This window comes from Aegilops tauschii, chromosome 2, assembly GCF_002575655.3.
Source record: "Aegilops tauschii subsp. strangulata cultivar AL8/78 chromosome 2, Aet v6.0, whole genome shotgun sequence".
Classification (NCBI taxonomy): domain Eukaryota; kingdom Viridiplantae; phylum Streptophyta; class Magnoliopsida; order Poales; family Poaceae; genus Aegilops; species Aegilops tauschii.
In genome coordinates, this window is record NC_053036.3 from 488199543 (window position 1) to 488271631 (window position 72089).

The window sequence follows — 72089 nt, forward strand, 5'->3', positions numbered from 1 at the left end:
CTAACGGATGGGTCTTGTCCATCACATCATTCTCCTAATGATGTGATCACGTTCATCAAATGACAACACATGTCTATGGTTAGGAAACTTAACCATCTTTGATTAACGAGCTAGTCAAGTAGAGGCATACTAGGGACATTCTGTTTTGTCTATGTATTCACACATGTACTAAGTTTCCGGTTAATACAATTCTAGCATGAATAATAAACATTTATCATGATATAAGGAAATATAAATAACAACTTTATTATTGACTCTAGGGCATATTTCCTTCAGATACATACATGTCTTGTCCCCTTCTGTCACTGGGATTGAGCACCATAAGATCGAACCCATCACAAAGCACCTCTTTCCATGGCAAGAAAGATCGATCTAGTCAGCCTAACTAAACCAAAGATTCAAAGCAGAAATACGAGGCTATAAGCAATCATGCATATAAGATATAAAAACTCAAATAACTTTCATGGATAAAATAGATCCGATCATAAACTCAAAGTTCATCGGATCCCAACAAACACACCGCAAAAAGAGTTACATCAAATAGATCTCTGAGAGACCATTGCATTGAGAATCAAAAGAGAGAGAGAGGAAGCCATCTAGCTAGTAACTACGGACCCGTAGGTCTACAATGAACTACTCACGCATCATCAGAGAGGCACCAATGAGGATGATGAACCCCTCTGTGATGGTGTCTAGATTGGGTCTGTAGTTTCTGGAACTTGCAGCGGCTAGAATTGTGTTTCGTCGACTCCCCTAGGGTTTTTGGATTTTCGAGGTATTTACAGAGCAAAGAGGCGGTGCGGCAGGCGGCCGAGTTGGGCACAACCCACCAGGGCGCGCCTGGGCCCCCAGGTGGGTTGTGCTCCCCTTGGAGCCCCCCTCTAGTACTTCCTTGGCCCAACTTGTGTCTTCTGGTCCAGAAAAAATCACCAAAAAGTTTCACTGCGTTTGGACTCCGTTTGGTATTGATTTTCTGCGAAGTAAAAAACAAGCAAAAAACAACAACTGGCACTGGGCACTATGTAAAAGGTTAGTCCCAAAAAAGATATAAAGTTGCTATAAAATGATTGTAAAACATCCAACAATGATAATATAACAGCATGGAACAATAAAAAATTATAGATACATTGGAGACGTATCAGCAACCAGGACGGCCCGGATTCGTCTCCGACGTATCTATAATTTGTTATTGTTCCATGCTATTATATTATCTATCTGAAGGAAATATGCCCTATAGGCAACAATAAAGTTATTATTTATTTCCTTATATCATGATAAATGTTTATTATTCATGCTAGAATTGTATTAACCAGAAACATAATACTTGTGTGAATACATAGACAAACAGAGTGTCACTAGTATGCCTCTACTTGACTAGCTCATTGATCAAAGATGGTTATGTTTCCTAGCCATAGACATGAGTTGTCATTTGATTAACGGGATCACATCATTAGGAGAATGATGTGATTGACTTGACCCATTCCGTTAGCTTAGCACTCGATCGTTTAGTATGTTGCTATTGCTTTCTTCATGACTTATACATGTTCCTATGACCATGAGATTATGCAACTCCCGTTTACCGGAGGAACACTTTGTGTGCTACCAAACGTCACAATGTAACTGGGTGATTATTAAGGTGCTCTACAGGTGTCTCTGAAGGTACTTGTTGGGTTGGCGTATTTCGAGATTAGGATTTGTCACTCCGATTGTCGGAGAGGTATCTCTGGGCCCTCTTGATAATGCACATCACTTAAGCATTGCAAGCATTGCAACTAATGAGTTAGTTGTGGGATGATGTATTACGGAACGAGTAAAGAGACTTGCCGGTAATGATATTGAACTAGGTATTGAGATACCGACGATCGAATCTCGGGCAAGTAACATACCGATGACAAAGGGAACAACATATGTTGTTATGCGGTTTGACCGATAAAGATCTTCATAGAATATGTGGGAGCCAATATGAGCATCCAGGTTCCGCTATTGGTTATTGACTGCAGACATGTCTCGGTCATGTCTACATAGTTCTCGAACCCGTAGGGTCTGCACGCTTGACGTTATGATGGCAGTTATATTATGAGTTTATATGTTTTGATGTACCGAAGGTTGTTCGGAGTCCCGGATGTGATCATGGACATGACGAGGAGTCTCGAAATGGTCGAGACATGAAGATTGATATATTGGAAGCCTATATTTGGATATCGGAAGTGTTCCGGGTGAAATCGGGATTTTACCGGAGTACCGAGGGGTTACCGGAACCCCCCGGGGGCTTAATGGGCCATAGTGGGCCTTTGTGGAGAAGAGGAGAGGTGGCCAGGGCAGGGCCGCGCGCCCCTCCCCCCTAGTCCGAATAGGACAAGGAGAGGGGGGCGGCGCCCCCCTTTCCTTCCTCTGTCCCTCCTCTTTCCCCTCCAACTAGGAAAAAGGGAGGGAGTCCTACTCCCGGTGGGAGTAGGACTCCACCTGGCGCGCCCCTCCTGGCCGGCCGCACCTCCCCCCTTGCTCCTTTATATACGAGGGCAGGGAGGCACCGTAGAGACACAACAATTGATCGTTTGATCTTTTAGCCGTGTGCGGTGCCCCCCTCCACCATAGTCGACCTCGATAATACTGTAGCGGTGCTTAGGCGAAGCCCTGCGTCGGTAGAACATCATCATCGTCACCATGCCGTCGTGCTGACGAAACTCTCCCTCAACACTCGGCTGGATCGGAGTTCGAGGGACGTCATCGGGCTGAACGTGTGCTGAACTCGGAGGTGTCGTGTGTTCGGTACTTGATCGGTCGGATCGTGAAGACGTACGACTACATCAACCGCGTTGTGCTAACGCTTCCTCTTTCGGTCTACGAGGGTATGTGGACAACACTCTGCCCTCTCGTTGCTATGCATCACCATGATCCTGCGTGTGCGTAGGAAATTTTTTGAAATTACTGCGTTCCCCAACAGTGGTATCAGAGCCTGGTTTTATGCGTTAATGTTATATGCATGAGTAGAACACAAGTGAGTTGTGGGCGATACAAGTCATACTGCTTACCAGCATGTCATACTTTGGTTCGGCGGTATTGTTCGATGAAGCGGCCCGGACCGGCATTACGCGTACGCTTACGCGAGACTGGTTCTACCGACGTGCTTTGCACACAGGTGGCTGGTGGGTGTCAGTTTCTCCAACTTTAGTTGAACCGAGTGTGGCTACGCCCGGTCCTTGCGAAGGTTAAAACAGCACCAACTTGACAAACTATCGTTGTGGTTTTGATGCGTAGGTAAGAACGGTTCTTGCTAAGCCCGTAGTAGCCACGTAAAATTTGCAACAACAAAGTAGAGGACGTCTAACTTGTTTTTGCAGGGCATGTTGTGATGTGATATGGTCAAGACATGATGCCAAATTTTATTGTATGAGATGATCATGTTTTGTAACCGAGTTATCGGCAACTGGCAGGAGCCATATGGTTGTCGCTTTATTGTATGCAATGCAATCGCCTTGTAATGCTTTACTTCATCACTAAGCGGTAGCAATAGTCATAGAAGCATAAGATTGGCAAGATGACAATGATGCTACGATGAAGATCAAGGTGTCGCGCCGGTGACGATGGTGATCATGACGGTGCTTCGGAGATGGAGATCACAAGAACAAGATGATGATGGCCATATCATATCACTTATATTGATTGCATGTGATGTTTATCTTTTATGCATCTTATCTTGCTTTGATTGACGGTAGCATTATAAGATGATCCCTCACTAAATTATCAAAGTATAAGTGTTCTCCCTGAGTATGCACCGTTGCGAAAGTTCTTCGTGCTGAGACACCACGTGATGATCGGGTGTGATAGGCTCTACGTTCAAATACAACGGGTGCAAAACAGTTGCACACGCGGAATACTCAGGTTAAGCTTGACGAGCCTAGCATATAACAGATATGGCCTCGGAACACGGAGACCAAAAGGTCGAGCGTGAATCATATAGTAGATATGATCAACATAGTGATGTTCACCGTTGAAACTACTCCATCTCACGCGATGATCGGACATGGTTTAGTTGATATGGATCACGTGATCACTTAGAGGATTAGAGGGATGTCTATCTAAGTGGGAGTTCTTAAGTAATATGATTAATTGAACTTAAATTTATCATGAACTTAGTACCTGATAGTATCTTGCTTGTCTATGTTGATTGTAGATAGATGGCCCGTGTTGTTGTTCCGTTGAATTTTAATGCGTTCCTTGAGAAAGCAAAGTTGAAAGATGATGGTAGCAATTACACGGACTAGGTCCGTAACTTGAGGATTATCCTCATTGCTGCACAGAAGAATTACGTCCTGGAAGCACCGCTAGGTGTACCACCTACGCCAGCAACTGCAGACATTGTGGATGCCTGGCAGTCATGTGTTGATGACTACTCGATAGTTCAATGTGCCATGCTTTACGGCTTAGAACCGGGACTTCAACAATGTTTTGAACGTCATGGAGCATATGAGATGTTCCAGGAGTTGAAGTTAATATTTCAAAAGAATGCCCGGATTGAGAGATATGAAGTCTCAAATAAGTTCTACAGCTGCAAGATGGAGGAGAATAGTTCTGTCAGTGAGCATATACTCAAAATGTCTGGGTATAATAATCACATGATTCAACTGGGAGTTAATCTTCCGGATGATAGTGTCATTGACAGAATTCTCCAATCACTGCCACCAAGCTACAAGAGCTTCGTGATGAACTATAACATGCAAGGGATGGATAAGACGATTCCCGAGCTCTTCGCAATGCTAAAGGTTGCAGAGGTAGAAATCAAAAAGGAGCATCAAGTGTTGATGGTCAATAAGACCACCAGTTTCAAGAAAAAGGGCAAAGGGAAGAAGAAGGGGAACTTCAAGAAGAACAGCAAGCAAGTTGCTGTTCAGGAGAAGAAACCCAAGTCTGGACCTAAGCCTGAGACTGAGTGCTTCTACTGCAAGCAGACTGGTCACTGGAAGCGGAACTGCCCCAAGTATTTGGCGGATAAGAAGGATGGCAAGGTGAACAAAGGTATATGTGATCTACATGTTATTGATGTGTACCTTACTAATGCTCGCAGTAGCACCTGGGTATTTGATACTGGTTCTGTTGCTAATATTTGCAACTCGAAACAGGGGCTACGGATTAAGCAAAGATTGGCTAAGGAGGAGGTGACGATGCGCGTGGGAAATGGTTCCAAAGTCGATGTGATCGCGGTCGGCACGCTACCTCTAGATCTACCTTCGGGATTAGTTTTAGACCTAAATAATTGTTATTTGGTGCCAGCGTTAAGCATCAACATTATATCTGGATCTTGTTTGATGTGAGATGGTTATTCATTTAAATCAGAGAATAATGGTTGTTCTATTTATATGAGTAATATCTTTTATGGTCATGCACCCTTGCAGAGTGGTCTATTTTTGTTGAATCTCGATAGTAGTGATACACATATTCATAATATTGAAGCCAAAAGATGCAGAATTGATAATGATAGTGCAACTTATTTGTGGCACTGCCGTTTAGGTCATATCGGTGTAAAGCGCATGAAGAAACTCCATACTGATGGACTTTTGGAACCACTTGATTATGAATCACTTGGTACTTGCGAACCGTGCCTCATGGGCAAGATGACTAAAACGCCATTCTCCGGAACTATGGAGAGAGCAACAGATTTGTTGGAAATCATACATACAGATGTATGTGGTCCGATGAATATTGAGGCTCGTGGCGGATATCGTTATTTTCTCACCTTCATAGATGATTTGAGCAGATATGGGTATATCTACTTAATGAAACATAAGTCTAAAACATTTGAAAAGTTCAAAGAATTTCAGAGTGAAGTTGAAAATCATCGTAACAAGAAAATAAAGTTTCTACGATCTGATCGTGGAGGAGAATATTTGAGTTATGAGTTTGATCTTCATTTGAAACAATGCGGAATAGTTTCACAACTCATGCCACCCGGAACACCACAGCGTAATGGTGTCCGAACGTCGTAATCATACTCTACTAGATATGGTGCAATCTATGATGTCTCTTACCGATTTACCGCTATCATTTTGGGGTTATGCTTTAGAGACGGCCGCATTCACGTTAAATAGGGCACCATCAAAATCTGTTGAGACGACGCCTTATGAACTGTGGTTTGGCAAGAAACCAAAGTTGTCGTTTCTTAAAGTTTGGGGCTGCGATGCTTATGTGAAAAAGCTTCAACCTGATAAGCTCGAACCCAAATCGGAGAAATGTGTCTTCATAGGATACCCAAAGGAGACTGTTGGGTACACCTTCTATCACAGATCCGAAGGCAAGACTTTTGTTGCTAAATTCAGAATCTTTCTGGAGAAGGAGTTTCTCTCAAAAGAAGTGAGTGGGAGGAAACTAGAACTTGATGAGGTAACTGTACCTGCTCCCTTATTGGAAAGTAGTTCATCGCAGAAACCGGTTTCTGCGACACCTATACCAATTAGTGAGGAACTTAATGATGATGATCATGAAACTTCAGATCAAGTTATTACTGAACCTCGTAGGTCAACCAGAGTAAGATCCGCACCAGAGTGGTACGGTAATCCTGTTCTGGAAGTTATGTTACTAGACCATGACGAACCTATGAACTATGAAGAAGCAATGGTGAGCCCAGATTCCGTGAAATGGCTTGAGGCCATGAAATCTGAGATGGGATCCATGTATGAGAACAAAGTGTGGACTTTGGTTGACTTGCCCGATGATCGGCAAGCAATTCAGAATAAATGGATCTTCAAGAAGAAGACTGACGCTGACGGTAATGTTACTGTCTATAAAGCTCGACTTGTTACAAAAGGTTTTCGATAAGTTCAAGGGAATGACTACGATGAGACCTTCTCACCTGTAACGATGCTTAAGTCTGTCCGAATCATGTTAGCAATTGCCGCATCTTATGATTATGAAATTTGGCAAATGGATGTCAAAACTGCATTCCTGAATGGATTTCTGGAAGAAGAGTTGTATATGATGCAACCGGAAGGTTTTGTCGATCCAAAGGGAGCTAACAAAGTGTGCAAGCTCTAGCGATCTATTTATGGACTGGTGCAAGCCTCTCGGAGTTGGAATAAACGCTTTGATAGTGTGATCAAAGCATTTGGTTTTGTACAGACTTTTGGAGAAGCCTGTATTTACATGAAAGTGAGTGGGAGCTCTGTAGCATTCCTAATATTATATGTGGATGACATATTGCTCATTGGAAATGATATAGAATTTCTGAATAGCATAAAGGGATACTTGAATAAGAGTTTTTCAATGAAAGGACCTCGGTGAAGCTGCGTATATATTGGGCATCAAGATCTATAGAGATAGATCAAGACGCTTAATTGGACTTTCACAAAGCACATACCTTGACAAAGTTTTGAAGAAGTTCAAAATGGATCAAGCAAAGAAAGGGTTCTTGCCTGTGTTACAAGGTGTGAAGTTGAGTAAGACTCAATGCCCGACCACTGCAGAAGATAGAGAGAAGATGAAAGATGTTCCCTATGCTTCAGCCATAGGCTCTATCATGTATGCAATGCTGTGTACCAGACCTGATGTGTGCATTGCTATAAGTTTAGCAGGGAGGTACCAAAGTAATCAGGGAGTGGATCCTGGACAGCGGCCAAGAACATCCTGAAATACCTGAAAAGGACTAAGGATATGTTTCTCATTTATGGATGTGACAAAGAGCTCATCGTAAATGGTTACGTTGATGCAAGCTTTGACACTGACCTGGACGATTCTAAATCGCAAACCGGATACGTGTTTACATTGAACGGTGGAGCTGTCAGTTGGTGCAGTTCTAAACAAAGCGTCGTGGCGGGATCTACGTGTGAAGCGGAGTACATAGCTGCTTCGGAAGCAGCAAATGAAGGAGTCTGGATGAAGGAGTTCATATCCGATCTAGGTGTCATACCTAGTGCATTGGGTCCAATGAAAATCTTTTGTGACAATACTGGTGCAATTGCCTTGGCGAAGGAATCCATATTTCACAAGAGAACCAAGCACATCAAGAGACGCTTCATTTCCATCCGGGATTTAATCCAGGTGGGAGACATAGAAATTTTCAAGATACATACGGATCTGAATGTTGCAGACCCGTTGACTAAGCCTCTTCCACGAGCAAAACATGATCAGCACCAAGGCTCCATGGGTGTTAGAATCATTACTTTGTAATCTAGATTATTGACTCTAGTGCAAGTGGGAGACTGAAGGAAATATGCCCTAGAGGCAATAATAAAGTTATTATTCATTTCTTTATATCATGATAAATGTTTATTATTCATGCTAGAATTGTATTAACCGGAAACATAATACTTCTGTGAATACATAGACAAACAGAGTGTCACTAGTATGCCTCTACTTGACTAGCTCGTTGATCAAAGATGGTTATGTTTCCTAGCCATAGACATGAGTTGTCATTTGATTAACGGGATCACATCATTAGGAGAATGATGTGATTGACTTGACCCATTCCGTTAGCTTAGCACTCGATCGTTTAGTATGTTGCTATTGCTTTCTTCATGACTTATACATGTTCCTATGACTATGAGATTATGCAACTCCTGTTTACCGAAGGAACACTTTGTGTGCTACCAAACATCACAACGTAACTGGGTGATTATAAAGGTGCTCTACAGGTGTCTCCGAAGGTACTTGTTGGGTTGGCGTATTTCGAGATTAGGATTTGTCACTCCGATTGTCGAAGAGGTATCTCTGGGCCCTCTCGGTAATGCACATCACTTAAGCCTTGCAAGCATGGAAACTAATGAGTTAGTTGTGGGATGATGTATTACGGAACGAGTAAACAGACTTTCTGGTAATGAGATTGAACTAGGTATTGAGATACCGACGATCGAATCTCAGGCAAGTAACATACCCATGAGAAAGGGAACAACGTATGTTGTTATGCGGTCTGACCGATAAAGATCATCGTAGAATATGTGGGAGCCAATATGAGCATCCAGGTTCCACTATTGGTTATTGATCGGAGACGTGTCTCGGTCATGTCTACATAGTTCTCGAACCCGTAGGGTCCGCACGCTTAACGTTTCGATGGTAGTTATATTATGAGTTTATATGTTTTGATGTACCGAAGGTGGTTGGGAGTCCCGTATGTGATCACGGACATGACGAAGAGTCTCGAAATGGTCGAGACATGAAGATTGATATATTGGAAGCCTATATTTGGATATCGGAAGTGTTCCAGGTGAAATCGGGATTTTACCGGAGTACCGAGGGGTTACCGGAACGCCCCGGGGGCTTAATGGGCCATAGTTTGCCTTTGTGGAGAAGAGGAGAGGCAGCCAGGGCAGGGCCGCGCGCCCCTCCCCTTAGTCCGAATAGGACAAGGAGAGGGGGGCGGCGCCCCCCCCCCTTTCCTTCCTCTCTCCCTCCTCTTTCCCCTCCACTCCTAATCCAACTAGGAAAAAGGGAGGGAGTCCTACTCCCGGTGGGAGTAGGACCCACCTGGAGCGCCCCTCCTGGCCGGCCGCACCTCCCCCCCTTGCTCCTTTATATACGGGGCAGGGGGCACCCTAGAGACACAACAATTGATCATTTGATCTTTTAGCCGTGTGCGGTGCCCCCCTCCACCATAGTCCACCTCGATAATACTGTAGCGGTGCTTAGGCGAAGCCCTGCATCGGTAGAACATCATCATCGTCACCACGCCGTCGTCCTGACAAAACTCTCCCTCAACACTCGGCTGGATCGGAGTTCGAGGGACGTCATCGGGCTGAACGTGTGCTGAACTCGGAGCTGTCGTGCGTTCGGTACTTGATCGGTCGGATCGTGAAGACGTACGACTACATCAACCGCGTTGTGCTAACGCTTCCGCTTTCGGTCTACAAGGGTACGTGGACAACACTCTCCTCTCTCGTTGCTATGCATCACCATCATCCTGCATGTGCGTAGGATTTTTTTTGAAATGACTGTGTTCCCCAACACTATCTTGGATGTTTTTATATGCATTTATATGCTATTTTATATGATTTTTGGGACTAACCTATTAACCTAGAGCCCAATGTCAGTTTCTGTTTTTCCTTGTTTTTGAGTTTTGCAGAAAAGGAATATCAAACGGAGTCCAATTGACCTGTAACTTTCTGACGATTGTTTTTGGACCAAAAGAAGCTCACGAAGTACCGGAGATGCACCAGAAGAGTCACGGGGCCACCACAAGGGTGCACAGCGCGCCCTACCCCCCAGCCGCGTCCTCCGACCTTGTGGGCCCCTCATGGACTCCCCTGACTTTCTCTCGATGCCAACACCTCTTATATCCCCAAACCTCCAGAACGGAACCTAGATCGGGAGTTCTGCCGCCGCAAGCCTCTGTAGCCACCAAAAACCAATCGGGACCCTGTTCCGGCACCCTTTCGGAGGGGGAAATCATCACCGGTGCCCATCTTCATCATCCCGGTGGTCTCCATGACGAGGAGGGAGTAGTTCACCCTCGGGGCTGAGGGTATGTACCGGTAGCTATGAGTTTGATCTCTCTCTCTCTCGTGTTCTTGATTTGGCACGATCTTGATGTACCGCGAGCTATGCTACTATAGTTGGATCTTATGATGTTTCTCCCCCCTCTACCTTCTTGTAATGGATTGAGTTTTCCTTTTGAAGTTATCTTATCGGATTGAGTCTTTAAGGATTTGAGAACACTTGATGTATGTCTTGCATGTGCTTATCTATGGTGACAATGGGATATTCACGTGATCTACTTGATGTATGTTTTGGTGATCAACTTGCGGGTTCTATGACCTTGTGAACTTATGCATAGGGGTTGGCACACGTTTTCGTCTTGACTCTCCGGTAGAAACTTTGGGGCACTCTTTGAAGTTCTTTGTGTTGGTTTGAATAGATGTATTTGAGATTGTGTGATGCATATCGTATAATCAAACCCGCGGATACTTGTGGTGACATTGGAGTATATCTAGGTGACATTAGGGTTCTGGTTGATGTGTCTCTTAAGATGTTATTTTAGTACGAACTCTAGGGTTGTTTGTGACAGTTACAGGACTAGCCCAATAGATTGATCAGAAAGAATTACTTTGAGGTGGTTTCGTACCCTACAATAATCTCTTCGTTTGTTCTCCGCTATTAGTGACTTTGGAGTGACACTTTGTTGCATGTTGAGGGATTGTTATATGATCGAATTATGTTATCATTGTTGATAGAACTTGCACTAGTGAAAGTATGAACCCTAGGCCTTACTTCCTAGCATTGCAATACCGTTTTCGCTCACTTTTACCGTTAGTTACCTTGCTGTTTTTATATTTTCAGATTACAAAAACCTATATCTACCACCCATATTGCACTTGTGTCACCATCTCTTCGCCGAATTAGTGCACCTATATAATATACCATTGTATTGGGTGTGTTGGGGACACAATAGACTCTTTGTTATTTGGTTCCAGGGTTGTTTGAGAGAGACCGTCTTCATCCTACGCCTCCCACGGATTGATAAACCTTAGGTCATCCACTTGAGGGAAATTTGCTACTGTCCTACAAAACTCTGCGCTTGGAGGCCCAACACAAGTCTACAAGAAGAAGGTTGCGTAGTAGACATCAAGCTCTTTTCTGGCGCCGTTGCCGGGGAGGTTAGTGCTTGAAGGTATGTCTTTAGATCTTGCAATCAAATCTTTTAGTTTCTTGTTTTATCACTAGTTTAGTTTATAAAAGAGAACTACAAAAAAATGGAATTTAGGCTGCCTCATATGCTTCATCTTTTAATATCTTTCGTGAAAACAAGGATTCCGATAATTCTGATCAATTGCTAGAGGAAAAATGTAATAAAATATTTGACATACAATCTTTGAATGATGAGCATGATTGCAATGTTGTGAGTATGAATTCTTTGAATATCCATAGTACTAATGATGATTGCACTAGTCATGATAAAAATGTTTCTTATAAGCATGTCAATTTTTGTGGAGTGCATAGAGTTTGCCGTTACATACCAAAAAGGGAAGATAGATTTTGCAAGAGGCATAAGCATTTAGAAACTAAATGGTTGCAAGAGAGGCTAGATGTTTGTGCTGAATAGTTTAATATTTTTAGCCATCCTTGTGAACTTTGCAATGAACGTGGTCATTTAAATCTTCAATGCAAATTGTTTCATGATCGAATAGTGTCCAAAAATTGTGATGACTTGTAGCGACCAGACCTCAGATGGTCAGGTCTCTGTGCATCAGTGTCATCCCTAGATCAGTAATGCTGACACGCACAGTACTCGAAGGATTTATAACAGAGTAGCAATCACACACTTATTACATCGAAAGTCTCAAAAGAGAACTTAATACAATAAATATGGCTTAAGGCCATCTAATAACGAAAACAGCGGAAGGCTTGGAAGATAAGCGAGTCCATTAACTCTAACGGCATCACTGAGTATAAGACCATAACCTAAGGCACCTTACTCGTCGTCTGAAAAGTCTGCAACATGAAACATTGCAGCCCGAAAACGGGTTAGCACATGGAATATGCTTGCAATGTAACACATAGAGAGTAATGAACAGAATAATGCTATACTACATGCATATATGGCTGGTGGAAAGCTCTATGGTTGCAGTTTTGCGAAAAGCCAATTTTTCCCTACTGCAAAGGAATAAATTTTATTTAACTATCATGGTGGTTGTTAAACATTGAGAATGGGTGACACCATCTCAATCCCAATTAAGTTTCAACATTAATCCCAACAAAATTAATTAAAGTAACATGATGAGATTCACATGATAATCCAAGTACTAGATACTCAAGATGTCCATAACCAGGGACACGGCTAACCATGATTAGATTGAACACTCTGTAGAGGTTTGCGCACTTTTCCCCGCAAGACTTGATCTCCTCCGTTGGGATTCTCGCACTACATGGTGTTTGAGAAACGGATGACCGAGACATAGTCTTTCAGAAGCGTTTGCACCTTACGATCGGGTAGACAGTTACACCTACTTTCCCCTACATCTGCTAGTCTACCACTGTAAGAGTTCACACAACTTAATCAACTATGCTAGAGCCCATAATAGCTTGCGGCTGCACACGGAAGTTTCTAGCATGAATAATCTCATGATCCCTTTGAGCCTGGGTGGCGGTCCATAAAAAAAACAGGCAATCGCTGGAATACCCAGGTGCCTCAATCCACCCAGATGTGTATTTAAGTTGCCACCTTAAGTTGAACCATTAATTAACAAACCCACATATGTCATGGATACACTCAAACCCAATCCACATCTACTAGCATAGCATAGCAATATAAGCAAACGTAGCAGTAACTCCCAAGGGTTTGAATACAAAACAGGTAATAGGTACTACCTCATCTACTTCCCAAAACCCACAATTTAATCAGATCCTAATCGTGCAGTGTTTGAGGATTGATCTAATGCAATAAAACTGGGTAATGAAAAGTATGATCAAAGTGTTACTTGCCTTGCTGATGATCCGTGAAACCTAGGGATTCGAAGTAGCAAGCGGCGCACTCCGGGTACTCTATCGCAAACAAACAAGCATACAATAAGTACTCATCTAATGCACAGGTAAAACTCGAATAAGAGATCTAACCAGAAAATTCAACTTAAGAACTCCGGTTTGCAACAAGAATCAAATCAAACGAAGCAACGAAAGTCAAACGGCGAAAGAAACAAGCTTCGTTTACTAATCTGGACCTAAGTCAAATTTTACAGAAGCAAAAACTTGTTTGAGTTGGTTAAACGGAAAGAGGGCTTCGAGACGAAACTCTAGGCGCTTGAATCGCCTGATTCCGACAAACGAGTGAAAAGAAAAACGAAAACGAAAAACAGATCGAAAATCGCGATCAGAAATAATCACGGAAAAATCTGAGAAAAGAAAACGGATGAACAGGCTAACGAACGAACGTTCGTTGACAGCAACTAAACGGCGAACTCGTTTGTTAAAATGTATGGACGAACGTCCGCTAACTAAACTAAACCGGGGAAAAAATAAAAACCGATCTGTCCTAAAAAAACGTAAACTAGGGTTTTTTTTTAAAAAACCGGATCGGTTCAAAAAAACCGAACGACGGCGGGGCGGCGGCGGCGTATACCTTAGGCGAGGCTCCGGCGAGGCGGGGCGGCTCCGGCGGGCGGGGTGAGGCGGCGAGGTGGGGCGCTGGACGGGCGGCGGCTTCGGGCGGCGGCGGCGGCGGGCTTCCGGTGGCGGCGGCGGCTTCGGCGGCGGGGCGGCTTCGGCGGCGGGGCGGGACGGGGTGAGGCGGCGGGGCGGGGGCGGCTTTTAAGAGGGGGAGGGCGGCTTGGAGGAGGGGGCAAGGCAGCGGGGAGGCGGAGTCCGGGCCGGACTCGGCGACGGCGCCGGCGGTCGCGGTCTCCTGGAGGGAGATGGCGGCGCGGGGGAGCTGGGCCGGCTCGGCGGGGCCTCGGCCCAGTCGGGCGCTGGACGTTTTTTTTAAACAATTCCGCCGAACAGAAAACAAATCCTAGAAAAAAATAAAAATCTCAAAATGCCAAAATAAATTTTCACCGTCTAAATAAAATATTTAGAACGAGATGAACATTTTCTTGGCCATAAAATGCAATTTGAAAAACGTGCAATTTTTCCTAAATTCGAATAAAATATTGAAAAACTCCAAAATAAAATCTTATTTGATTTTTTATTAAATCCTCAATATTTTTGGGAAAGTCATTTTATTCCCTCTCTCTTATTTTTATAAATGAAATAATTGAAGATAAAATAAATAAAATCAAATGATCCTCTTTTAAAAAATTTGAGGAAACCCAAATATGAAAATAACGAAATCCCCAATCTCTCCGTGGGTCCTTGAGTTGCGTAGAATTTCTAGGATCAAAATCAAAATGCAAATATGATATGCAATGATGCTCTATTGTATAACATTCCAAATTGAAAATTTGGGATGTTACAAACCTATCCCCCTTAAGATGAATCTCGCCCTCGAGATTCGGGTTGGCTAGAAAATAGGTGAGGGTGGTCCTTCCGTAGATCTTCCTCTCGCTCCCAGGTGGCTTCATCCTCGGTATGGTGGCTCCACTGAACTTTGCAAAACTTGATAACCTTGTTGCGTGTGACTCGACTGGCATATTCGAGAATCTTGACTGGTTTCTCCTCATAGGTCAAATCACTATCCAACTGAATTGCTTCCAGTGGCACTGTATCTCTCAATGGTATATCAGCCATCTCTGCGTGGCACTTCTTCAACTAGGAAACATGGAACACATCGTGAACTCCTGACAATCCTTCGGGTAATTCCAACTTGTAAGCAACTTCTCCCATACGCTCCAAAACTTTGTATGGTCCTACAAATCGTGGCGCTAACTTTCCCTTAACTCCAAAGCGCTTAACTCCTCGAAGTGGGGATACACGAAGATAAACTCTGTCTTCGACTTCGTAAACAGTCTCCTTGCGCTTAGAATCCGCATAGCTCTTCTGCCTGGATTGGGCTACCTTGAGCCTATCGTGAATCAACTTCACCTTCTGTTCAGATTCTTTAATCAAATCTGGTCCAAACAACTGTCGGTCTCCAACTTCGTCCCACAACAACGGTGTTCTGCACCTTCTTCCGTACAGCGCTTCGAAAGGGGTCATCTTCAAACTGGCTTGATAACTGTTGTTATAAGAGAACTCTACATAAGGCAAATTGTCGTCCCAACTAGATCCATAATCAAGCGCACAAGCTCTCAGCATGTCCTCCAAAATCTGATTGACTCTCTCGGTCTGTCCGTCTGTCTGTGGATGAAAGGCTGTGCTGAACTCTAGCCTGGTACCCAAAGTTTCGTGCAACTGATCCCAAAACTTTGAAGTAAACTGGGTTCCTCTATCTGATACAATGGTCCTCGGAACTCCATGCAGACATACGATCCTGGTCATGTATATCTTTGCCAACTTAGCACTGGTGTAAGTGGTCTTCACTGGGATGAAATGAGCTACCTTCGTCAAACGATCGACTACAACCCATATTGAGTCATAGCCTGAATGAGTCCTGGGCAATCCCGTGATAAAATCCATGCCTAGCTTATCCCACTTCCATTCGGGTATCGGCAATGGTTGTAGCAATCCTGTTGGCTTCTGATGCTCTGCCTCCACTCTCTGACATACATCACAAATTGCTACATACTCCGCAATATCCTTCTTCATTCCGGTCCACCAGAAAGTATCCTTCAAATCCAAATACATCTTGGTATTTCCTGGGTGAATCGAATACGGCAAATCATGGGCCTCTTGCAGAATCAACTTTCTGATCTCCTGATCATTAGGCACATAAACGCGGTCCTCAAACCATAAGGTATCGTGCTCGTCCTCACGAAATCCCTTGGCTTTTCCTTTGCGCATCCTTTCCTTTATTTTGGCAATCTCCTTGTCAGTCTTCTGAGCTTCTCTGATCTTATCCATCAAAGTAGACTGTATTTCAATTGCGGCAACATAGCCTCTCGGAACTATCTCCAAACATAGCTCGCGAAGATCCTCGGCTAATTCCTTTGGTAACTCTTCAGTCATGAGTGTGTTGACATGGCTCTTGCGGCTCAACGCATCTGCTACTATGTTAGCCTTTCCGGGGTGATAATGCAATCTCATATCATAATCCTTTATGAGCTCCAACCATCTCCTTTGGCTGAGATTCAACTCTTTCTGCGTGAAGATGTATTTCAAACTCTTATGATCCGTGTACACCTCGCAGTGGTTTCCGATGAGAAAGTGTCTCCATGTCTTCAACGCATGTACTACGGCTGCTAACTCCAAATCATGCGTAGCATAATTCAACTCATGGGGCTTAAGCTGTCGTGAGGCATATGAAGCAACTCTTCCTTCCTGCATAAGCACTGCTCCATGTCCTCGACGAGAAGCATCGCAGTATACTTCATAATCCTTGCGCTGATCTGGCAGAATCAACATTGGTGATGTAACCAAACGTTTCTTTAACTCCTGGAAACTAGCTGCACATTCCTCAGTCCAATTGAACTTGGTGTCCTTCTTCAACAGCTCCGTCATGGGATTTGCAGCCCTCGAGAAGTTCTCAATGAATCTTCGGTAGTATCCTGCGAGTCCAAGAAAACTCCGGATCTCTCCAACTGATGTGGGTGATTCCCAGTTTGTTACAGTGTCAACTTTGGTGGGGTCTACTGCTATTCCTTCTCCGGATATAACATGTCCGAGGAATCCAACTTCCTTCAACCAAAACTCACATTTGCTGAACTTGGCGTATAACTGATGTTCTCTGAGCTTCTCAAGTACCAAACGCAAATGTTCCTTATGCTCCTCTTCATTCTTGGAGTAGACCAAAATATCATCAATGAACACCACGACGAACTTATCCAAAAACTCCATAAACACCTTGTTCATCAGGTTCATGAAATAGGCAGGTGCGTTAGTCAGACCAAATGACATAACGGTATACTCGTACAGCCCATACCTAGTGGTAAAAGCCGTCTTAGGTATATCCTGCTCTCGAATCTTCAACTGATGGTATCCTGACCGCAGATCGATCTTAGAAAATACCTTAGCTCCTTGTAAGCGGTCAAACAGATCATTGATCATCGGCAGTGGGTAGTTGTTTTTGATGGTCACTTCATTCAGTCCTCGATAATCAACAACCATCCTTAACGATCCATCCTTCTTCTCCACTAGAAGTACTGGCGATCCCCAGGGTGAAGAACTTGGGCGAATATAGCCTTTATCCAGTAACTCCTTAAGCTGGTTCTTAATCTCCTCCAAATCTTTTGCGGGCATCCTGTACGGTCTCTTAGATATTGGCCATGTGCCTGGCAAAAGCTCAATCAAAAACTCAATGTCTCTATCCGGTGGCATGCCTGGAAACTCCTCTGGAAATACGTCAGGGAAATCCTTCACCACTGGTACTTCCTCCTGTACAACTCCTGATAAGGAATTCACCTGAGTCCTCTTCGGCACATGCCGGGATACATACTTAATCCTTCTTCCTTCTGGGGTGGTAAGTAAAATCGTCTTACTGGCGCAATCGATGTTTCCTCCGTACATCGACAGCCAATCCATACCCAAAATCACATCCAAACCTTGCGACTCCAAGATTATTAAGTCTGAGGGGAAAACATGCCTACCTATGGCCAATGGCATCTGAAAACATCCTTGGCTTGCCATATACTCTGCTCCTGGTGAACTCACTAACATAGGTGTTCTAAGAACTTTGGTGGGCAGTTTATACTTATCCACGAATCCCCTTGACATGTATGAATGCGATGCACCAGTATCAAAAAGAACGAGTGCAGTAAATGACTTAACCAAAAACTTACCTATTACTGCATCTGGCTGGGCTTTAACCTCCTCCACGTTAACGTGGTTCACATGTCCTTTATTGAAAGGGTTTGGCTTCTTCCTAGAGCTTCCATTGCCATTTCCATTCTGGGCTTCAGGACATTCATTGGCATAATGTCCAGTCTTCTGACACTTATAACAAGTGACTTGGCTCAGGTCTCTCTTGGCTGGGGTTGATGGGTTGGTACGGTTCTGGCCGTTGCTTCCTCCATTCCCATTACCATTCTTGGTGCCATTATGATTGTGCGAACTACCTCCTCCATGGGTATGCTGAAAATGTCTCCCGATTTCGGGGTAAAACGTGGCTTCTGCTGAGCTCTAGAATTGTACTTCCCTTGTCCATACTTCCTCTTGCGGTTTTCAATCTGTTGCTGCTTCCCTTCAATCATGAGAGCTCTATCTACCAACTCCTGGTAGTTGTTGAAGGTTGCTACCATCAACTGCATGCTCAGCTCATCATTCAGTCCTTCCAAAAACTTCTCCTGCTTGGCTGCATCAGTAGCAATGTCATCTGGGGCATAACGTGCTAGTTTTACTAATATCCTCCACATACTGGCCTACGGTGCGTCCTCCTTGGCATAGGTTGCGAAACTCACGCTTCTTCATGGCCATAGCTCCTGCTGAAACATGGGCAGTACGAAAAGCTTGCTGGAACTGGTCCCATGTGACAGTGTCTATAGGGTGTGTGGCTGTGTAATTCTCCCACCATGATGCTGCGGGTCCATCAAGCTGATGCGCGGCAAAACGCACTCTTTCCGCATCTGTGCATCCTGCAGTGGTCAACTCCCTTCCAACTTTGCGGAGCCAATCATCTGCAACAATCGGCTCGGTGCTACTGGAATACACCGGCGGATTCAGTCTCAAGAAACGGGTTAAGTGATTAACAGGTGGTGGTGGTGGTGGGTTGTTGTTGTTGTTGCCTTGGTTCTGTACTAGTGCTTGCATCAAGACATTCTGGTGCTGAATCAACTGAGTGATCTCCGGTGGGAAAACAAATCCGGTGTCGCGTCTCGGAGGCATCTGATGGGTTTAGAAAAGATGAGAATTTAGAATAGAATGAGGTCTAGAGAGAAAACACTACCCATATGCACATGAGACAAACACAATCAATATCACTCAAATCAATTCAAACAAGGCATACAATCGATCTAACTATCGTCACAAAGTGCTCGGACTATACTATATACATGGGGGAATACTACTACTGATTATGGTGGTCTACTAGAAATTTTGATCGGTCGAAGACTCCATGATATCTGCTCCAGCTTCATCAACAAAGTCATCTTCACTGGGGTCCGAGTCGGTGTCGTCGATGATGATGTAGTTATCCGGGCAAGCGCAATCATCGTCTTCTCCTCCTGGTGCTGGGTCTCCCATGAATACTCCGATCTACTTTTCCAGGTCGTCATTCTTCCCCACCAGTGCGACGATTTCCTCCATATAATCCTCGCGCGTAGCCTTGAGTTCTTCCTCCAACTCCGTGATCTTGGTCAATGCCTTCTTCAGATCTATCATGCCTGTGCACATTTGGTTCTCCTGCCGACGAATGTGTTGGTTTTGCTCCTGGATGAAAGCTGCAATTGATCTATCCTTCTTGGTACTGATCATCTCCCATTGCTCATCTCGGCGCCCACAAATCTGGTAAATGGTATCCTTAAGCTCCTTGTGGTAAACTTCTCCAATGCGTCCCATGGTGATGTGGGCTGCCATGCTCTTTCCTAGACTCCAGGTTGGTGCATCAAAGCAAAACTCTATGGGCTCAGTGACGGGCATGAACGTCCTTCCTGGAACTTGAACTTGAATCATCCAACGCTCCTCTTCTGGTAGTGTGGCGTTGTAGGTTCCGGTGAAGCTTGGTATTCCGATGTTCAGGTATCTAGTGACTTCCTTCAAGTGGCGTCCAAAGGATGTATCTTCATCTGGTTGCATGAACTTGTTCCTGGCATCCGCCATCCTAAAAGAGTGGAAAATGGAGAGGAGTCAGAAATGAGAAGAGAATAGTGATCTAGGGTTTAAGCTTAGTGGTCGTGTCCTACAGTCAGCGTGTGCTCTGATACCATCTTGTAGCAACCAGACCTCAGACGGTCAAGTCTCTGTGCATCAGTGTCATCCCTGGATCAGTAATGCTGACACGCACAGTACTCGAAGGATTTATAACAGAGTAGCAATCACACACTTATTACATCGAAAGTCTCAAAAGAGAACTTAATACAATAAATATGGCTTAAGGCCATCTAATAACGAAAACAGCGGAAGGCTTGGAAGATAAGCGAGTCCATCAACTCCAACGGCATCACTGAGTATAAGACCACGACCTAAGGCACCTTACTCGTCGTCTGAAAAGTCTGCAACATGAAACGTTGCAACCCGAAAACGGGTCATCACATGGAATATGCTGTCAATGTAACACATAGAGAGTAATATGAACAGAATAATGATATACTACATGCATATATGGCTGGTGGACAGCTCTATGGTTACAGTTTTGCGAAAAGCCAATTTTTCCCTACTGCAAAGGAATAAATTTTATTTAACTATCGTGGTGGTTGTTAAACATTGAGAATGGGTGACACCATCTCAATCCCAATTAAGTTTCAACATTAATCCCAACAAAATTAATTAAAGTAACATGATGAGATTCACATGATAATCCAAGTACTAGATACTCAAGATGTCCATAACCGGGGACACGGCTAACCATGATTAGATTGTACACTCTGCAGAGGTTTGCGCACTTTTCCCCGCAAGACTCGATCTCCACCGCTGGGATTCTCGCACTACATGGTGTTTGAGAAACGGATGACCGAGACATAGTCTTTCATAAGAGTTTGCACCTTACGATCGGGTAGACAGTTACACCTACTTTCCCCTACATCTGCTAGTCTACCACTGTAAGAGTTCACACAACTTAATCAACTATGCTAGAGACCATAATAGCTTGCGGCTGCACACGGAAGTTTCTAGCATGAATAATCTCATGATCCCTTTAGCCTGGGTGGCGGTCCATCAAAAAACAGGCAATCGCTGGAATACCCAGGTGCCTCAATCCACCCAGATGTGTATTTAAGTTGCCACCTTAAGTTGAACCATTAATTAACAAACTCACATCTGCATGGATACACTCAAACCTAATCCACGTCTACTAGCATAGCATAGCAATATAAGCAAACGTAGCAGTAACCCCCAAGGGTTTGAATACAAAACATGTAATAGGTACTACCTCATCTACTTCCCAAAACCCACAATTTAATCAGATCCTAATCATGCAATGTTTGAGGATTGATCTAATGCAATAAAACTGGGTAATGAAAAGTATTATCAAAGTGTTACTTGCCTTGCTGATGATCCGTGAAACCTAGGGATTCAAAGTAGCAAGCGGCGCACTCCGGTACTCTATCGCAAACAAACAAGCATACAATAAGTACTCATCTAATGCACAGGTAAAACTCGAATAAGAGATCTAACCAGAAATTTCAACTTAAGAACTCCGGTTTGCAAAAAGAATCAAATCAAACGAAGCAACGAAAGTCAAACGGCGAAAGAAACAAGCTTTGTTTACTAATCTGGACCTAAGTCAAATTTTACAGAAGCAAAAACTTGTTTGAGTTGGTTAAATGGAAAGAGGGCTTCGAGACGAAACTCAAGGCGCTTGAATCGCCTGATTCCGACAAACGAGCGAAAAGAAAAACAAAAACGAAAAACAGATCGGAAATCGCGATCAGAAATAATCGCGGAAAAATCCGAGAAAAAGAAAACAGACGAACAGGCTAACGAACGAACGTTCGTTGACAGCGACTAAACGGCGAACTCGTTCGTTAAAACGTACGGACGAACGTCCGCTAACTAAACTAAACCGGGGGAAAAATAAAAACCGATCTATCCTAAAAAACGTAAACTAGGGTTTTTTTTTTAAAAACCGGATCGGTTCAAAAAAACCGAACGACGGCGGGGCGGCGGCATATACCTCAGGCGAGGCGGGGTGACTCCGGCGGGCGGGGTGAGGCGGCGGGGTGGGGCGCGGGACGGGCGGCGGCTTCGGGCGTCGACGGCGGCGGGCTTCCGGCGGCGGCGGCGGCTTCGGCGGCGGCGGGCTTCGGGCGGCGGGGCGGGACAGGGTGAGGCGACGGGGCGGGGGCGGCTTTTAAGAGGGGGAGGGGCGGCTTGGAGGAGGGGGCAAGGCGGCGGGGAAGCGGAGTCCGGGTCGGACTCGGCGACGGCGGCGCGGGGGAGCTGGGCCGGCTCGGCTGGGCCTCGGCCCAGTCGGGCGCTGGATGTTTTTTTTTAAAACAATTCCGCCGAACAGAAAATAAATCCTAGAAAAATAAATGAAAATCTAAAAATGCCAAAACAAATTTTCACCGTCTAAATAAAATATTTAGAACGAGATGAACATTTTGTTGGCCCTAAAATGCAATTTGAAAAACGTGCAATTTTTCCTAAATTCGAATAAAATAGCGAAAAACTCCAAAATAAAATATTATTTGATTTTTTATTAAATCCTCAATATTTCTTATTTTTGGGAAAGTCATTTTATTCCCTCTCTCTTATTTTTATAAATGAAATAATTGAAGATAAAATAAATAAAATCAAATGATCCTCTTTTCAAAAATTTGAGGAAACCCAAATATGAAAATAACGAAATCCCCAACTCTCTCTGTGGGTCCTTGAGTTGCGTAGAATTTCTAGGATCAAATCAAAATGCAAATATGATATGCAATGATGCTCTAATGTATAACATTCCAAATTGAAAATTTGGGATGTTACATGACTTGATTTCCCTTGCGCGTCATAATGAACTTAGTTTGCTTCTAGAGTATGAAGAAATGAAACGTATAACTAAGGGTATTCCAGAATATAACCTTGAGAAATTTCTTGATTTTGATCTATTGGAAATTTATATGTATTGTGCGGTAAATTGCATTGAGAATCCTTATATTGCCAATTACTTAAAGACAAGAAAACTAATAGAAGATGAAGATAATACTAATGAAGGGGAAGAGGTTTCCCAATATCCTCCTATTTTTTCTTATGTTGAATCAGGTAACGAGGAGGAGACTTTTATTCAACCAATCTCATCCATAAGGAGCTCCAAAAGGGTGATTAAACCCACACATGATGTGGAGAAGAAAAAGAAATGACGGAGAAGCAAAGTTAAAATGGTATCACTCCCAAATGATGTTGCTCCTATTATTGTTATGCCTCATGAGAGTGAATCAAAAATAAATGTGGATGATGATATACTTGATTATGATATTGATTCATTACCTTATGATACTATGTTTGAAGAAATTACTGAGGATGATTTCGTTGTGCCTATTATTCATTGTGATTGGGAAAGTAATGATACTTGTTATAATCTTGAAAATATTTTTGGCACCAACTTAGAAAGTTGTGATGATAATAATTGCTATACTATTTGTGCTATCCATAGTATTGATGATGAGAGTTATTATGCTTATGATATGCAAAGGCCCAAGCTTGGGGATGCTATGTTTGATGATAATGACATGTTAGAGAATTTATTTGCTGCAATTAATGTTTGTTCCAAGCTTGGGGATGCTATGTCTAATGGAGATGATATTTTTACTCCCCCAAGTCTTGATGTGCAAATTTATTATGATGATAACATGCCTCCTATTTATGATGATTGCAATATTTATGAAAGTGAGTTTGGAAGAGTGTCAACTATAGGAAGTAGTGATCCCACTATTTTGGAGGGTGTTGAACCTTATTATAATGGTAAAAGTGGATTTGTAGAGGTCATGACTTTATTTAGTAATGATTCCACTATCTTGGAAGATGTTTCAATCGATTATGATGAGAACAAAGTTGCTACTTATGATGATTATTGTGATGTTAATTATGTTACAAAAAGTAGTGATGATTATATTTATAAAACTTGTCATGATTATGATCACCCTTTTTCTGAGCATTATTCTTTTAATGTGGAAACCATTTATAGTATTCGAGTTTCTTATGATACTCCCACTATTCTGAATGAGAAGAATTTTGCTTATGTGGGGAGTAGTAAAATTTCTATGCTGGTAGATCATGAAAGTAATGCTTTATGTGATAGCTATATTGTTGAATTCATTCATGATTCTACTAAAAATTATTATGAGGGAGGAATATATGCTTGTAAGAGTTGCAATAATATCAAGTTTCCTCTCTATGTGTTGAAAATCTTGAAGTTATGCTTGTTTTGCCTTCCTATGCTAGTTGATTCTTGCTCCCATAAGTTGTTTGCTCACAAAATCCCTAGGCATAGGAAGTGGGTTAGACTTAAATGTGCTAGTCGTATGCTTCATGATGCTCTCTTTATGTTTCAATTCTTATGTCTTATGCGAGCATCATTGAAATCATCATGCCTAGATAGAAAGGCACTAAAGAAAAGCGCTTGTTAGGACACCTCTCGACCATTTCGAGATCATCGTCATGTCCGTGATCTCATCCGGGTCTCTGAACAACATTTGTCACCAAATCATATTACTCATATAACACTATATCGTCAACGAACGTTAAGCGTGCGGACCCTACAGATTCGAGAACTATGTAGGCATGACCGAGACACCTCTCCAGTCAATAACCAATAGCGGAACCTGGATGCCCATATTGGCTCCTACATATTCTACGATGATCTTTATCGGTCGAACCTTATGACAACATACGTAATTCCCTTTGTCCATCAGTATGTTACTTGCCTGAGATTCGATCTTCGGTATCTTCATACCTAGTTCAATCTCGTTACCAGCAAGTCTCTTTACTCGCTCCGTAATACATCATCTTGCAACTAACTCATTAGTCACTTTGCTTGCAAGGCTTCTTATGATGTGTATTACCGAGAGGGCCCAGAGATACCTCTCCGATACTCGGAGTGAAAAATCCTAATCTCTATCAATGCCAACTCAACAAACACCCTTCGGAGATACCTGTAGAGCATCTTTATGACCACCCAGTTACGTTGTGATGTTTGATAGCACACAAGGTATTCCTCCGGTATCTCGGAGTTGCATAATCTCATAGTCAAATGAATATGTATTTGACATTAAGAAAGCAATAGCAATAAACTGAACAATCAATATGCTAAGCTAACGGATGGGTCTTGTCCATCACATCATTCTCCTAATGATGTGATCCCGTTATCAAATGAGAACACATGTCCATGGTTAGGAAACATTAACCATCTTTGATCAACGAGCTAGTCTAGTAGAGGCTTACTAGGGACACGGTATTTTGTTTACGTATTCACACATGTATTTAAGTTTCCGATCAATACAATTCTAGCATGAATACTAAACCTTTATCATGAATAAGGAAAGATAAAATAACAACTTTATTATTGCCTCTAGGGCATATTTCCTTCAATCTCACTTGCACTAGAGTTAATACTCTAGATTACATTGTAATGAATCTAACACCCATGGAGTCTTGGTGTTGTTCATCTTTTGCTCACAGAAGAGGCTTAGTCAACGGGTCTACCATATTCAGATCCGTATGTACTTTGCAAATTTCTATGTCTCCATCCTTGACCTTTTCATGAATGGAGTTGAAGCGTCTCTTGATGTGTTTGGTTCTCTTATGAAACCTGGATTCCTTCTCCAAGGCAATTGCTCCAGTGTTGTCACAAAAGATTTTCATTGGACACGATGCACTGGTATTACACCGAGATCGGATATGAACTCCTTCATCCAGACTCCTTCATGTGCTGCTTCCGAAGCAGCTATGTACTCCGCTTCACACTTAGATCCCGCCACGACTCTCTGCTTAGAACTGCACAACTGACAGCTCCACCATTCAATATAAATATGATCCTGTTTGTGACTTAGAGTCATCCGGATCAGTTTCGAAGCTAGCATCGACGTAACCATTTACGACGAGCTCTTCGTCACCTCCATAAACGAGAAACATATCCTTTGTCCTTTTTAGGTACTTTAGGATGTTCTTGACCGCTGTCCAGTGATCCAGTCCTAGATTACTTTGGTACCTCCCTACCAGACTTATGGCAAGGCACACATCAGGTCTGGTACACAGCATAGCATACATAATAGATCCTATGGCTGAGGCATAGTGAATGACTTTCATTTTCTCTCTATCTTCTGCAGTGGTCGGGCTTTGAGTCTGACTCAACTTCACACCTTGTAACATAGGCAAGACCCCTTTCTTTGACTGATCCATTTTGAACTTCTTCAAAACTTTAACAAGGTATGTGCTTTGTGAAAGTCCTATTAAGCGTCTCGATCTATCCCTCTAGATCTTGATGCCCAATATATAAGCAGCGTCACCGAGGTCTTTCATTGAAAAATTCTTATTCAAGTATCCGTTTATGCTATCCAGAAATTATATATCATTTCCAATCAACAATATGTCATCCACATACAATATCAGAAATGCTACAGAGCTCCCACTCACTAATACAGGCTTCACCGTAAGTCTGTATAAAACCATATGCTTTGATCACCTCATCAAAGTGTATATTACAACTCTGAGATGCTTGCACCAGTCCATAGATGGATCGCTAGAGCTTGCACACTTTGTTAGCACCTTTAGGGTCGAAAAAACCTTCTGGTTGCATCATATACAACTCTTCTTTAAGAAATCCATTAAGGAATGCAGTTTTGACGTCCATTTGCCAGATCTCATAATCATACAATGCGGCAATTGCTAACATCATTCGGACAGACTTAAGCATCGCTACGGGTGAGAATGTCTCATCGTATTCAACTCATTGAACTTGTCGAAAACCTTTTGCAAAAAGTCGAGCTTTGTAGACAGTAACATTACCATCAGCGTCAGTCTTCTTCTTGAAGATCCATTTATTATCAATGGCTTGCCGATCATCGGGCAAGTCCACCAAAGTCCACAATTTGTGCTCATACATGGATCCTATCTCAGATTTCATGGCCTCAAGCCATTTATCGGAATCTGGGCTCATCATAGCTTCTTCATAGTTCGTAGGTAGACTATGGTCTAATAACATGACTTCTAGGACATGATTACCATACCACTCTAGTGCAGAACATGCTCTGTTCGACCTACGAGGTCCAGTAGCAACTTGATCTGAAGTTTCATGATCATCATCATTAGCTTCCTCTCTGGTTGGTGTAGGCATCATGGGAACGGATTTCTCTGATGTGCTACTTTCAAATTGCGAGAAGGTACAATTAATTCATCAAGTTCTACTTTCCTCCCACTCACTTCTTTCGAGAGAAACTCCTTCTCTAGAAAGGTTCCTTTCTTGGCAACAAAGATCTTGCCTTCGGATCTGTGGTAGAAGGTGTACCCAATTGTTTCCTTAGGGTATCCTATGAAGACGCATTTCTTCGATTTGGGTTCGAGCTTATCAGGCTGAAGCCTTTTAACATAAGTGTCGCAACCCCAAACTTTAATAAACGACAACTTATGTTTCTTGCCAAACCACAGTTCATACGGTGTCGTCACAACGGATTTAGACGGTGCCCTATTTAACGTGAATGCGGTTGTCTCTAATGCATAACCCCAAAACAATAGTGGTAAATCGGTAAGAGACATCATAGATCACACCATATCTAATAAAGTACGGTTACGGCATTCAAACACACCATTATGTTCTGGTGTTCGAGGTGGTGTGAGTTGTGAAACAATTCCACATTGTTTTAAATGAAGGCCGAACTCGTAACTCAAATATTCTCCTCCGTGATCAGATCGTAGAAACTTTATTTTCTTGTTACAATGATTCTCCACTTTACTCTGAAATTCTTTGAACTTTTCAAATGTTTCAGACTTGTGTTTCATCAAGTAGATATACTCATACCTACTCAAATCATCTGTGAAGGTTAAAAAATAACGATACCCGCCGCGTGCTTCAACACTCATCGGACCGCATACATCGGTATGTACTATTTCTAATAAGTCATTAGCTCGCTCCATTGTTTTGGAGAACGTAGTTTTAGTCAGCTTGCCCATGAGGCATGGTTCGCAATAATCAAATGATTCGTAGTCAAGTGATTCCAAAAGTCCATCTGCATGGAGTTTCTTCATGCGCTTTACACCAATATGACCTAAACGACAGTGCCACAAGCATGTTGCACTATCATTATCAACTTTGCATCTTTTGGAATCAATATTATGAATATGTGTATCACTACGATCGAGATTCAACAAGAATAGACCATTCATCAAGGGTGCATGACTGATGTCGCTTGAAGCTACGTCGGTATTTCCCCAAAGAGGAAGGGATGATGCAGCACAGCGGCGGTAGGTATTTCCCTCAGATATGAAACCAAGGTTATCGAACCAGTAGGAGAACCAGTAGGTTTCCCTCCAAGATAGTGTCTAGATTGGATCTGGTGGTTCTGGACTTGGCTGGATGAATATTTCGTCGACTCCCCTAGGGTTTCTGGAATATTGGGGTATTTATAGAGCAAAGAGGCGGTTCGGGGGCACCCGTGGTGGGCACAACCCACTAGGGCACGCCTGGGCCTCCTGGCGCGCCCTGGTGGGTTGTGCCCCCTCGGGGCACCCCCCCAGGCACAGCCAGGGGCCGTTGTGTACCTTTTGGCCCATAAAAATTCTCCGTAAAGTTTCGGGGCATTTGGACTCCGTCTGATATTGATTTTCTGCGATGTAAAAAGCGTGGAAAAAACAGCAACTGGCACTTGGCACTATATCAATAGGTTAGTACCAAAAAATGATATAAAATGACTATAAATGATTGTAAAACATCCAAGATTGATAATATAACAACATGGAACAATCAAGAATTATAGATACGTTGGAGACGTATCAGCATCCCCAAGCTTAACTCCTACCCATCCTCGAGTAGGTAAGTGATAAAAACAGAATTTTTGATGTGGAATGCTGCCTAACATGTCATATCATATTCTTTCCTTTATAGCATGGACATTTGGACTTTTAGTTGTTCAAAGCAATAGTCTAGTCTTGACATGATAATTTAGATACTCAAGCATATCAACAAGCAACCATGTCTTTCAAACTATCAACGCTAAAATAAGTTATCCCTAGCCCATCATGCAAAAACATTGATCCATTCATGAAACACACTCCAATATTAGCTACACCCAATACTTAAGTAGATCATATTGCCTCCTAGTTGGTGCTTTTATAAGATAAGATGGAGACTCAAAAAAAATTGCATAAAGTAAAATAAAGGCCCTTCGCAGAGGGAAGTAGGGATTTGTAGAGGTGCCAGAGCTCAAAGCAAAAAACTTAGAGATAAAAACATTTTGGGAGGTGTATCCATCCCACCAACGAAAACGACTTAGAGTTCCCAACACTTTCCATGCTAGATATATCATAGGCGGTTCCCAAACAGAAAATAAAGTTTGAGTCTTCGTGAAGGCTGTTTAGCCAATGTCTGGCCGAACCCTTGAGCTTTATTGGTAGGTACTTGATGGCATGGAGGTCGTCTCCTCGTGCCATGTGGATATGCAATAGAAAATCTTCGATCCATACTGTAGGATATGTTGTCCCATCGTAGGGCTCAAAGTTCGCGGGTTTGAAACCTTCTGGGAATTCGTGTTGCATCACTTTATCAGTGAAGCAAAGGGGGTGAGTGGCACCCCTGACTCGGGCTACATCGCGTGGAGGTCATCTACCATTTGGGCTCGTTGCAGTTCCCGAGCTCTATCATTTTGATCTAACCAGGATTTATATCCATCCCGTCTAGCAGGAGGGTCCCTTTTGGGCCCGTAAATGGACCTTGTCAGGCCTGCCCGAGCATCTAGGTCCCGATGGAAGTCGTACTCATAGCCTGACTGTAATGGTTCCTTGCCCTGACGGCGAGTGGTAGGTTTTTCGGCTTTGTCAACTGTCTGATCCCGTCCTCGAGGGGGGCGGTCTGGTTGGTCTGCCTGAGTGTACCTTAGAGGTGCTGGCTCTACGGCCTCATCATCAAACTGTGGAAGTAGCTTTCGCTTCGGGTAGCTTTTCGTCTGTTGCTTGTGGCCGTACTCCTCTTCGGCATCCAGGACTTTAGTCTACCTCTCGTTGAGCATGTCTTGTTCAGCCTTTATCTTCTGTCGTTGTTTCTTTAGGCTGCGCACGGTGGCGATAAGCTGCCGCTTGAACCGCTCTTAATCCAGCGGGTCTTCGGGGACGATGAAATCTTCGTCGCCCAGACTCACCTCCTCTTCTGAGTGGGGGAGGTAATTGTCATCTTCAGAGTCATCAAGATGTTCTGGATCGAGTGGATCCTCATGCTCCTTATGCTCCTCGCGCTCCTCATGGTTGACTTGTGGTTGCTCGTTGGCGCCGGTATCAAGGTTGTCCGCATTGTCCGGGGTAGTGTTTTCTCCGGTATCCGTGTTGCTCGTGTAGCTTCGACGCGTCTTGGAGCGGCTGCATTGTCTGCGGCGCTTCGGCGGCTCGTCCCTGGGCCTGCCGTTATCCTTCCTGGGGGTGCCGCCGTCTCCCTTCGGGGTGTCTACCATGTAGACTTCATAGGTGGATGTGGCCGTCTAGCGGCCGGTAATGGGAGGAGTGGCGTCAATCGTTAGCCGTGGCTCCACTATCCTCATCCATGTATTTGGTATTTTCCGAGGTGTAATCCAGCATGTCGGTTAAATTTTCGATAGTGGCTATTAAGAGGGTGCTGGGTGGGGCGCAAAATTTTCCGAGATATGCCTCGAAGGGTTGTTGAACGCAAGCTCAGGGCAGATCCTCCTGAATAGCCATCTTGTGGATCCGGTCCAGTGCCTTGTTTAATAAGGCGAGGGTCACTGAGCTTGTGGGCGGTGGGAGTTCCCGGCCGAACTCCAGCGTAGTGGGGCGAGGGATAATCTGTGCCCTGACTGGGTTTTGGTTTTCAAGGGCCGAGTTGAGCTCGGGGCTCGGGACCGGGCCGTCATCGGAGACCGAAGCCGGGCCATGGTCCTTGAGCGTTGTTTCCGTATTGAGGCTCGAGGTCGGGTTGATTTGGGCCGGGGGTAATTCCTGGCTACCGATCATCGACTCGTCGCAAGGGCTCAAGGCCGGAGGTGTGTCATAAGGAGAGGGTTCGGTCGAGGGTTACTCTCGGCGTCCGAACCTTGCTTCCGCATCGAGGCCCGAAGATGGGTCTTCAGCGGGCATTGTGAGCGTGGCTGAAGGGGGTTCCTGGCCTCTGCTCGAAGTGGAGCCGTCCGGGCTCAAGGCTGGCTGAAGGACCGGGGCCCGATCTGTGATCGGATCGGTGAGAGGCTCCGGAGCAAGCACAATGAGGCCCATGGGGGTGCAGGGAGAGGTTGTGAATCCGGTAAAGACCAGATCGCCTCGCACGTCCGCAACATATAGCGGCGGAGGGGCTGAATTTCCGGGTCGCCCTATATTTTTTTATGGGCCGAGCCCATATGCGGGATATGTCCGGGCCACAAAAATGCCCAAACCCGCATATCAGCCGAAATTTTCTGGGCGAGCGGCCTTTTACTGTATATGTGCTAGAGATGCTCTAAGAAACTGGTGAGCACTTGTAAAATATTGGTACCCTAAAAAAACCTTGAAAAATATTCCAGACCTTTTGGGAGTAAACCGTTTTGGTCTCTGAGTAGTTGATAAAAAATCGCCTTATATATACCTTAAAGAAAAGAAAAGAAAGAATTGTCGTTGCAGCAGTTTAATTAATGCACAGTCTTTCTTTTAACACAGTACAGACACAATCGCTCATATAAACACACATACACTCACCCCTATGAACGCACACACGCACACCCTACTCTTATGAGCACCTCCGAGAGATTGAACCGGCATATTATTTTGAGATTTTACAAAGTCATCATAGACGCCTCGTAGTCGACGGGAAGATCTCCTCACACTGAAAACATATCGTCGGAAATCTTGAAATAAATTCAGAATAAATACAAGCACAAAAACTTGAACTATGGTGAGCTGAAGATACCACTATCCATCTAATCATCCCAACCACAGGTTGGTTCGCAATCAACGCACAGTCGAGGCGAGCACAACACCTTACCTACCTGATTACCATGCCGCCTACAAGGGTTATTGTTTGGCTGTGCGCACGGGCGCGACATTTGCCGGTCTGTGGACGTAACAGGTGCATCGTCCCTCCGTCTCATGAGTTTATATATATACACTCTAAACGTCAAAAGAGAATCCACACTTGTGGAGGTGGGGCGCCTGCCGTGGACGGATGGCGCGCGAGGCGGCCCTGTGGCTTCTCCTCCTCTTCTCTGCTCACCTGCTCCTCCGACGTGCTTCGGCGATCGACCGCGGCCAGTTCCCTCCTCCGACGAGCTTCCTGTTCGGGACATCCACCTCTGCTTACCAGGTACCCCCCGCACCGAGTGGCTGCATCCTCCTCTTTTCTCGATTGGGGCTACTACTTGGATGACTTGATGCATCCTGTTCTTTTCCAAACATTCAGTAATCGGTAGGCGTTTAATTGCAATCGTTACACTACGTTGCTGAACAAAAAAATAACTTCCCATCTGGGGAAGTCCTCAAGAAATCTATAGCTTTCCTATAGAACAACTCGCAGATGAGAAATATCTAGCTGCACATTTATTTTTAAGGGTATCTAGCTGCATATCAGCTTGTAAAGGAATGCGAGTATGTGACTCAAAAAAAAAAAAACTCCTCAGAGGCACTTTCAATCCTCTTAGGCGATAATTTATCTCGTTCTTCTTACGGGCACTTAGTTGCTGAGATCAAGTCGATGATGATTAATTGGTAGGGAATTTGTTCCTCATAATATTAATAAAACTCAAAATGGAGTCGTAGATTGTATGTCAACTTATAACCGTACGGAGTCATGTACTGCGGTATGAATGAGTAGATGTATTTCATGTTGTGAGACTATAGTATCAATCGATTGTAACCTTATGAATTTGGAATAAAACTCCCATGGATTCAGCTAATCACCCTCCGAGCTCGGCCTCCCGCGTCGCCCTCCCCGAGCGAGGCGACCGGGGCGGCTCCCCTCTCCTCCCCCTCCCCGCGAGTCGTCGCCCCCCTCCCCCTCGCCGCTGCCGCCGGCGGGCGCGGCCGGGCGTTGCCCGCGCGGTGCCCCGCAGTCCGGCGGTGGCGGCTCCCCTTCTTCCCCATCGCTGGACCCCGGCTCGGGCGTGCGGTCCTGGCGGCGGAGCCCTTCGGCCGGCGGCGTTCCGGCGCGGATCTGGAAGGCGGCGGTGCGGTGGCGTTGCCCCTTGGTGGCGGTGACGGCCCATGGCGGTGGCGGCCGGCGGCGCCCGGCTTGCCCAGATCTAGGCCTCATCTGGGTTGGGGCGGGCCTGCTGGGGGGCTGGAGTGGGTTGTTCTCCGGTGGTTCTGGCGAGCTCCTCGCGACAGGGACGGCGGCTGCTATGCCGCGACTGCTGCAGCATGGCGGCGGAGCTTCACGGGCCCGTTCAGGGCTCGGCCGAAAATTTGGTCTGGTGTGCCTCTGCTGCTACGCCCGGTCTGCTACCGCCTAAGCCGGTGGAGGTTGTTCCCTCCCTCGTGGCTGCGGTGCTGCCGGTCCTTGTCTACGGGTGTCTCGTTTGGGATCCGGCCGGCCTCGCTTCGTTGGCAGTGGTGAGACAACGGTGGTGTCCTCGTGACTGTGTTGGCGCATGTTGGTGGGCGGCGGGTGTGGTGGAGCCGAAGGCTGGTCCTGGGTGGTGGGCACGACGGGTCGGGAGAAATCCATCTCGGGTCTTGCCGGCACCGACGCGGTGACGCTTGCGGGCGCCGCCATCCTTCTTGAAGGGCGTCGGGTGACCCTCTCCCTCCACTACCCTCCGTGTACCAGGAGAAATCCTAGGATTCGTCCGGGCAGCAGCGTCGTCATCGTCGCATCCCTTCGTGAAGGTGGTGCTTGGTACACAGCAACTCGGTGGCTTTGGAGCGTGGTGGTTATCTTCGGTGGGTGCAGCGGTCGCGGGATGCCGTAGCTTTCGTTGATCCGCCGTTGTTGGCATTTTTTTCTCTTATTTTCTCTTGTGTTTTTTTGGGCGTGCTTGTACTGTTAGCCCCAGCGTTGATTGGAATGTGTATCGAATGGTTGCTACATCTATATAGCGGGACGAAAGCCTATTTCTTCAATAAAACTCCCATCAATTTCGAAAAAAAACTTCAAAAAACTTGTAAAGGACAGCTAGCCCAGCCCAATCAATGGGCTGGGTCCTGTCATCCAACATCCTGAGTACCCAACACGGTTGAGCTATGCAGCCCATTCAAATTGAGCTTCCCAACACAAGCCAACCAGACCTGGTCTACTATGCTATTTTGTCACCACGACGCCATCACCGACGAAGCACATAGTCCGTGCATAGGGCATTTTTTTAGCGGAACACCCCAACTTTATTACTACAGAAAGACATTGTTTACATAATTTGGGGGGTCCAAAAGCCACAAGTGGCGACCAGGAGCTTGGTCTAAAGAGTTTTTAGCTATGTTGTGGGCATCCACATTTGATTCTCTACTCTCAAACGTAAAAGAAAACTCGCTATTTGTTACAAGCATATTCCCGATCTCTGCAATGATAGGATGTGCTCTATGTGCATAGGGCATTACTAGGGGAGCAAACATGCACCCTGGCGTTCCCACCATGGGCTAGCCCATCAATCGGTCAACTCATTATCTTTCCTAACAACCGTCCATTTCTGGTTTTCTTAGCCAGTAGTGTAGCAAACTGTTTGCAGGATGCACCTAGGCAGGGCCATGCCCGGTTTTGCCTCTAAAAATGTTCACTAATTCAGAAAATATTCAAGGATTTTAAAATTTTGAAAATTATTCGTGCATTTGGGAAATGCTTGTGAATTTAAAAAATGTTCACCAGTTTTAAAAATTCAAGAATAATTTTTCAGAAAATCATAAAAATTGAAAAATTATTAATTTTAAAAATATTCCTGATTTTTTTTAAAATGTTCACAAATTACGAACTTTTTGTGAATTTTAAAAAGTGTCGCTTTGTTTGGATGTCTGTATTGAAGAGCTCCGTATTGAATTAGCCTAAATTCCAATTCAGTGAGGAAACTGAAATGGCATGAATACGAATTCGACTGTTTGGTTGTTCACTGAATTAGCCCATGAAATGCCTCGGAGCTTTCAATACCAAATCATGTTTGGATGACAAATTTTGGAATTGCATTGTTACATTACCATGAAGATTATACCTTGTTCTACATGACTAAAAACTGAAATCTTCTCACATGTGACTATAATTAAATTAATATATAGCAGTAAAAAATAAAAAATATTCTATCTGTACTACTTTACCTATCTAACATGCAATTTTCATTCAGTAAGAAAGGCAATCACTGAATATTTCTGGTACACATGAGCTTTGCTAGCATGCAGTTTGATATATATCCCTCAAATTACTCATACCGTCATACACAAGCACCATACCAGTTCACCTACTTAACATGCAATGTTCATTCAGTATGAAAGATAATGACACAATTTCATGGTACACCTAAGCTTCAGTGAAAAAGGCAGCAAGTATTCAAGTCCTCAAATCACCTATCTGCACTAACTGCAGTTCAGTCCATTTGATAGTTCACCATGTATAGATAATGGGCAGCCTGTCACGGTCACCGCCGGTTATCACCCGTTGCACCTGTACCTCTATCTTCTTGCTTGGACACGGATGGGGACGGGTTGGTATGACGGTCGCCGCCGCCGTCGGACAGGATGGTGGACGCCGCCGGGCTTCCTCTCGTACACCTGCCGGCCGGGGTGGGGATGGAGACCGGTCTCCATGGTGGTCGCCGCTGGAAACGGAGACCAGGAGCGAAGGGGTGCGGTACGGGACGGAGCAATCGGGACAGGGGATGGGAAGGAGAGGGAGAGACGGGGGAGGAACAGATCTGCGCCGCTGCCGAGCGCCGCGGTTCGTCGCCGCCGCTCTGGTAGCTAGGTCGCCCCGAGATCCCCTCTCCTCTCCCTTCTTTTCTTCTTTTCTTTTCTGGTCGCTGGGATCGAAGGGGCATGTTTTGCGGGGGATGGGCAATTCAGAGGAAAACGAAGCGACAGCCCTCCGAATCGTGGAAGGGAGCTTTACGTGGGAGGGAAAACAGCCCTGAATTGGCCTGCTGTTTCCAATACGAATTCGATGTAGTACTACCAAACATCTGTATTGAGGTTAGATGGATTACCAATTCGATTTCCTGGGCTGCAATGGAGACATCCAAACGCGGTGTTAGTGAATTATCAACAGAGGACCCTTGCGTCACCCGAGCCGGGTAACTCGGGGGGAACCCCAACCGTCGGCGGGCCGGCACCCCTCCTCCCACCCACCCCTGCCCCCGCCGCAGCCCGATCACTTCCCTGCAATAAAAAGCGGGAATGCACGCCTAATTGTCACCGACACCGAGGACTGTAGGGAATGTTGTTAATGTTCGCGTTTTTTTTTCAAAAAGGGGGTATGCCCCAGCCTCTGCATCTAAATGATGCATGCGGCCAATATTATTAAAAAGCAAAATATCCAATATAAGTCTCCAAGTCTCGATCAAAAAAGATAAAAGGCTCCACCAGAGCCGAACAGAAAAAAAGGAAAAGCCACAACCGGCTGGCATAAAAAGATAAGAGCACTACATGCCTATCCTATTACATGACCGCCATCCAAACCGGTTGAAAATACCCCGTGCTACCATCTCCCATCGGGTAGACGCAGTAACCAAACGCTTCCTGGCCTCCGTCGGAGTGAGTAGCGACCACATACGGATCAACGCAGTGGCTCTGAATATAACCTGCAAAAAATGAATATTTGTTGTTCTGTTAAAAATCAAATCATTTCTGCAATTCCAGATTGCCCATAATAAAGCACACACTCCCACACGAATGTGTCTCGCTGTATCAAAATTTATCCCATCAAGCCACGTCCCAAATAACGTATTGATGGAATTCGCTGGTGTAATGTTAAAAGCTATGTGGACCGACCGCCACAAAAATTTTGCTAAGGGACAATCCAGAAAGAGATGTTTGATGGATTCGTGTTGGTCGCAGAAACTACATCTGGTAGATCCTGTCCAATTGCGTTTTGCTAAATTATCCTTCGTTAAAATAACTTGTTTATGCACAAACCACATAAACACTTTGATCTTCAAAGGAACTTTGATTTTCCAAACATGTTTCGATCTACGAATCACACTAGAGTTGATAACATCCAAATACATGGATTTAACCGAAAATTCGCCATTCTTAGTTAATTTCCAGCACAACTGATCGGGCAGTTGGGACAACTGAACATCCATTAATCTTCGGACAAGATGGAGCCAAGCTTCCCAACGGGTCCCCACTAGCGTCCTCCTAAATTGAATATTAAGCGGAATGGACTGCATCACTGTTGCAACGTTGGCATCTCTACGCTGAACAATGTTATACAAGGAAGGATATTGGAGTGCGAGGGGCGTCTCCCCTAGCCATGTATCCTCCCAAAACCTCGTAGCAGTACCGTTTCCAACTATGAATCTTGTCCTATTGAAAAAGAGTGATTTAACTCTCATCAATCCTTTCCAAAAAGGTGAATCAGTCGGTCTCACTGTCACCTGGGACAAGGTTCTGGAGTGAAGGTACTTGTTCCGCAAGATCTGAACCCAAGTGGCCTCCGTCTCGACAGAAAGCTTAAACAGCCACTTGCTAAAGAGACATCTGTTCTTCACTTCCAGATTCTCAATACCGAGACCCCCTTGGTCTTTCGGCCTACAGATGATGTCCCATTTAGCAAGTCTGTATTTTCGCTTAACTTCATCACTCTGCCAAAAGAATCGTGATCGATAGAAATCTAACCTCTTCCGGACTCCCACCGGAACCTCGAAGAAAGAGAGAAGAAACATGGGCATGCTCGTGAGGACTGAATTAATAAGAATTAATCGTCCTCCGTATGACATCAGCTTGCCTTTCCAGCAGCTCAATTTCTTCTCAAAACGATCCTCAATGCACTTCCATTCTTTGTTGATGAGCTTACGATGGTGAATTGGTATACCTAAATACGTAAAAGGTAAAGCCCCCAATTCACACCCGAACAATTGCCTGTACGCATCTTGTTCATCATTAGTTCTTCCAAAACAGAACAACTCGCTCTTGTGGAAGTTAATCTTTAGTCCGGACAATTGTTCGAACAAGCATAACACGAGCTTCATGTTGCGAGCTTTTGCCAAGTTGTGCTCCATGAAAATGATGGTATCATCGGCATACTGTAGAATGGATACACCTCCGTCTACTAAGTGTGGGACGAGGCCTCCTACCTGACCTGCATCCTTGGCCCTTCCTATAAGAATTGCCAACATATCAACCACTATGTTGAAGAGGACAGGAGACATCGGATCCCCTTGCCTCAGTCCTTTGTGTGTTTGGAAATAGTGACCTATGTCATCATTCACTTTAATTCCAACACTCCCTTTTTGCGTGAAGGAATCTACCTGGTGTCTCCAGGCCTGATCAAAACCTTTCATACGCAAAGTCTGCGGAAGGAATGACCATTTGACCTTGTCGTATGCCTTCTCAAAGTCCACTTTGAAAACTACTCCATCTAGTTTTTTTGAGTGGATTTCATGGAGTGTTTCATGCAGAACGACAACCCCTTCCAGGATGTTTCTGTCTGGCATGAAAGCAGTTTGGGACGGCTGCACAACAGAGTGCGCAATTTGCGTAAGTCTATTAGTCCCGACCTTGGTGAAAAATTTGAAACTTACATTAAGAAGACAAATGGGCCTGAACTGCTCAATACGAATAGCCTCTGTCTTCTTGGGGAGTAAAGTAATCGTTCCAAAATTAAGTTGAAACAATTGAAGCTGTCCAGAGAAAAGATCATGGAACATCGGGAGTAAGTCCCCTTTGATAATATGCCAACATTTTTTATAAAACTCCGCCGGGAAGCCATCCGGCCCGGGAGCCTTATTGTTCTTTATTTGTGAAATAGCCCCAAACACCTCTTTCTCCGTAAAAGGGGCAGTCAAGACTCCATTCTCGTCCGACGCAAGTTGAGGTACATCCTCAACTCTGGTCTCATCTAAGGACACATAGTTATCTTCCGGCGGCCCAAACAGCTGCTTATAGTAATTCGTAATATAGACTTTCAGATTTAAACATCAGCAAATCTGATACTAATAAAGCCCTCAAATGTCAAGGGATACCAAATATTTTGATGTGAGAAACGAAAAATCTTCCGTTCTAGATACCAATTGTTGGCCCAGGACGCCGGGTACTTTTCGGCGACGGCGACGACCAACGACGAGCGACGAAGAAGTGACGCTGGCTACTGAATTGCACCCCTTGCCGATGCAATCTCGACGAAGTACTGTTACGCCGATCTGCGACGCACCACAAGAAGCTGACCTGATCGATCCACCTCAGTGCAAAGCTAGCCTCAACTAGTCTTGCTGCTGCTGATCGATTCTTCGTTGAATCCACACGCACGTACACTACAGCTTCCGGCTGGAAACACAATGCATGCACGCACACGAACACGAGGCTCTTTTGATGGCCACAGGTACGTATCGTCCCTGGTGTTTATTGTATTGATTCAACTCACGGTTACAAGGGTACAGGGGGTACGTGCACATATATATAACAGCTAGGCTGCCTAGTTACAAACTGAATCAGCATGGAATACTAATCCTACAAGGTAACTATCTCATGCACTAGCTGGACACGGATACGTACATGTAATCCGATTGGACGTTGGGTTTACTTCCAACAATGATTGCCGGGAAAGGCCTGGCAAAACTGTACACACGTTTGGACTTTTGGTGCATTTTAAAATTTTATTTATGATTTGTAATGTGGGCTATCTTGTTACATAATACACGGGCCTCTTTTAGGCAACCTCAAGTTTGCTGATAGCATGTTGTTTCCATTCATCAGATTGAAGGTGGATATTTGGAGGGTAAGAAAGGCCTAAGTAATTGGGATGTCTACACCCACAAGCAAGGTGAAGATTCAGAATTCATATTAATGCACAGTTTCAATCTAGACATAGTTCACTTTTATCTTGTAATAACTTGATTTCTTTATATGTCTTCTTACCTGTCTTTCTTCCTTTCTTCTTTTCCTTTCTTATCCCGTGGGTTCAGGCACAATTGAGGATGGAAGCAATGGTGATATTGCTGCTGATCACTACCATCGTTACATGGTATATTTTCTGCGAACGCATACTGTTGATACTGTTCAATGCATCTCTGTTCCAAATCATCTAGTGCAGACTAACGAATAATTTTTTCCCTACTTCAGGAAGACATCGAGTTGATGCATTCCTTGGGAGTGAACTCATATAGATTCTCCATAGCATGGACACGAATTCTACCAAGTGAGTTTGACTTCAATGTCATTTGCTTTTCTTAGGGATTATGCTATTTGTTAAAGTTATATATAGACTGTCCCAGAAATTGTTTGTTGCTGCAGGAGGCCGATTTGGACATGTAAATCCAGATGGTGTAGCATTCTACAATGCCATCATCAATGCTCTTCTGCACAAAGGTATTTAACAGAAAATTCCAGGCATCGGGGGATTTTTTTAAGGTTCTAATATGCATTTGTTAATGGCATGCATAACCAGGCATACAACCATTTGTTACGATATTTCATTACGACATTCCACATGAGCTTGAAGAGCGATATGGTGGATGGTTGAGTCCAGAAATCCAGTAAGTCTATGTCTGTGCCTCTCAGTTTGTTTTACTTCTCTAAATTAAAAAAGAAAAACTTAAATTATCATACTTCCAAGTGCTTTTCAGGAAGGACTTTGGTTACTTTGCAGAAGTATGCTTCAAGATGTTTGGGGACCGAGTGAAATTCTGGGTTACAATGAATCAGCCTAACTTATTGGCAAAATTTGCTTACATGAATGGATGGTTCCCTCCTGGTCATTGTTCTAAGCCATATGGGAATTGTGCCTTTGGAAATTCTTCAATAGAGCCATACATAGTAGGTCACAATATGATACTTTCACATGCAAACGCTGTGAGTATTTACAGAAATAACTATCAGGTACAAATTAGATTCTTCTTGGATACGAGTACACCATCACCTCGTGTCTTTTTCCATAGAAGTTAATATGCCATCAACTGAGGATTTTTTGGTATGGTTTAAAATTTATGCCACTTAATAGGAGACACAAGGTGGATATATTGGAATTGCTGTCGCCGCAAGATGGTATGAACCATTGCGAAATACCACAGTCGACCAACTAGCAGTTGAACGGGCTATATCTTTCAATGTTCCATGGTACTATACTATCCAATAGGATGATAGCTGCAGGATAATTAGCATTTTGTTTCCTCATAAATCCTGAACAAGTGTATTCTTAAAAAAGATAATAAACCTGTCTAATACAAACAAACGGGTCAACAGGCTGATATAATACACAGCAACACCGTGATTTTTTTTTGTTTCACCACACAGATGTAGAGAAACTCGCTCTCTTTTCTGTAACTGGACTTGACAGATTTATTTTCCATTATTTCTTGGATCAAAATAAATATAATCTTCAATTACACTTCACCTGTATTATTTGTTTTTGATAGGTTTCTGGACCCTATAATTCTTGGTGATTATCCTGCAGAGATGCGCAAAATCTTGGGTCCAACCCTACCAGAGTTCACATTAAAGCAGAAGAAGAAACTCCATGCAACCAAACTGGATTTTATTGGGCTAAATCATTATTCCACATGGTATTTGAAGGACTGCATCTTTTCATCATGTGAAATGGATCCTATGGATGGGGACGCGCGAGCGTTGAGTTTAGCAGAACGAGATGGGGTGCCTATCGGTAAACAGGTAAACATAAGATTGCTAAATACTAATTCATGTTATTAATAGAATAACAATAACAAATAGTGATTGCTGTCTCACTCATGCAGACAGGAGCACCATTCTTCTATGATGTTCCACATGGGATGGAAAAGGTGGTCATGTATTACAAACAAAGATACAACAACACCCCAACATATATTACAGAAAATGGTGTGACTCTCTGTATTTACTATCTTCTGAAGCTTAAATAATTAGTATTTGAACTTGTTATACACTTTTGACGAGCGTCGTCTAAGTAGGACACTGCCGATTTGGCACATGTCTACGTGTTCAGAAACAATTGGAGCATTTTATCTCATTCGGAAACAAATCGTTTTTTCGTCTGGCCTTCCAGAATTACATCTAATGATAAGAGCTAGTGTTAGTAGGGACTGGCCTGCTTGTGGCTTATATGCATGGATAACAGTCAACCAATGATTATGTTTCTTATGGTATAGTTCTTGTGTCATATCTGGGTTAGGTTGTTTGACAGCTGTACCTCTTGCCACTTGGTGTTCTTTTTCTTTAATACAACATGACGTGCAATAGATGTGTGTTCAAAAAAATAAAAAATTGGATCATATAGTAGTCACACCAAAGTAAGCTATGTGTTTCTCTTAGAGGCTAAGAGCCCATCATTTGTGACCATCCCTTGTCGGTCTTATGCAGATTTTTGTTAACTCCACACCTGCTTGTACATATCATGGACTGTCGGGCCTCACCCCACGGTTTTCCTTTTAAAAAAAGACCATCGCTAGTCTATCTATTACTATTGTTTTGTTACAGAGAATAATGTGTGTAACAAATATGTAGAGGCTAATTCACATTTTCAGGTTATGCTCAAGCAAGCAATAGCAGCATGACTGCTAAGGATTTTACCGGTGACACAGAAAGAATTGATTACATCAGTGGCTACCTCACCTATTTAGTCTCGGCAATGAGGTAACATATGCTGTTCTTGACACTTCATGCATAGATCTGGCTTCCAACTGTTTGCACTAGAATATTATATGGGTTCCCGGCATATTCTGTGGTCGTTTACCATTTCTTGAGAACGCAAAAGGGAATTGGATACAATGCAGGGCTGACCCTACCATATGGTAGACCTTAGCTGATGATATGCTCTTATGTTATCTACAAATTATGATTATGGCTACTATTGCATCAGTCTCTGAATACCAACCAACCTTGTTGAAATGTTTGAAGGAAAGGAGCTGACGTACGTGGTTACTTTGTGTGGTCTATCCTCGACGACTTCGAGTGGACTTCGGGATACAAGGACAGATTCGGGCTCTACCATGTCGACTTTAAGACGCAGAAGAGGACGCCGAAATTATCAGCTGAATGGTTCAGGGAGTTCCTCAAAGGTTCACTTGTGTCAAGAGAGTTCCAAAATGGATCACAGCTGCAGCAGTACTATACTTCCTGAGCCACTGATGGTTCTGCCCGCACGTCGATATCATCTAAATATATGAATGATACTTCACATATTCAACTCACGATTTGTAATCCTGGATACTAAGAAGTTGCGAAACAAATGAGCAAGTTAGGATTCGAATCCACAATGTATTGGGTGTTAAAATCTCCCCTAGCCACTGAGCCAGTTCACAGTTGCTCAAAGGGGGGATTGGTTGGTTATGCTTGTACCATCCATATGTGCCACGAATATCATGTAAAGTCGTACCTTATTTCCCGTGCCTGAATACTATGCAAGGTCGTGAGTTGCAAGACATCTTTATGCGTGTGAACAAATGGTCAATATTAAGGTTGTTATCGTAAGAATGTAGAGATATTTATGTTTATAAATAAACCATGCATAGCGCAGCCTTTGCCCAATCAGATAGAGAGTATCTAACAGAGTTTGGCATAAAACACCCTAAACTGCAACATTTTATTATCAGAAGTATTTAACCAGTTTAAAATATTCTGCAACTTGTGTGACTAAACTGCATGACCAATGGTGTGTTCTACTCTAGAGAAAATTCATATAAAAAATTACTTTGCAAATTCCTAACAACGCTGTATACCTATGCTCTAACTCCAACAATTCATCACATAAGCATCTAAAAAAGAATCAAAAAAGCAAACTAGAAGTTGCAACATCATTCTCATCCGCGGTTCTGCAGGTATGCAATGTACTCCCCTGTTCCTAAATATGAGTCTTTTTAGAGATCCCTCCGTATGCAGTCCATATTGGAATCTCTAAAAAGACTTATATTTAGGAACGGAGGGAGTATAAGAAAAATAGTTACAATTTAATGATAGTACGTAATAAAAATAAAAATAATACTTTAGTTGCATAATTACCTGTTGTCTATCTTCACAATGATTTTGGCAAATTTTCAACATCATCAGTGCATCAGTTGGAATATATTGCATTTTAGGCAAGAACGTCCAACATAATCTGCGTTAGTCTGCAGTTCTGCTCTTCCCTTGAAGACCTGCATTCTATGTATTTAACTATTCATAATGGACTAAAGCATTATGACACAACACAAATTCTTGAAATCACGGAAAGCACATGTCACAAATGTGTTGCATACATAATCCAGCTAGTACTTCTCTCGAAGAGAATATTCAGTTAGCCACAGTGCACACATAATTTCTCTGGGAACTGAATAGCAGTTTATTTGACAGAATAAAGACACCAAGAAGATGCAAAGGCCACCAGTAAAAGGGAGTAGGAGTCCAAGTTTGGGGTTCTACTGCTACAGTTATTTGATGATCGAATCACCCTTTCACATGTCCTTTGTGAAGTTTTCTCAAGAAAGAAAAATGTAAATTAAGATAACCATTGTTTCTGGTTGTAAAGGTTCTTTGAAGCTGTTTCCTGAGAACATATTATTATATAGTATGACATCATACAGGCAATAAAATTATTATTTTCAGAATCTGTAGTAAACTAACAGATTTTTATTCCATTCATCTCGGAACTTGTACCATAGATTTTTCTAGTTGATATTCTGGATATTCACTATCAAAGAAAGGACAACTTGATCAATACATATATCATAGGAGAATTTCATCACTTTCTTGGAGCACAAAGTGAGTCTACATGCAGCACTAACTCTTCATCGCCGCTTATAACTGTTCTGCCTGTGTGGGAATATTAGGAGAAGGAGGAGGCGTAGGTGCAGGCGTCACGATTGTTGTTGAAGGTCCCTTTAGAGTCTTTGGTCCCTTATCATCAACGACCTCCTCAGCAGCTCTTTCCTTAGCCTTTTGGGCTCTCTGAACTACTTCCTCCTGTAGTTACAATTATCCCCCAAAATGCAATTTAGAAGTGAGTGCAATTCTTTGATGTTAAGAGAAGAAAATTAAAAGTATGTCTATAAATTATGAATCGATCAACAATGATGATTAATCATGGAAAGCAGTTGGATTATGTGACATCAAAAAGCTAAAGCGTGTGCACTTCTGGATGTAGAAGAATAACATCATTTAGTTTTTAGTTGTGTGACATCTGAATGTACAAGAACTTACTAAGTTGGCACTGAGAATTCACAGGCCTATCTGCAATCAGCTGGCCTAGGAACATATCTGGTTGTCCAGTAGCCAGATTGAAGGTAAAGCTAAACACTAGTCAGTATATCCCTAATACTATCCATGCGGAGCAAAGCAAGGGCGGGGGTTGTGCCGTACCTGAAATTCCTGGACCTGCTTCTGCTGCTCCGCCTGCCACTGCCCGACGACGCTGAACACCTCGCCCACCACCGACTCGGCCCGCTCCGTCAGCGCCTCCGCCAAGGCCTTCCCGAGGAAGAAGGCGTCAAGGACGGCCTTGCTCTCATCATCACCTGGCACATGGGCAACAGAACAACGGAGGATGGTGTAAGACACCCAGCCCGAAATGCCCCTCTCAACCTATTCAAAGGACGGCGGGCGCATCAGGAGGTGGTGGATGTACCTGCTTTGGGCTCGGGACGGCCGCCGCCGCCGCCGCCGCTCCTGGCCGCAAACCTGCGAAGGTTTCTGACGGGGGAGGAGGAGGGGGAAGCGCTGCGGGCCGGGATAGAGACGCGGCAGAAGGTGGGAGGAGCCGCCACCGCCGGCGGCGCAGGTAGCACGGGCGCCATGTCTGCCCGCGCTGTCGTGGAGCTGCGGGGTCTTCCAGCGGCGGTTGGGATTGGGAATCGCTCGGATTAGAACCCCCGGCCACCGGCGGACGCGCAGCCACGGATGGGGGGCAATCGACGCTTGTCTTGTGTGGGAGTATCTTTTTCCCTTGGCTGGTGTACCACTACCACGGGCAGAGACAGGGCCAGTCCAGTAATTACACCCAAAACAAATCGTCGTCGAGACAGGGCCAGTCCGTACCATGTTATAAATATTGGTGAAAACCACCAAACTCTCGAAATCACGTGTATAAGTAAGTTCAGAGAGGCTTAGTAAGTTCTAAAAACTTCTAAAATGTGCATGTATGACGAGGTTATTACTTAGTCTTGCAATACTCATAGGACCTGCAATACTCTGTCTTGATCAATTACTTTGTCTTGAACATCTTTCAACCCATCACCCGCAGGCAGAGATTGTGAGATTAATGTGTTGTTTTACAGATATGGTGACACTGGCTACAGTGGCTGTGGATTCAGCACAAGAGTCTTTCATATGTTTTGGAGAGATACTGAAGTTCATAAACATGGTGTGTTGGGAACAATGGGAGAGGAAACTGAAGCCAAAATTTTCCCTTATCTTCAGTATCTTACCATGAGATGCTAGGAACCCGCGGGGCTTCCAAAAGATTCAGACACTGGAAATCCATGAATAAAGAATAATTTGTGAACATCTGCTTAACTCGGCAAGTTTCTCAGCCCACCAAAATATTGAAATGGAGGGTTTCTGTGATGTTAATCATCTCCTACAGCTGCTATTATTTCATAAAACTTTGACAATGTAGTAGGGTTTACCAGACATCCAGCAATGTACCTCAGAGGAACCGATGGTATGTTGCATTTACATCTCTTGTTGTGTTTGTTCAGCAACGCACGTACACAACAACTCTCTCTCTCTCTCTCCCCCTCCCTTGGCACACAAGTTGTAATCCTAACCATGTATGCGATCTGTGGGGTTGTGCCCCATATTAACACGGAGCCGTCTACCAGAACAGGTACTATGTTCATGCTAGTTTTCACATGGTATCCACATCTTCCACATCGCATCTAGCTATCCCCATCCACCACCGCTTCCGCCATGGCCGCCTCCTCTAGCGCCACACAAGCTAGCCTCTCTGGCCAGATCACCGAGAAGCTGACTCACACCAACTACATCCTCTAGTGGACTAAGATCATGCCGCAGCTCCGTGGTGCGGGCTTCTTCGGCTACGTCGACGGCTCCATGCCAGAGCCGGCCAAGCTCGTCGTCATGAAGAACAAGGACGGGAAGGAGGAAGATTCACCGAATCCCCTTCATCCGATCTAGATCCGTGAGGATCAACAGATACTTGGATACCTCCTGAATAACCTCTCCAAGGAGGTACTTGTGCAGGTCACATCGATCGACCACGCGCAAGAACTGTGGACGACACTGTCGAGCATGTTCTCGTCACAGTCCCTGTCCCGCGTCAACAACATACGTGTCGCCCTCGCCAATGCGCAGAAGGGGACACAGTCCGTGGCAAGCTTCTTCGGGCATATGCGCTCACTTGCTGATGAGCTTGTGGCGGCTGGCAAGCCGCTCGGCGACGGCGAACTGGTCTCGTACATCATCGCCGGCCTCGAGACGGAGTACCATCCACTCGTCTCTGTGCTCGATGCCCGTACCACACCGGTCTCCCTCCACGATATGTTTGCAATGATGAGCAACTTCGATCAGAGAGTTGCCCTCTTCCAAGGGGGTCACTCTGGCGACGGCTTCAAGTTCTCCGCCAATGTGGCCATGCGCGGCCGTGGTGGTGGATCACACCACTGGGGACCGCTAGGCAGCAAGGGAAAGAACACCGGCAACAGCAACCCCTGCGGCAACAACAGCGGCGGCGGGCGTCCCTCTTCCAACAACAATAAGGGCCGCCACAACAATTCCAACTCCTCCAACCGGTCGCGCCCCAATGCAATCTGGTGCCAGATCTGCGGCAAACCTGGCCACTCGGCCAAGGATTGCTGGTACCGTTTCGACAATGATGACGACTCCTCTCAAGATGAGAAGGTGGTCAGCGCTGTTGACGGGTCGTGTGGAGTGGACACGAACTGGTACATGGATAGTGGTGCTACGGACCACATCACCGGTGAACTCGAGAAGGTGACCATGCAAGAGAAGTACCGAGGCCAAGACCACATCCACACTGCCAGTGGAGAAGGTATGAAGATTCGTCATGTTGGTCACTCAATTATTAGAACCCCTCATAGAAAAATTCATCTTAGGAAAATGTTGCATGTCCCTAGTGCATCCAAAAATCTTCTTTTGCTTCATCACATTGCAATTGATAATCATGTCTTCCTCGAATTTCATCATTTCTTATTTTTTTATCAAGGATCAGATAACGCAAAAGGTATTGTATCGAGGTAGATGCGTTCGAGGGCTTTACCCTTTGATTCCGGAGATTTGAAGATTCAATAAACAAGCTTTTAGTGCCACCAACCTATCCTCTATACGGTGGCACGATCGATTAGGGCATGCAGTTTTTTCTTTAGTTGAACGCGTGCTTAGGAAAAATAAGCTCCCATATGTTGGAGAGCGTGACATTGAAAGTATTGTGATTCTTGCCCAAGAGCAAAACGTCATCGGTTGCCTTATCCATTTTCTACTAGTGTTTCTACCAAACCATTGCAACTTTTTTTTCTGATGTGCGGGGGCCTGCCCTGTCCTTTGTTGGTAGACACACGTACTATGTAAGCTTCATAGATGACTACAACAAATACTCATGGATCTATCTTCTCAAGAAACGATCCGACGTATTCCAAGTCTTTTGTAATTTTCAAGCACTCGTTGATCGCAAATTTGATAGCAAAATCATTGCCCTCCAATCTGATTGGGGAGGTGAATATGAGAAACTCAATTCGTTCTTTCAGGAACTTGGCATCTCTCATCATGTGTCTTGCCCTCACGCCCATCAACAAAACGGGTCGGCAGAACGCAAACATCGCCACATTATAGAAGTTGGTCTAGCCCTTCTTGTTGGTGCCTCTGTGCCCCTAAAATTTTGGGATGAGGCTTTTCTCACCGCTATGCACATCATTAACATTCTTCCCAGCCATGTCATCAACAATGAAACACCCACAGGAAAACTTTTCCGTACCAAATCAGACTACACTTCTCTCTGTGTGTTTGGATGCGCTTGTTGGCCCAACTTAGACCATACAAAAATCGCAAACTTATGTTTTGATCCAAGCAGTGTGTTCTCATTGGCTGTAGTGCTATGCACAAAGGTGTCAAATGCCTAGATGTCTCCACTGGATGGGTTTATATTTCACGTGATGCTGTCTTTGATGAAACCAAGTTTCCCTTTGCTGATTTTCATCCAAATGCCGATGCCTTACTTCGCCAAGAAATTCTACTTCTGCCATCCCACCTCACCAGTTTTGATCAAGGGGGGGGTAATAATTGTGTTGGTCAATCATTGACTAATCTTCATATCAGTGTGCATGAGCTTTGTGGTAATGCACTAGAAGAAACAGCTGGCGAAAATGGTGAAGAAATCGCTCAAAATGATCAAGAAATCAGTCCAAATGGGCAATATTTGATGTGTCCAGGTTTGGGAGGCAAATCCTCGTCGGGATCGGCTCTGCAGCACCTACCCAGGCCATCCACCTCAGAGTCTGTGCGGCTGCATGGTGCCAGCACGCTAGAAACCACGTCGCCCGCTAGGCATGGCAGCGGCGACTCCGAAGGCGACACGCGAAGCCCTACGACTCGTCGAAGCGGGGACACCGAGCCACACCAATCCAAGGCAGCCACGCGTCTGCCTGAGAGGTGCTGGCCAGCAGACATGCCATGCTGGCTGCTGCTATGTGCGCTGACAGACATCATCGTCGGGTGCGCATCCCCGCTCGGTTTTGACGGGGCCCACGGGCTCGGGATCCGGTGTTGATCCTTCATAATCATTGCAAAATGATGGGGCTACAGCAGGCACGGGATCTTCTGTGCAGCCCGCAGCCGGCTCCTCACGCGTTGAAGCCACATAAGATCATGGCACGGTTGACGCTGCAGGAACAACGCTAGGCGCATCCATTTTGGGATCTGGTGCGGGATCATCTGCGCCTGGGACTACTGCAGCTTCGCCTATGCAGCCACGTACTTGTCTACAAAAAGGCGTAATCCAACTTGTTAACTATAAAACAAAGATTGGTCTGGCTTGTTGTCCTATAGGTGAACCTAGTACGGTCGAAGAGGCACTTAATGCTGCACGTTGGAGAAAGGCCATGGGGGGAGAATATTCGGCACTCCGAAAAAATAAAACATGGCATCTAGTCCCTCCACGATAAGGTAAAAATTTAATTGATTGCAAATGGGTTTTCTGAATCAAAAGGAAATATGATGGATCTATAGATTGCTACAAGGCACGACTTGTTGCAAAGGGATTCAAACAACGGTATGACATAGACTATGAGGACACATTTTGTCTTGTTGTTAAGGCCGCTGATACGTCTCCAACGTATCTATAATTTTTGATTGTTCCATGCTGCTATATTATCATTCTTGGATGTTTTATAATCATTTTATATCATTTTTTGGGACTAACCTATTGACATAGTGCCCAGTGCCAGTTGCTGTTTTTTGCTTGTTTTTTTACATCGCAGGAAATCAATACCAAACGGAGTCCAAACGCGGCGAAACTTTTTATGGATTTTTTCTGCACCAGAAGACACCTGTTGGGCCAAGAAAGTACCTGAGGGGAGCTCCGAGGGGAGCACAATCCACCAGGGCGTGCCTAGGTGGGTTGTGCCCACCTCGGTGGCCTCCCGCACCGCCTCTTTGCTCTATAAATACCCCAATATTCCAGAAACCCTAGGGGAGTCGATGAAAATCAATTCCAGCCGCCGCAAGTTCCAGAACCACCAAATCCAATCTAGACAACATCACGGAGGGGTTCATCATCCTCATTGGTGCCTTTCCGATGATGCGCGAGTAGTTCATTGTAGACCTACGGGTCCGTAGTTAGTAGCTAGATGGCTTCATCTCTCTCTTTTGAATCTCAATACAATGGTCTCTTGGAGATCTATTTGATGTAACTCTTTTTGCGGTGTGTTTGTTGGGATCCGATGAACTTTGAGTTTATGATCAGATCTATGTTTTTATCCATGAAAGTTATTTGAGTCTTTTGATCTCTTATATGCATGATTACTTATAGCCTCGTATTTCTTCTTTGAATGTTTGTTTTAGTTACGCCAACTAGATCGATTTTTCTTGCCATGGGAAGAGGTGCTTTGTGATGGGTTTGATCTTACAGTGCTTGATCCCAGTAACAAAAGGGGAACCGACATGTATGTATCGTTGCTTTTGAGGATCACAAGATGGGGTCTATTTCTACATAAATAGATCTTGTCTACATCATGTCATCGTTCTTATTGCATTACTTTGTTTCTCCATGAACTTAATACACTAGATGCATGCTGGATAGCGGTCGATGTGTGGAGTAATAGTAGAGATGCAGACATGAGTCGGTCTACTAATCTGGGACGTGATGCCTATATAATGATCATTGCCTAGATATCGTCATGATTATTTGAAGTTCTATCAATTGCCCAACAGTAATTTGTTTACCCGCCGTATGCTATTTTTCTCGAGAGAAGCCAGTAGTGAAATCTAGGGCCCCTGGGTCTCTTCTTTATTATATTTACCTTCGCGATCTATTTTTATTTGATTTTATTTTCAGATCTATTAATCCAAAAATACAAAAATACCTTGCTGCAATTTTTATTTCTGTATTTTATCTCGCGTTCCCGCGAGATCTATTTATCCAATCTACTACAGTTTTACCTATCTTTTTACCCGTGAGGGATTGATAACCCCTCTCTTACGTCGGTTTGCAAGTATTTGTTCTTTGTGTGCAGGAGCTGTTTACGTGGTGTTGCGTGGTTCTCCTACTGGTTCGATAACCTTGGTCTCATCACTGAGGGAAATACCTACCGTAGCTATGCTACATCATCCCTTCCTCTTTGGGGAAATACCAACGTAGTTCAAGCCGCATCAGCCGCCACTATTCGTCTCATATTGTCTATTGTTGTTTCCAGGGGATGGAGTTTGAGCTAAATGTGCAGAATGCGTTTCTTCATGGTGTTCTGGAAGAGGAAGTATACATGAGGCAACCTCCTAGGTTTGTGAACAAAAATTCACCACTACATGTGTGCAAACTTGATAAAGCTTTATATGGATTGAAGCAGGCTCCCAAGGTATGGTACTCATGCCAAAGTTAGAAATTACAAGCACTTGGTTTTGTTCCCTCAAAGTCTAATACATCATTGTTCGTTTACAATAAGTGAAATACGTCCATATTTGTTCTTCTTTATGTTGATGATATAATTGTCACAAGTTCTTTTGATGAAGCAATAATAGGATTTTTGAAGGATCTAAATGTTGAGTTTGCCCTAAAGGATTTGGGAGACTTGCATTTCTTCCTAGGGATTGAAGTGAAGAACCATGAAGATGGTCTTCATCTCTCTCAGGAAAAGTATGTTGCTGATCTGGTAAGAAGAGTTGGTCTACAAGGATGTAAACCCTCACCAACTCCTTTGTCTAGCTCAGAAAAATTGTCACTCACAAAAGGAGACCTCTTAAATCAAGAGGACAATACAAACTACAGAAGTCTAGTAGGAGCAATTCAGTACTTGACTCTGACAAGACCTGATATCTCTTTTGCTGTTAACAAAGTATGCTAGTTTCTTCATGCACTCACTGAAGGAAATATGCCCAAGAGGCAATAATAAAGTTGTTATTTATATTTCCTTATATCATGATAAACGTTTATTATTCATGCTAGAATCGTATTAACCGGAAACTTGATACATGTGTGAATACTTAGACAAAACAAAGTGTCCCTAGTATGCCTCTACTAGACTAGCTCGTTAATCAAAAATGGTTAAGTTTCCTGACCATAGACATGTGTTGTCATTTGATGAACGGTATCACATCATTAAGAGAATGATGTGATTGACAAGACCCATCTGTTAGCTTAGCACTATGACCGTTTAATTTGTTGCTATTGCTTTCTTCATGACTTATACATGTTCCTATGACTATGAGATTATGCAACTCCCGTGTACCGGAGGAACACTTGGTGTGCTATCAAACGTCACAACGTAACTGGGTGATTATAAAGATACTCTACAGGTGTCTCCGATGGTGTTTGTTGAGTTGGCATAGATCGAGATTAGGATTTGTCACTCCGATTGTCGGAGAGGTATCTCTGGGCCCTCTCGGTAATGCACATCACTATAAGCCTTGCAAGCAATGTGACTAATGAGTTAGTTGCGGGATGATGCATTACGGAACGAGTAAAGAGACTTGCCAGTAACGAGATTGAACTAGGTATAGTGATACTGACGATCGAATCTTGGGCAAGTAACATACCGATGACAAAGGGAACAACGTATGTTGTTATGCGGTTTGACCGATAAAGATCTTCGTAGAATATGTGGGGGCCAATATGAAGATCCAGGTTCCGCTATTGGTTATTGACCGGAGATGAGTCTCGGTCATGTCTACATAGTTCTTGAGCCCGTAGGGTCCGCACGCTTAACGTTCGATGACGATCGATATTATGAGTTTATGTGTTTTGTACCGAAGGTAGTTCGGAGTCCCGGATGAGATCACGGACATGACGAGGAGTCTCGAAATGGTTGAGACATGAAGATTGATATATTGGAAGGTTATATTCGGACACCGGAATAGTCCCGAGGTGTATCAGGTATTTTCCGAAGTACCGGGGGGTTACCGGAACCCCCCGGGGGGTTATTGGGCCTCATGGGCCTAGTAGTGGAAGCGAGGAGGAAGGCCAAGAGGTGGCACGCGCCCCCCTGGCCCAAACCAAATTGGACTAGGGGGGCCGGCCCCCCTTTCCTTCTCTCCTTCCACCTTCTCCTTGTTGGAATAGGAAAGGGGGGCCGAATCCTACTTGGAGTAGGATTGCCCCCCCCCCCTTGGCGCGCCTCCTCCCCTTGGCCGGCCTCCTCCTCCCTCCCCCCTTTATATACATGGGAGGGGGGCACCCCAAAGACACACCAAAGTTTCTCTTAGCCATGTGCGGTGCCCCCCTCCACAGAAACACACCTCGGTCATATCGTCGTAGTGCTTAGGTGAAGCCCTGCGTCGGTAACTTCATCAACATCGTCATGTCGGTGTGGAACGACACCTATGGGATCACAAGAATCCCTACTATGGTTGCCGGGGCACGGGGTTGCAAGAAGAGCAGGATCAGTAGCCAGCACAAGAATCGTTTCCCAGGTTCGGGCCGCGAGGATGCGTAAAACCCTAGTCCTGCTTTGGTGGGTGTATTTCAGAGAGTTCTTGAGCTCTCGAACTAGCTGTGGTGAGTGCGTGGTTCCAAAGAGCCGAATCCTTCTCCAGTATGCCATGGGCCTCCTTTTATAGTCGGACGGGGCTGCCACAGTGGCACACAGGAGGTGGAAAGGCGTACAGTGCCCTGAGCTTATCGCTTGTATTACAGGACAAGACGCATTTAATGCGTAGCTTAGGTGTCCCCTTGCTTTATTGGGGACGGGGGCGAGGCCCGTCCCGTCCGTCGCCGCTCCTCCTCGCTTTGACACGCGCCCTGGCCAGTGAGGCACGTGGTGCCATGTAGGCAGGCAGGCAACTGAGGTGGCGCAGTGGCGGAGCCTTCACGAAGATCTGCATGCCGTCACGCAGGCGCTCAATGAGTTGGCTTGGGAGCTGCATGTTGCCACGCAGGTGCCCGCCCAGCTGGTTGGGCTGGCAGCTGCATGTGAACGACGGTGGAAGCTTGGTTGGCATGGGCCTGGCGGTGGCCCTGCTGGCGTCCTTGGTGAGGGCCTTGCCGGGTGGCCCGACAAGGGTCTTGCCGTGTGGCCCGGCAAGGGTCTTGCCGTGACGCGCTGTTGTCCCCGGCAAGGACCTTGCCGGGGGTCTGGTGGCTTTCCTCGGCAAGGATCTTGCCGAGGATCGTCGTCTTCTAATCCTCATCTGATCTTGATCTTGAATATGTCTTCACAAAGATCTGCATTCCACCATAGAGGTGCCTTCCCGAGCCCTGGCCCCACGTGGATGATGGCGTTGGGGACCGTGGGCTCAAGGGTGGCTCGCTCTGTTGGTGTGGGGCAAGCTGTCCCGGCAAGGATCTTGCCGGGGGAACCTGCTTCGTCCCTCTGCTCTTTGTGGTCTTGGCCTTGGCGTTGCTCTGATTGTCTTGGGCTTCGGTCTTACCTTGGCTTACCTCCCCTGCTCTGTTTGGCGCGACCGTAGGCGTGGCTCCGACTGCCCATGCACAGGTATAGGGGTACAAAAAACGCACCCCTCTTTTTGTACACCGACAGGAGCCCCCAGGCCTGGGCCACACATAAGCGTGACACGTTGTTGGGCTAGGCCCAAAACGGTGCGCGGGCAGGCAGGGCGGTTTTTACCATGGTAAGACTTTTCGCGCGCTTCGCTTCCCACGACCGCCGCGCGCGGCGCGGCGTGGAGGGGTGTGCGTGACGTGGGCGGTATGCGTGGGGCGGTTCCTGCACGCATGCGTCACATCGCAGTAAATGGGCAGCGCGACCCGCGGCTTCCCCATAAAAAGGGATAACCGCGATCACACTGTTCCTTTTACCCTTCGCGCAACCCCAATCTCGGAAACCTCCGTCTGCCTTCCTCTTCTCCTCCAAGCTTTGTTCCTGCTCGCCATAGTTGCGCTTCCGCCGCCCTCTGTCCTACCCTCCTCCCCCAGCCGCCATGGCGCCAAAATCCACCAAGGGCAAGGGAGTGGCCAAGGACGCCGGAGCCGCGGAGCCGCCGAAGAGCGCGCCGGCGGTGCAGCGGACGCAGTCCGCCTTCTTCCCCTCGACAGTTGACGTGTTCGAGCTTCGGGACTCCTTCAGGCTCCTGTGGGGAGTGAAGACGGGAGGGCGGGGGGGGGGGGATTCGGGGCATCCAGCCATGCGCGTCATCCCCGCCGACTGCGCCGAGGCTGCCCCAGATCGGTACCCCTTCTTTGTCGATTATTTTTCCTGCGGGCTCTGTCCTCCCTTCTCCAATTTCTTCAGCGACGTCATGCATACCTTTGGCTACCGCCTCCTGGATTTTACTCCGAATGCGGTGGCGTGCATGGCCCTTTTCGCGCATCTCTGCGAGGGCTTCGCCGGGGTGCACCCCAACACGGCGCTCTTCCGCCATTACTTCTCCCCTCCGATCCAACCAGGGGGCGCCATCTTCGGTTGCATTGCCTGGGTCTCAAGATCCAAGGGGGCGTATCTGGAGGGCGCCATGAAGGAGAGGTGGGAAGAATGGCGGGGCCGGTGGTGCTGGATCGAGGAGGAGGACCCGCCGGTGTTCTGCGAAGTTCACCGGGCGCCGCCGGTCCGCAGAAGCGATTGGAGCGACGTCGATGCTGACGACGAGAAGCTCACGGTCGCCACCACCAGGATCCTCCGGCTCACGGAGGCCGGCCTCACCCTTGAGATGATCGGGGCGGACTTCATCCGCCGCCGGATCGCTCCGCTGCATAACAAGGGGAGGCCAGTCTGGCTCTTCACGAACCCCGCCGACATCATGCGGCTTCGTCCCGGCCTCGACCACAACTTCACAGCGATGGGGCACGCCCATTTCTGCCAGCGGCTCTTCCAGCTTGACGTGGGCCGCGACGGCGAGGTCGAGCGGACCGGCAAGGTCGCGAGGGCCGCCGCGAAGGCCGGCAAGGTCCTCAAGGGGCCTCTGTTCAAGCTGCCGACGGGGGTGGTCCCGTTGTGCAATAACTCGCGACGGTCCGATATCATTGCCATGATGCCGGACTGCAACGCGCATGGCCCCGACCCGAGCTGGAAGGAGCCGGAGGACGCCGAGGTGCAGCAGTTCTTTGACACTCTGCACGAGGGGTACGTCAACGCCGACGCCGAGCGGCTGCTTGTCCAGGACACCACCCAGGCGGAGCTGGACTACATCGCCACCAGGGCGAGGGAGGCACAGCTTGCCAAGGAGGCCGGCAGCGCCGGCGGGGTGGAGGACAAGGCTGCGATGGCCGCGGTGGAGGAGGAGCTCGCCCGGTGGGCGGCGGCCGCCGGGGGAGCCAGTAGCGCCGGCACCGAGGCTCCTCTGGTTGAAGATGTGACCGGCGAGTTGTCGTCGGAGGAGGCCGAGACCGTAGGCCCGACACCGGCTATGGGGAGAGGGCGAGTCCTGCGGCGGGCCAGTTCCGGTGAGCCGGTCCGGCCCGGCAGGGCTGCGCGGCCACAGCTGACCTTGGAGGGGTCCGGGCGCCACACGAGGGCCGCGGCGGCAAAGAAGCCGGCGAAGGCCGCGGTGAAGAAGAAGACAGCCGCCCCTTCTTCGTCCACGTGTGTCCAGACACCACCTCCTTCTCCTCCTCCGGCGGGTGTTGACACGGAGGTTACTTTTGATTATGGATCCCTCAGCCCGAAGAGGAAGAGGAAAACAGCAGAGGAGGAGGCGGACGACGAGTAAGTATCTGGTTCCTTTTCGTTATCTCTGCCCCCTCAATCTGTGTTGCTCGTCTTGACTTCTCTTCATCTTTGCAGGGACGTGGAGACGCTGGCCTAGAGAGTGAAGAGGGCCAAGGTCTCGGCGGGTGGCCAGCCCCCAGTTGGTACTTCGGGGGCGTCACTGGTGGTGTTGAGCAGCCCGGACAGCAGCCCCCGGCATAGCCCCCAGCGTAAGTTCATCACTCCTCCCCCGTCGACATGTGTCAGGGGCACGACACTTTGGTGCTGACCTTGCCAGGTATGCAGGAGGAGAGCAGCAGCAGGAGGAGCCACAGAGGGCTACTCCCAACACGCCGCCCCCATCGACCACGCCGCCCCGAGGGGCGTCCCCGGCAAGGGCGCCAGGCACCGGGCCCACGCACATGGAGGAGGAGGAGAACTTGGGCGCTGGCGGCGTTGCCTCGACGCCAAATGCTGGCGGGGAGGGGACTTCCGTTTCCCAGCCGGGTACTGGCACAGGTAAGTCGTTCGCCGTTCGTCCCTGCTTCTTTTTCTTTCCGGCTCTTGGTCTTGGCCTTGCCTCACCCCCTTCTTCGGCGTCCAGATTCCTCCTCGGTGAACCCAGAGGACGTGGACGTCGTCATCGAGGACGTCGCCAAGGCCGCCGAGGCGGACGCCGAGAAGATCGCCGCCGAGGAGGCCGCCAAGGGCGCTGCCGAGGGGCCTACCGGGGAGGCCGGCAAGGCTACCGCTGAGGAGGCTGGCAAGGGGCCTGCCGGAGAGGCCGGCGGGGCCGCTGCCGAGGAGGAGGAGGAGGTGGCTGATGACCAGCCTTCCTCTTCTGCTGCTTCCGGCTCCGTCTAGTATCTGAGGGTGAGCGACGACTTGTTCGTCCTCCTTCCAGGCACGTCGAGCACCAGGACACCCGTCGAGGGAGAGGTGCTCGATGATGAAGTGCTTGCCGCTGCCGGGCTTGAAGTCATCGATGAGCCGATCGTTGGCGGCGACGGTTCGCAGGAAGAGAGGCTCTTCCACGTCATGGGCGCCAGCTTCTGGAAGCTCCAGGCGCTCCACCGCGCTCGCCTGGACAAGGCTAAGTCCAGGACGGCGGTGGTGGAGAAGGCGGAGGCGGACCTCCAGAAGCGCGTTGCCGAGACGCAGGACTGGTTTCGTGAGGCCCACAAGGAGCTTAAGGCCGCTCAGGGCGAGCTGGCCAAGCGCGACGTGGAGCTCACCATGAAGCTCGCCGACATCGAGAAAGCTCAAGAGACGGCGAGGAACTTGGCCGCGGCCGCCGAAGCCGCCCGGACCCAGCACGAGGCCGCACTGAACTCCTAGGAGGAGGACCTCGCTGCATGCGAGGAAAAGCTTGCCGCCATGCTTCGTGGCAAGGATGCAGAGGTGGAGAAGCTTGTCTTGCAGCGGACCAGTGAGCTGGAGTAGAGGCACGAAGAGGCACTCAATGCCCAGGCCCAGGTTCACACCGGCAAGGTGGAGGAGCTGGAGGCGGAGCGCGACGGGCTGAAGGAGCAGGCCCTGAAGCTGTCCAATGAGAAGGACACGCTTAACAGTGCCCTGACAGAGGCGCAGGGCACGGTCGTCAGCAAGGCTGGGGAGCTCTCCGAGGCCAACAACTCCATCAAAGACCTCAAGCTGAAGCTGGAGGGTCTCGAGAAGGTGCTGTCGGAGGCCAAAACCCGAGAGGGGATCCTGGCCAAGGAGCTGGAGGCCGAGAAGCAGTTGCGGACAAACGAGGGCCTCAACTTCGCGGATCACGAGGCGGGCGAGAACCGTTGGCTCGATCGCCTCGCCACCGTCGCGAACCAGGCCGCCGCGCAGCTGGCCATCATGGGGTTGCCGGGCGTGAGGTATGTCCCGGAGCGGAGCGTGAGCGCCAATTGCAGCCTGACCATGTTCTTTGAGAAGGTCCTCGGCGCTCTGGAGCGGCTCCACGCCAACCGGGCGGCCTCACTGGCCGACGAGTCCCAGAGGCTTTGCCAGGGTGCCATGACCAAGGTTCTCACCAAGGTGGCGCACTGGTACCCTGACCTCGACTTCGACGCCGCGCTGGAGAGCTTGCCGGAGGGTACTGACCTCGCGCCGCTCAGGGAGCGCATCAAGCCCATCATCAGCCGAGTCGGCGAAATTCAGAGGGCGGAGGGCCAGCGCCGGGACTAGGCATCCCGTTCTTTATCGCCACTGCAGGTTCACAACCAAGACAATCGCTATCTCTAGTTAGAACCGCAGCAACAATTCGATGTAATATAACTCTGCAGCACTTTCAGTATCATGCATGTTATTTTCCTGTTCGATTTTCCTTTGTATGTCCACCCTACGTTACTGGGTAGGCTCGCCGGCGCGTAAACCCAAGGCGGCGTCTTGGGGACGGATCCCCATTGGCCTGCCGGGCGTGCTTGCTGCCGGGCGAACCACCTTACCGCCCTTAGCGCAGCCGCCCGAACTTTCGAGCTTGACTCGAGTCATAGTCGGGAGCGTTGCCAAGTGTGGAAGGCTACCCCGCCACTCTCGACGCGGCCGCTTTGAGCTGTTGAGCGGACTCAAAACAGAACAAGGGCGTTGCCAATTGCGGGAGGGCCCCTTTGCGTGCAGGTTTCTCATACATAGGCGAGATCTCCGAGGACGATAACCTTATGTATAGGAGGAAATAACTCAAAGCTCTGAATGACTTAGCTTTTCTGTTGCCGCACCAGCGTCGTTCCTCCGGCCGCCCTCTTCTCAGGAGCCATGGCGACGAAGAACTGCTAGGCTAACTACTAGACCAGATTCTCACAATTGCGCCCCCTACCTGGCGCGCCAAAGATGTCGGTGTGGAACGACACCTATGGGATCACAAGAATCCCTACTACGGTTGCCGGGGTGCGGGTTTGCAAGAAGAGTAGGATCAGTAGCCAGCACAAGAATCTTTTACCCAGGTTCGGGCCGCGAGGATGCGTAAAACCCTAGTCCTGCTTTGGTGGGTGTATTTCAGAGAGTTCTTGACCTCTCGAACTAGCTGTGGTGAGTGCGTGGTTCGAAAGAGCCGAATCCTTCTCCAGTATGCCATGGGCCTCCTTTTATAGTCGGAAGGGGCTGCCATAGTGGCACACAGGAGGTGGAAAGGCGTACAGTGCCCTGAGCTTATCGCTCGTATTACAGGACAAGACGCATTTAATGTGTAGCTTAGGTGTCCCCTTGCTTTATTGGGGACGGGGGCGAGGTCCGTCCCGTCCGTCGCCACTCCTCCTTGCTTTGACACGCGCCCTGGCCAGTGAGGCGCGTGGTGCCATGTAGGCAGGCAGGCAGCTGAGGTGGCGCAGTGGCGGAGCCTTCACGAAGATCTGCATGCCGTCATGCAGGCGCTCAATGAGTTGGCTTGGGAACTGCATGTTGCCACGCAGGTGCCCGCCAGCTGGTTGGGCTGGCAGCTGCATGTGAACGGCGGTGGAAGCTTGGTTGGCGTGGGCCTAGCGGTGGCCCTGCCGGCGTCCTTGGTGAGGGCCTTGCCGGGTGGCCCGGCAAGGGTCATGCCGTGTGGCCCGGCAAGGGTCTTGCCGTGGCGCGCTGTTGTCCCCGGCAAGGACCTTGCCGGGGGTCTGGTGGCTTTCCTCGGCAAGGATCTTGCCGAGGATCGTCGTCTTCTAATCCTCATCTGATCTTGATCTGGAATATGTCTTCACAAAGATCTGCATGCCACCACAGAGGTGCCTTCCCGAGCCCTGGCCCCACGTGGATGATGGCGTTGGGGACCGTGGGCTCAAGGGTGGCTCGCTCTGTTGGTGTGGGGCGAGCTGTCCCGGCAAGGATCTTGCCGGGGCTGCTGAGGCTGCCCCGACAAGGGTCTTGCCGGGGGAACCTGCTTCGTCCCTCAGCTCTTTGTGGTCTTGGCCTTGGTGTTGTTCTGATTGTCTTGGGCTTTGGTCTTACCTTGGCTCACCTCCCCTGCTCTATTTGGCGCGACCGTAGGCGCGGCTCCGACTGCCCGTGCACAGGTTTAGGGGTACAAAAAACGCATCCCTCTTTTTGTACACCGACACGTCACCATGCCGTCATGCTGACGAAACTCTCCCTCGGCCTCAGCTGGATCAAGAGTTCGAGGGACGTCATCGAGCTGTACGTGTGCAGATCGCGGAGGTGTCGTGCGTTCGTTTTGATCGGTTGGATCGCGGAGACGTTCGACTACATCAACCGCGTTACTTAACGCTCCTGCTTTCGGTCTACGAGGGTACGTGGACACACTCTGCCCGCTCGTTGCTATGCTTCTCCTAGATAGATCTTGCGTGATCGTAGGAATTTTTTTGAAATACTACGTTCCCCAATAGTGATATCAGAGCCAGGTCTATGCGTAGATGTTATATGCACGAGTAGAACACAAAGAGTTGTGGGCGATAATAGTCATAATGCTTACTAGCATGTCATACTTTGATTCGGCGGTAGTGTTGGATGAAGCGGCCCAGACCGACATTACATGACCGCGTTCATGAGACTGGTTCTACCGCCGTGCTTTGCACACAAGTGGCTAGTGGGTGTCTGTTTCTCCAACTTTAGTTGAATCGAGTGTGACTACGCCCGGTCCTTGTTGAAGGTTAAAACAGCATGCTTGACGAAAAATCGTTGTGGTTTTGATGCGTAGGTAAGAACGGTTCTTGCTAGAAGCCCGTAGCAGCCACGTAAAACTTGCAACAACAAAGTAGAGGACGTCTAACTTGTTTTTGCAGGGCTTGCTATGATGTGATATGGTCAAGACATGATGATATATAAATTGTTGTATGAGATGATCATGTTTTGTAACAGTTATCGGCAACTGGCAGGAGCCATATGGTTGTCGCTTTATTGTATGAAATGCAATCGCCATGTAATTGCTTTACTTTATCACTAAGCGGTAGCGATAGTCGTAGAAGCAATAGTTGGTGAGACGACAACGATGCTTCGATGGAGATCAAGGTGTCAAGCCGGTGACGATGGTGATCATGACGGTGCTTTGGAGATGGAGATCAAAGGCACAAGATGATGATGGCCATATCATATCACTTATTTGATTGCATGTGATGTTTATCTTTTTATGCATCTTATTTTGCTTAGTACGGCGGTAGCATTATAAGATGATCTCTCACTAAATTTCAAGGTATAAGTGTTGTCCCTGAGTATGCATCGTTGCGACAGTTCGACGTGCCGAGACACCACGTGATGATCGGGTGTGATAAGCTCTACGTTCACATACAACGGGTGCAAGCCAGATTTGCACACGTAGAATATTCGGGTTAAACTTGACAAGCCTAGCATATGCAGATATGGCCTCGGAACACTGAGACCGAAAGGTCGAGCGTGAATCATATAGTTGATATGATCAACATAGTGATGTTCACCATTGAAAACTACTCCATATCACGTGATGATTGGACATGGTTTAGTTGATTTGGATCACGTGATCACTTAGATGATTAGAGGGATGTCTATCTAAGTGGGAGTTCTTAAGTAATACGATTAATTGAACTTAAATTTATCATGAACTTAGTACCTGATAGTATTTTGCATGTCTATGTTGTTGTAGATCAATGGCCCGTGCTACTGTTCCTTTGAATTTTAATGCGTTCCTAGAGAAAGTTAAGTTGAAAGATGATGGTAGCAACTACATGGACTGGGTCCATAACTTGAGGATTATCCTCATTGCTGCACAGAAGAATTACGTCCTGGAAGCACTGCTAGGTGTACCACCCGCGCTGGCAACTGCAGACATTGTGAATGCCTGGCAGTCGCATGTTGATGACTACTCGATAGTTCGGTGTGCCATGCTTTACGGCTTAGAACCGGGACTTCAACGACGTTTTGAACGTCATGGAGCATATGAGATGTTCCAGGAGTTGAGGTTAATATTTCAAGCAAATGCCCGGATTGAGAGATATGAAGTCTCCAATAAGTTCTACAGCTGTAAAATGGAGGAGAATAGTTCTGTCAGTGAACATATACTCACAATGTCTGGGTACCACAACCACTTGACTCAACTGGGAGTTAATCTTCCGGATGATAGTGTCATTGGCAAAGTTCTTCAATCACTGCCACCAAGCTAGAAAAGCTTCGTGATGAACTATAATGTGCAAGGGATGGATAAGACAATTCCCGAGCTCTTCGCGATGCTAAAGGATGCGGAGGTAGAAATCAAGAAGGAGCATCAAGTGTTGATGGTCAACAGGACCACCAGTTTCAAGAAAAAGGGTAAAGGGAAGAAGGGGAACTTCAAGAAGAATGGCAAGCAAGTTGCTGCTCAAGTGAAGAAGCCCAAGTATGGACCTAAGCCTGAGACTGAGTGCTTCTACTGCAAAGGGACTGGTCACGGGAAGCGGAACTGCCCCAAGTATTTGGCGGATAAGAAGGATGGCAAAGTGAAAGGTATATTTGATATACATGTTATTGATGTGTACCTTACTAATGCTCGCAGTAGTGCGTGGGTATTTGATACTGGTTCTGTTGCTCATATTTGCAACTCGAAATAGGGACTACGGATTAAGCGAAGATTGGCTAAGGACGAGGTGACAATGCGCGTGGGAAATGGTTCCAAAGTCGATGTGATCGCCGTCGGCACGACCTCTACATCTACCTTCGGGATTAGTTTTAGACCTGAATAATTGTTATTTGGTGCCAGTGTTAAGCATGAACATTATATCTGGATCTTGTTTGATGCGAGACGGTTATTCATTTAAATCAGAGAATAATGATTGTTCTATTTATATGAGTAATATCTTTTATGGTCATGCACCCTTGATGAGTGGTCTATTTTTACTAAATCTTGATAGTAGTGATACACATATTCATAGTATTGAAGCCAAAAGATATAAGTTTAATAATGATAGTGCAACTTATTTGTGGCACTGCCGTTTAGGTCATATTGGTGTAAAGCGCATGAAGAAACTCCATGCTGATGGGCTTTTTGAATCACTTGATGCTTGCGAACCATGCCTCATGGGCAAGATGACTAAGACTCCGTTCTCCGGAACAATGGAGTGAGCAACAGACTTGTTGGAAATAATACATACTGATGTATGCGGTCCGATGAGTGTTGAGGCTCGTGGCGGGTATCGTTATTTTCTGACCTTCACAGATGATTTGAGCAGATATGGGTATATCTACTTGATGAAACATAAGTCCGAAACATTTGAAAAGTTCAAAGAATTTCAGAGTGAAGTGGAAAATCATCGTAACAAGAAAATAAAGTTTCTACGATCTGATCATGGAGGAGAATATTTGAGTTACAAGTTTGGTCTTCATTTGAAACAATGCAGAATAGTTTCGCAACTCACGCCACCCGGAACACCACAGCGTAATGGTGTGTCTGAACATCATAACCGCACTTTATTAGATATGGTGCGATCTATGATGTCTCTTACTGATTTACCGCTATCGTTTTGGGGTTATGCTTTAGAGACGGCTACATTCACGTTAAATAGGGCACCATCTAAATCTGTTGAGACGACACCATATGAACTGTGGTTTGACAAGAAACCGAAGTTGTCGTTTCTTAAAGTTTGGGGCTGCGATGCTTATGTGAAAAAGCTTCAACCTGATAAGCTCGAACCCAAATCGGAGAAATGTGTCTTCATAGAATACCCAAAGGAAACTGTTGGGTACACCTTCTATCACAGATCCGAAGGCAAGATATTCGTTGCTAAAAATGGATCCTTTCTAGAGAAGGAGTTTCTCTCGAAAGAAGTGAGTGGGAGGAAAGTAGAACTTGATGAGGTAACTGTACCTGCTCCCTTATTGGAAAGTAGTTCATCACAGAAATCAGTTCCAATGATTCCTACACCAATTAGTGAGGAAGCTAATGATGATGATCATGAAACTTTTGATCAAGTTACTACCGAACCTCAAAGGTCAACCAGAGTAAGATCCGCACCAGAGTGGTACGGTAATCCTGTTCTGGAGGTCATGTTACTTGACCATGACGAACCTACGAACTATGAGGAAGCGATGATGAGCTCAGATTCCGCGAAATGGCTTGAGGCCATGAAATATGAGATGGGATCCATGTATGAGAACAAAGTATCGAGTTTGGTTGACTTGCCCGATGATCGGCAAGCCATAGAGAATAAATGGATCTTCAAGAAGAAGACTGACGCTGACGGTAATGTTATTGTCTACAAAGCTCGACTTGTTGCAAAAGGTTTTCGACAAGTTCAAGGAGTTGACTACGATGAGACCTTCACACCCGTAGCGATGCTTAAGTCTGTCCGAATCATGTTAGCAATGGCCGCATTTTATGATTATGAAATTCGGCAAATGGATGTCAAAACTGCATTCCTGAATGGATTTCTGGAAGAAGAGTTGTATATGATGCAACCAGAAGGTTTTGTCAATCCAACGGATGCTAACAAAGTGTGCAAGCTCCAGCGATCCATTTATGGACTGGTGCAAGCATCTCGGAGTTGGAATAAACGTTTTGATAGTGTGATCAAAGCATATGGTTTTATACAGACTTTTGGAGAAGCTTGTATTTTCAAGAAAGTGAGTGGGAGCTCTGTAGCATTTCTAATATTATATGTGGATGACATATTGTTGATTGGAAATAATATAGAATTTATGGAAAACATAAAGGAGTGTTTGAAAGGAGTTTTTCAAAGAAAGACCTCGGTGAAGGTGCTTACATATTGAGCATCAAGATCTATAGAGATAGATCAAGATGCTTGATAAGATTTTTCAATGAATACATACCTTGATAAGATTTTGAAGTAGTTCAAAATGGAACAGTTAAAGAAATACTTATTGCTTGTATTGCAAGGTGTGAAGTTGAGTAAGACTCAAAGCCCGACCACGGCAGAAGATAGAGAGAGAATGAAAGTCATTCTCTATGCCTCAGCCATAGGTTCTATAAAGTATGCCATGCTGTGTACTAGACCTATTGCATACCCTGCCCTGAGTTTGGCAAGGGAGTACAATAGTGATCTAGGAGTAGATCACTGGACAATGGTCAAAAAAATTATCCTTAGAGGACTAAGGAAGTATTTCTCGGTTATGGAGGTGATAAAGAGTTCGTCGTAAAGAGTTACATCGATGTAAGCTTTTACACCGATCCGGATGACTCTGAGTCTCAATCTGGATACATATTGAAAGTGGGAGCAATTAGCTAGAGTAGCTCCATGCAGAGCATTGTAGACATAGAAAATTTGCAAAATACATACGGCTCTGAATAGTGACAGACCCATTGACTAAGCTTCTCTCACAAGCAAAACATGATCACACCTTAGTACTCTTTGGGTGTTAACCACATAGCGATGTGAACTAGATTATTGACTCTAGTAAAACCCTTTGGGTATTAGTCACATGGCGATGTGAACAAATCACATGGTGATGTGAACTACTGGTGTTAAATCTGTTGGGAAACGTAGTAATTTCAAAAAAAATCCTACACACACGCAAGATCATGGTGATGCATAGCAATGAGAGGGGAGAGTGTCGTCTACATACCCTCGTAGACCGTAAGCGGAAGCGTTATGACAACGCGGTTGATGTAGTCGTACGTCTTCACGATCGACCGATCCTAGTACCGAACGTACGACACCTCTGCGATCTGCACACGTTCAGCTCGGTGACGTCCCACGAACTCACAATCCAGCAGAGTGTCGAGGGAGAGCTTCGTTAGCACGACGGCGTGATGACGGTGATGATGAAGCTACCGGCGCAGGGCTTCGCCTAAGCACTACGACGATATGACCGAGGTGGATTATGGTGGAGGGGGGCACCACACACGGCTAAGAGATCAATGATCAACTTGTGTATCTATGGGGTGTCCCCCTCCCCCGTATATAAAGGAGTGGAGGAGGGGGAGGGGGCCGGCCTCCTAGGCGCGCCCCAAGGGGAATCCTACTCCCACCGGGAGTAGGATTCCACCCCTTCCATGAGTAGGAGTAGGAGGGAAGGAAGGAGGAGAGAGTGGGAAGGAAAAAGGGGGGCACCGCCCCCCCTTCCTTGTCCAATTCGGACTAGGCCTTGGGGGGATGCACGGCCTGCCCTAGGCAGCTCCTCTCTCCCCTAAAGCCCAATAAGGCCCATATACTCCTCGACGCATTCCCGTAACTCTCCGGTACTCCGATAAATACCCAAACCACTCAGAACCCTTCCGATGTCTGAATATAGCCTTCCAATATATCAATCTTTACATCTCTAACATTTTGAGACTCCTCGTCATGTCCCTGATCTCATCCGGGACTCCGAACAACCTTCGGTACATCAAAACACATAAACTCATATTACCGATCGTCACCGAATGTTAAGCGTGCGGACCCTACGGGTTCGAGAACTATGTAGACATGACCGAGACACGTCTCCGATCAATAACCAATAGCGGAACCTAGATGCTCATATTGGCTCCTACATATTCTACGAAGATCTTTATCGGTCAAACCGCATAACAACATACGTTGTTCCCTTTGTCATCGGTATGTTACTTGCCCGAGATTCGATCGTCCGTATCTCAATACCTCGTTCAATCTCGTTACCGGCAAGTCTCTTTACTCATTCCGTAATGCATCATCCCGCAACTAACTCATTAGTTACATTGCTTGCAAGGCTTATAGTGATGTGCATTACCGAGAGGGCCCAGAGATACCTCTCCGATACTTGGAGTGACAAATCCTAATCTCGATCTATGCCAACCCAACAAACACCTTCGGAGACACCTGTAGAGCATCTTTATAATCACCCAGTTATGTTGTGACGTTTGATAGCACACAAGGTGTTCCTCCGGTATTCGGGAGTTGCATAATCTCATAGTCATAGGAACATGTATAAGTCATGAAGAAAGCAATAGCAACATACTAAACGATCAAGTGCTAAGATAACGGAATGGGTCAAGTCAATCACATCATTCTCTAATGATGTGACCCCGTTAATCAAATGACAACTCATGTCTATGGCTAGGAAACTTAACCATCTTTGATTCAACGAGCTAGTCAAGTAGAGGCATACTAGTGACACTCTGTTTGTCTATGTATTCACACATGTATTAAGTTTCCGATTAATACAATTCTAGCACGAATAATAAACATTTATCATGATATAAGGAAATATAAATAACAACTTTATTATTGCCTCTAGGGCATATTTCCTTCAGTCTCCCACTTGCACTAGAGTCAATAATGTAGTTCACATCGCCATGTGATTTAACACCAATAGTTCACATCACCATGTGATTAATATCCATAGTTCACATCGCCATGTGGCCAACACTCAAAGGGTTTACTAGAGTCAGTAATCTAGTTCACATCGCCATGTGATTAACACCCAAAGAGTACTAAGGTGTGATCATGTTTTGCTTGTGAGAGAAGCTTAGTCAACGGGTCTGCCAAATTCAGATCCGTATGTATTTTGCAAATTTCTATGTCTAGAATGCTCTGCACGGAGCTACTTTAGCTAATTGCTCCCACTTTCAATATGTATCCAGATTGAGACTTAGAGTTATCTGGATCAGTGTCAAAACTTGCATCGACTTAACCCTTTACGACGAACCTTTTGTCACCTCCATAATCGAGAAACATATCCTTATTCCACTAAGGACAATTTTGACCGCTGTTCAGTGATCTACTCCTAGATCACTATTGCACTCCCTTGCCAAACTCAGTGTAGGGTATACAATAGATCTGGTACACAGCATGGCATACTTTATAGAACCTATGGCTGAGGCATAGGGAATGACTTTCATTCTCTTTCTATCTTCTGCGGCGGTCGGGCTTTGAGTCTTACTCAATTTCACACCTTTTAACACATGCAAGAACTCTTTCTTTGACTGTTCCATTTGGAACTACTTCAAAATCTTGTCAAGGTATGTACTCATTGAAAAAACTTATCAAGCATCTTGATCTATCTCTATAGATCTTGATGCTCAATATGTAAGCAGCTTCACTGAGGTCTTTCTTTGAAATACTCCTTTATGCTTTCCAGAAAATTCTAAATTATTTCCGATCAACAATATGTCATTCACATATATTTATCAGAAATGCTGTAGTGCTCCCACTCACTTTCTTGTAAATACAGGCTTTACCGCAAGTCTGTATAAAACTATATGCTTTGATCAACTCATCAAAGCGTATATTCCAACTGCGAGATGCTTGCACCAGTCCATAGATAGATCGCTGGAGCTTGCACATTTTGTTAGCACCTTTAGGATCGACAAAACCTTCTGGTTATATCATATACAACTCTTCTTTAAGAAATCCACTAAGGAATGTAGTTTTGACATCCATTTGCCAGATTTCATAAAATGTGGCAATTTTCTAACATGATTCGGACAGATTTAAGCATCGCTATGAGTGAGAAAATCTCATCGTAGTCAACACCTTGAATTTTTTCAAAACCTTTTTCGACAAGTCTAGCTTTGTAGATAGTAACACTACTATCAGCGTCCGTCTTCCTCTTGAGATCCATTTATTTTCTATGGCTTGCCGATCATCGGGCAAGTCAACCAAAGTCCACACTTTGTTCTCATACATGGATCCCATCTCAGATTTCATGGCCTCAAGCCATTTCATGGAATCTGGGCTCATCATCGCTTCCTCATAGTTCGTAGGTTCGTCATGGTCAAGTAACATGACCTCCAGAACAGGATTACCGTACCACTCTAGTGCGGATCTCACTCTGGTTGACCTACGCGGTTCGGTAGTAACTTGATCTGAAGTTACATGATCATCATCGTTAGCTTCCTCACTAGTTGGTGTAGGAGTCACAGGAACAAATTTCTGTGATGAACTACTTTCCAATAAGGGAGCAGGTACAGTTACCTCATCAAGTTCTACTTTCCTCCCAATCACTTCTTTCGAGAGAAACTCCTTCTCTAGAAAGGATCCATTCTTAGCAACGAATGTCTTGCCTTCGGATCTGTGATAGAAGGTGTACCGAACTGTCTGCTTTGGGTATCCTATGAAGACACAATTCTGCGATTTGGGTTTGAGTTATCAGGATGAAACTTTTTCACATAAGCATCGCAACCCCAAACTTTAAGAAACGACAACTTTGGTTTCTTGCCAAACCACAGTTCATATGGTGTCGTCTCATCAGATTTAGATGGTTCCCTATTTGAAAGGATCGAGAAGAGGTGTCCAGAGTGGGTGGGGGGTGAATAGACTCTAATTAAGAAAAGTTGCAGTTTTTAATTTCCTTAAGTTGATGTGGAGTTTTTTCACAAGTTTAAACATTCACAATACATATCAAGCAAGCATGACAAGAGTATATGAGCAGCGAAAAGTAAAGCATGCAAATTGCAAGAATGTAAAGTGATGGGATTGGAGTGTGCAAACGCAATTTGGAGACACGTAGATTTTTATCCGTGGTTCAGATAGGTGGTGCTATCGTACATCCACGTTGATGGAGACTTCAACCCACGAAGGGTAACAGTTGCGCGAGTCCACGGAGGGCTCCATCCACGAAGGGTCCACGAAGAAGCAACCTTGTCTATCCACCATGGCCGTCGCCCACGAAGGACTTGCCTCACTCGGGAAGATCTTTACGAAGTAGGCGATCTCCTTGCCCTTACAAACTCCTTGGTTCAACTCCACAATCTTGTCGGAGGCTCCCAAGTGACACCTAGACAATCTAGGAGACACCACTCTCCAAGCGGTAACAAATGGTGTGTTGATGATGAACTCCTTGCTCTTGTGCTTCAAATGATAGTCTCCCCAACACTCAACTCTCTCTCATAGGATTGGATTTGGCGGAAAGATGATTTGAGTGGAAAGCAACTTGGGGAAGGCTAGAGATCAAGATTTATGTGGTTGGAATGGAATATCTTGACCTCAACACAAGTGTAGGTGGTTCTCTCTCAGAAAATGTATGTTGGAAGTGTAGGCATGTTCTGATGGCTCTCTCTTCGAATGAAGAGTGGGTGGAGGGGTATTTATATAGCCTCCACACAAAATCTAACCGTTACACACAAATCACCAAACTCGGTGGGACCGAATCATGAAACTCGGTCGGACCGGTTTAGTTCAAAATATGAACGTTAGGGTTTTCGGTGGGACCGAATGGATCAACTCGGTGGACCGATGTGCTAGGGTTAGGGTAAATCCTCATCTCGGTTTGACCGATTACTCAAACTCGGTGGGACCGATTTGGGTAATAAGCAAAACAGAGAGTTGGTCAAGCAAACTCGGTGGGGCCGATTGCATATCTGGTGGGACTGAAATTATTGCAATAGGCAACAGAGAGTTTGCAAGCCCATCTCGGTGAGATCGAGATCCCATCGGTGAGACCGAATTGATTAGGGTTTCTGGCAGTGGCTATGTCAATTGAACTCGGTGGCGCCGGATAGAAAGTTTCGGTGGGGCCAAATTTGACTTTTGGTTTGGGACATATGTGGATGTGAGAAAGTGGTTGAGGGCTTTGGAGCATATCACTAAGCACTTTGAGCAAGCAAGCCATTAAGCAACACCTCATCCCCTCTTAATAGTATTGGCTTTCCTATGGACTCAATGTGATCTTGGATCACTAAAATGGAAAAAGTGGAGTCCTGAGCTTTGAGCTTGAGCCAATCCTTTGTCTTCAGCATTTTGAAGGGGTTCCACATCCTCTAGTCCATGCCACTCCATTGTTGAACTTATCTGA

The 72089-nt window shown here is 45.9% G+C and overlaps 2 protein-coding genes across 3 annotated transcripts; one reads left to right on the forward strand and one right to left on the reverse strand.

Annotated features, from left to right (window-relative positions):
* The first annotated feature begins 32239 nt into the window (after positions 1–32239).
* Positions 32240–43693, forward strand: LOC109739841 (probable inactive beta-glucosidase 14). 2 transcript variants are annotated; one of them, XM_020298873.4, is made up of 12 exons: positions 32240–32515; positions 40036–40102; positions 40245–40303; positions 40402–40477; positions 40573–40647; positions 40727–40814; positions 40905–41157; positions 41279–41394; positions 41694–41946; positions 42030–42132; positions 42795–42903; positions 43168–43693. In XM_020298873.4, the coding sequence occupies exons 1-12, from the start codon at positions 32378–32380 to the stop codon at positions 43388–43390; spliced, it is 1560 nt and encodes a 519-aa protein (XP_020154462.1). In that variant the 5' UTR covers positions 32240–32377; the 3' UTR covers positions 43391–43693. The 2 variants fall into 2 exon arrangements, with proteins under 2 accessions (XP_020154462.1, XP_020154463.1); XM_020298874.4 differs by having other exon boundaries at positions 32254–32515; positions 41279–41322.
* Positions 43694–44837: 1144 nt separating this feature from the next.
* On the reverse strand, positions 44838–46258 carry LOC109739840 (uncharacterized). The gene is made up of 3 exons (XM_020298872.4): positions 45869–46258; positions 45604–45758; positions 44838–45207 (listed from the first exon to the last, which is right to left on the reverse strand). Exons 1-3 carry the CDS (start codon positions 46035–46037, stop codon positions 45043–45045), a joined length of 489 nt encoding a protein of 162 aa, XP_020154461.1. The 5' UTR covers positions 46038–46258; the 3' UTR covers positions 44838–45042.
* Between the last annotated feature and the right edge of the window lie 25831 nt (positions 46259–72089).

Coding starts and splice junctions, on each gene's coding strand:
- LOC109739840 (XM_020298872.4), bottom strand. CDS start 46,037: ATGGCGCCCGTGCTACCTGCGCCGCCGGCGGTGGCGGCTCCTCCCACC. Junction 45,759..45,868: donor CCGTCCCGAGCCCAAAGCAG/GTACATCCACCA, acceptor CCCATGTGCCAG/GTGATGATGAGAGCAAGGCC. Junction 45,208..45,603: donor AGCAGGTCCAGGAATTTCAG/GTACGGCACAAC, acceptor TTGTAACTACAG/GAGGAAGTAGTTCAGAGAGC.
- LOC109739841 (XM_020298873.4), top strand. CDS start 32,378: ATGGCGCGCGAGGCGGCCCTGTGGCTTCTCCTCCTCTTCTCTGCTCAC. Junction 40,815..40,904: donor TGGTTGAGTCCAGAAATCCA/GTAAGTCTATGT, acceptor AGTGCTTTTCAG/GAAGGACTTTGGTTACTTTG. Junction 42,133..42,794: donor AACATATATTACAGAAAATG/GTGTGACTCTCT, acceptor TCACATTTTCAG/GTTATGCTCAAGCAAGCAAT.